Here is a 71,097-nt window from a genome sequence, read left to right on the forward strand (position 1 = left end):
TCATAACTATTGCATATTCGTGGTTAGGGCATGGATCAGAAACTTTTCCATTGACAAACAAAAACGTAAAAGGGTGCAAATAAAAGCAGAGAGGTGCGCATTTAAAATACACTAAGAGACGGAAAGAGGAAAACATGCATTACATTACATTATATGCAAACGAGACATAATTTGCCTGTGAAAGGAAGGCAAGCGGGCTTGCACAGGACGCATCATTGGAGAAGGGATGATGGCCCACGGCTGAGACGAACAATTGAGTGGGCAGCCAACGGAGGGACCACGTCCGAGATGCGTGTATGTTGAACTTCTTTCGCGCCGTACGTAGCCAACCGTGCTAATCGTAGGTGACGTTCTCCACAGAGATGGAGCAATGAAATGAGCTCGCTGGCCTGTGCAGGGTGACTTGTGCGCATTGCAGGGCCAGGAGAGACGGGAACAACAACGTTGGGAAGCCTTCACCCACACAGTGGATCGATGATGCTGGACGATGGGCATGATGTGTTATTTGGTGGCCAACTTTTTCTCTTCCATGTAATTAACATGGGGACGATAGTAAGGACACGGATTTAAACTTATAGGGCGCTTGAATTGCAGGCACATGAACAGGCGATATCTGACAACAGTAACAAGGGACACTCTGTGATACGTATTTGCTTTAGCCATTCCACTAACGCGGGTCTTAGAAAAACTGCGATCTTCAGCACAGATTATTTCACTCAAAAGAGCAATCCAGACAGGCAGGCGTGCAGACACACAAAGACTCGTCTGATTACCTGGGATCTCAATGTACTTTTCGGTATTTTTTCTAAAGTCATGCAATGCGGTATCTAAACAAGAAAAACAGAGCTAACGCCCATTACGTTAAACAAACAGGTCAATTCACCCGTGTTGACATTGGTGGTACAGAGTATCCAGCTTGTCACTGCAACCGCGAGACATTTAAAAAAAAAACGAACAGTAAAATACACCACTAGGCTTACCCATTCATTAATCGTGGTTATAAGAACATTTTAATATTGCGTAACAACCTTAACAACATGGTTTTTTTCGTAAGCGATTATATAGTTGACAGATTTTTGGCCAACTGCCCACGTAATAGGCCTCGTTGCTCGTTATTTGGCACTGGCAAACATTTACAATGAATTTATGTTAAAATCGGTCGGTGAAAATGGTAAAGGTGCAGCCCTGCAATGACTTGCCACTGCTGGTGGAAGGGCCACCACTAGATCAAGCTCGCGATATCCCCTCCTGGTGAGAGCCCTTGTGGAAGGTGTAATTATAATCAGTAACATGGTCGGGGTGTTACCGAATCGTGTGTTGTTTTTTTGCTGTAAGTTTTCTCTGTCGGTTGAAACCGAGGTATTGTTTTTCTATTTTATTCGGTATTCAACAACGCTCGGAAGACATCACCAGGATCAACGGACACGCACGGGAGTGCACTCAAGGCCGACCTTCGCAGACGGGGTGTGGTTTGACTTATGGGCTGAATGCGACAAATGAGGGTGAACCGGTTCTTTATGAAATTTTTATTTTCCCCACTTCTTTATTACTGTGACGTGACACAGTTTTTAGTCAAACTAAACGAAGTATTTTTTTTATTTTATTTTACCAGGTAAAGCCCACTGAGCTGTGTAACGACCTGGCCACAAATGATATCTGATCACGTGGAAATGTATAGGCAAACAAATATTACTCTTTTTGGTTCTTTCGGTAAAGTCACGTAGAAGGGAAGTAATAAAATAATAAAAATAAAACATTTTATTATGTTTTTTTTTATTATGTTTTATTATGTTTTATTTTTATTATTTTATTACTTCCCTTCTACGTGACTTTACCGAAAGAACCAAGAAGATGAATCCCTGCAGTCACGAAAGCTTTAAATCCAAATATTACTCTTTGGTTCTTTCGGTAAAGTCACGTAGGTATAAAATAAAATAAATTAAATCACGACGTTTCGACTGCAACACAAGCAATAATCATCATCTGATGATGATCGACTGCAACACAAGCGTCGATTATCATCAGATGATGATGATTGCTTGTGTTGCAGTCGAAACGTCGTGATTTAATTCATTTTATACCTACGTGACTTTACCGAAAGAACCAAAGAATATGGATCCCTGCAGTCACGAAAACTTCAAATCTAGATTCAACCAAATATTCCAAAGCACGTTGATTCTAAATGTGGAGAGAATAAAACCGGAGGACACGGAGAAAATCCACGCGACCACGGGGAGAGAGGCATGCAAACTCCAAATATACAGCAGCAGGCGTCAGGATCGAGATCGAATTCACGATCTCCTGTAGACCAGGCGAGGTAGTTAACATCTCGCCAACCGGGACGCTACCGAGGTACAGCAGACCTGAAATTACTTGCTCGCACCACTGCTAGCAAAGGGGCCTCCACTACTAGCAAGGAGGAGTTCTAGACAGCTCCCCTACTCTATCGCGTTATTGGCCTACTCTTCCACACTGACCAGACGCCTTTGAAGAGATGAGAAAACCCACAATTTACCCCGCTACACGCTACCTGCCGATCATCTCGTTTAGCGTTCTATAGTTGGACGCATCCCATGGCAAAATGTTGTGCAAGTGGTACAGCTGGTTGTTGAAGCCCGGGTGATTTTGATATACACACACACAGCAAGGTGTAACTGCGCATTAAACATGTAACCTGTGGTCAATTTAAACTGTTCCGAATCATTGTGGTGCAAGATATAAGTTACGTCCATGGTGTTAAAATACACAACATTTTGGTGATTAATAAGGGAGGTGTTAATGGGGCAAACATTGTTTATGACAAGATACTATACTAAAAATCCAAATTGACGAAAGGGTGCATTCAGGTTATTTTGGAGCCTGCTTTAAAGTACAAATCTTGATGTAAATAAATGACCGTATAGTCATGTTACAAGTATTTTTTTAAATTCAAGTCTGTGCTATGTGTACTTAATTTCCTTTGAAAAAAACATACATGTTTTGACCACCACATGCAAATTACATGAACCATGCTTTGTATAACCCCAGGTGACAAACTTGAGTCATGCAAAGCGTCGCTCCCTATTGGGTTATGGAATTTGGACATTCGCTCGTCACATTTGTAAGCCACACCTCTGAGCCCTCCCCTGACACACGCAGTCGAGTATATATATAAAACACACCTGTCTCGCCTCCACGACACTCACTGGCACTGCACAGCTTTCGCAGCTCTTCCCACAGCATCTCCAGCCGTGTCAAGCGCACCACATCATCTCCAGCCGTGTCAAGCGCATCACAGCATCGCCAGCCGTGTCAAGCGCATCACATCATCGCCAGCCGTGTCAAGCGCACCACAGCATCGCCAGCCGTGTCAAGCGCATCACAGCATCGCCAGCCGTGTCAAGCGCATCACAGCATCGCCAGCCGTGTCAAGCGCATCACATATCCTGCAGCCGTGTCAAGCGCATCACATCATCACCAGCCGTGTCAAGCGCATCACAGCATCTCCAGCCTTGTCAAGCGCACCACATCACCTCCAGCCGTGTCAAGCGCACCACATCACCTCCAGCCGTGTCAAGCGCACCACATCATCGCCAGCCGTGTCAAGCGCACCACGTCACCTGCAGCCGTGCGCAGCCTCCCCATGGCGGTGCGCCTCCAGTCGAGCTTCGGCAGTGGTCTCCGGGAGGAGTGCACGTGCTCCGTGTGCCTGGACATGTTCATCACGCCCTGCACGCTGCCGTGCGGCCACAGCTTCTGCCGCTCGTGCATCGAGACGCACTGGAGGGTGAACTGCTCGCGGAGCGGCTGCGACTGCCCGCAGTGCCGCCACGTGTTCCACAAGCGCCCCGCGCTCCAGACGAGCACCCCGCTGGCGAGCGTCATCGCGCAGCTCGGTCAGCGGTGCCCGTTCCGCGCCGCCGACGCCCTCGCGTTCATCTCGGCCGACCCGGCGCGCTCCTCCCCGCCCGCGCTCTCCTCCCTCTGCGGTCTGTGCACGATGTCGCGCGTGCCGGCGGCCAAGGCGTGCCTCACCTGCGAGGTGTCGTTCTGCGGCGAGCACCTGCGCATGCACGACGAGACGGCGGCGTTTACGCGCCAGCACCGGCTGCTGGAGCTGCCCGCGGCGGTGGCGGAGGGAGGAGGAGGAGGAGGCGGCGGTGCGCGCGGCGCGCTGGGCGTGTGCGGGCGGCACGGGCGGCCCCTGGAGTTCTTCTGCCGCTCGGACCTGGCGTGCGTGTGCGCGGCGTGCGTCAACGACGGCCTCTGCCAGGGACACGTGGTCGAGGAGCTGCAGCTGGCGGTCGGGGGAGCGCAGGTGAGAGATGGGATGGGGGAGGAGGGGGAGGAGGGGGTGTTGAACAACGCGACATTTTATTGTTTAGTTGGACAGGTTTTTACGAGGCAAACACAGTTGAAGATTCATAGTAAAGGTTTTCGCTGCTGCAATGACCAGCGGAGACGTCGTGCTCAAATTGTAAATGTTGTGGGTTTACTCTCCGACACACCGGTGTGCTGAAGTAGTCACGGATTGGCACGCATCGTGTACGTGACAAACCTGAACAAATGGTTGTGTCGGGGGGTGGTGGGTTAACGACGCATTTACGCGATATGACCCCCCAAAAATACCTTTGTTATGAATATTGGCCGCGAAAGCCTGTTTTAAAAATCTATATTGACTAGAGTGTGAATGCGACTGTGCAACATTAGAGGCGTTACATTTTTGACCACGCATGCACGGTGACATGGGATCACGAGGGCCGTTCAATTCGAACTCTGTGCCTTCGACAATCTAAACTGACCAGTGTGGTGAAGTATGGTAAATTAAATAATCCCCACAACCCACATAGGCGTGGTGAAGCCCTCATCTGGCAGTGGAATGACATAAGGGCTGTGCACATTTCCTCTCCAATGTTGATTTGCACTCGGGCTGATGTGGGCTATGCAGAACAATTTAAGAGCCACCTTTTTTGCTGTCTGTTGCCTTTGTGGGAGATGAACCGCCAAAGCCACTCGGTTCAATGCAGGAGCTCCGACACCTCCAGAATTTTGGAGAGAGAAAAAAACCGCACGGTTGTTCGTTCCATTTGCATGAATGTGTCAGCCAAATGACGTAAAGGCCACATGCTGCTGGCGATTTTCTTTTCTTGGGTTAGCTGCTTACGTGTAATTTCAGCAACGTCCGAGATATTGCACAATGTACGAGTTACATCACATGAAAGCCTCACGGCATGTCTGTTGATGGATGAGCGTTCAAGCCACAAAAGAGCAAAACATATCTGAATTTAATGAACAAAAAGTCCGTGCACATTATAAATCACTGTCAAGATACGTTTGTGGGGAGGGGGGGGAATGACATATTTCGAGTTGTCGGCATATACTACACCGTAAGCAAGCCCCCCCCCTTCTCGCATTGGCCGTGTGTAACATCACACTCGAAGCAGATCTTTTCCCCATATTGACTAAAACTATTTTATTCCATCAGGTATGGTAAGGCCCACTGAGATATACAGCTCTTTTCTAGAAGTGACCTGGGCCAGAAATGACAGCCTAACGAAGTGGCTTATCACGTGAAAAAATATAGCAGACAAATACTTTAAATGCACGTTTTTAAATGTGGAGGGAAAACCCGGAAGACCCGGAGAAAAATGCACACGACCACGGGGAGAACACGCAAACTCCAAATATACAGGCGTCAGGGTCGGGATCGAACCCACGACGTCCTGTATACCCGGCGAGGCTGTTAACATGTTGCCACCGCGGCTCCCCTATATATTAACGTTTTGTTATTCGTACAATGGTTTCCTATGTTAGCATTTTGTCAAATGTATGTGTTCATATATATCGATAGATATTCCATTCCTTGTTATGAAAATACAATGTCGCCTCTATAATCTCCTACTACTATACCTTCATGCCTGTTTTTGAACGGGACAGCCACAATCCAACACTCGATGAGTATTCACAAGTGTGTCTTGTTTTTATTTGCATTCAGATGGACCTAAAGCAGAAGAGACAAAAGCTTAAAGTCAAACAAATGACGGTGTCCAAGAGCAAAATCGAATATGAAATAGCCACCAAAGATATTATGGTGAGTTCTACTCATACAATCGTAGTCACTGATTTATTGAAAAAAAATTGTTACATTTTCATTATTATGATAGCAAGTAATGTCATATAGGCTCAGCGCAGATATAGTAATACTGTATAGTTTTAAATATTGGACATTTAGTTGAGCGTACAGGATACCAGTGGAGGAAGATAACGCAAAGCTTGCCACCACTTTGTTAATAAATTGGAAAGTATCATCCTGCTATGCACACAGCTACAAAAATCCTCGTATAGATTATTGCATTTCTTTTAACAACCAAATATGAAGATCAATGCAGCAGACAAGGGGACGATGTGGCAGGGATGGTATCCACCTGCCTTTGCTTATCAAATATCGATGTTGACCGGCAAAGTCGCCAGTTCGATTTGACCTCCCCGTGCAGGAGTTGAATCAACGGGGCAAGCCGATTAAATCCGCCCAATTGTGTCCACCCACCTGTACACATTTGTGCACCACAATTCGTGAATCAACAGATCGCGTGTGGTGAGATAATGTGCGGGTACTCCCACCACTTCAATGGTCTGACCAGCGTGGAAGAGTAGGCCAAAGTACCCTCTCGAGGGGGTTCTCTAGAGATCGTTGTAGCGGAGGTCCTTACACCAACAGCGGCGCAAGCCCAGCAATTGCACGGCTGCACCTTTACTTCCTTGACATTATTAACACACTATCTCGAAAGCGCATGAGGCCATTGTCAAAACCAAATGCTCCGCAGTGCATTGCAACGAATTAGGAGAATGCCCCCTGGCAGACGTGCACATTCCCAAAGGTGTCTCGCCGATCGTGTAGATTTTCTGAACAAGTCAGCACGGTTTTAATTTTGTCGGGATCAGAATTAGCAGGGCTGCGCCTTGACCTTACCGAACTTTCTCGCGTCGCGTGCGCGCTTGCAGGGTTCGTGCGTGTCCCTGAAGCTGGAGGTGGTGGACCGCTTTGGGCGGGCGCGCCGGGCTCTGGACGAGCGCGAGCGGGCGGCCGTCATCACCATCGAGATGGAGCAGAGCCGGCTGCTGGCGGTCGCCAACGACCGCATGGCGCAGCTCGAGCAGCAGCTCGTGGCGCTGCGGGAGGCGGAGGAGCAGCTCAACGCGCAGGGGGCCATGGGCGACGTGCTCGCCTTCATGCAGGTGAACGCGGCGGCACGGGGAGACGCGCCACTTGTAACGCAGCCGCTGTCGAAATAGTGCTCTGTCGATAGTCCATGCTCCCAGAGCCCCACGGGGGCAGCGCGCCGTGCGAGCGCGTGCCGACAGTTTCGACGGCGCAGGTTCAAATTTGGCGCGCGCATTGTAAACTGGTTCGCGTTGGCCAAGCATCACCCCGATGGTGGCGACGTTGCCTGAAAATTATTCGATTTAGAATTGCGCACGGCAACATTGCACCCCTCCCTACTGCGAACACCTGGCAAGACCCTCCTGAACAAGAGCTGAGACCCATTGAGGCTTTCCTGGGTAAATACAGTGGGAATAATAATACTTACATGTACATTTTGAATATGAATTGTGTATTTTTAGAAATTTCGGAATGCACCGATTGGCAATGTCTATTGCACTCGACATGGACAATTACGTCCGTGTGTCCGTAAAGATAGCGCTCATTGTTTAGTTACAGATGACAATTTGTTTGAGCTGTGTTGTTGAATTGTTCGCAACGCATTCCTTATACACTTAAGCTTTTAGAATGTGCCTCGTTTGTTAACAACTCATTGGTAGCCATTGATTCTACCGTTAACTGAAATCCTAAATGTAATACGCACCCAAAGATTAACGGCAGTAGTTGGTGACTATTAACTTTGGGGTGCGGGGTAGGAGGTGACTTTCAGAATAACAAGTGTTTGTTGTCAAATAAAAAAAAAATCCCGCTGCTACAGTGCTTTAAAGCAGAATGTATCAATGTTTCAAACAAGATCTGAAAGAGTAACCCTGTGGCTCATGCGTGCCTCTGTTAAAATGCTTAACACGCTGGTTAAATTGTAGTACTGACACATCTTGCATTTGGCGTGTGCGTGTTCGCAGGGTTACTCGTCTGCTTCGAAGAGGTAAGCTGTCAATGACTTCCTTTTCACTCACACGGTGTACAGTGCTGGTTATAATCAGATATGTGAATGACGAGAAAATGAATCGTAACAGAAACAAACAGTGCAGGGCACAAAACCATGAGTTTCAAACAACAACAGCACACGGAAACGTGTACCAGAAGTCCTCGGCCTCTGTGCGTTACGGAAAGTCCATCAGCAACTCCTGCCCAAAGTGACTGTGATCCTCTTGTCTTGGTGACCGAATGACAATGTGATCTGAGATAGGAAATGTATTATATTTCACCATTTTTCAACAAACTCCATCATCATTGGCTTAATAGAACCGCGAGACCGGTGACAATTGCCAGCAATTTGTTTGGTTCCCAGGTAAATCCCACTGAGCTCTTTTTCAGAGGACACATGGCCACACGTCACAGCTCCTCGAAGTGACTCGTCATGTGTGGGAATTTAAAGTAGACAAATCATCTAAACGCGTGTTTCTAAATGTGGAGGTAAAATACCGGAGGAACCGGGAGAAATTTCCGCACGATCGCGGCTAGAGAGACGCGCAAACTCCAGATATACAGCAGGCGTCAGGTTTGGGATCGAACCCACGACCTCCAGCACACCAGTCGAGAATCATAACGTCTCACAACCGTAGCACCCATTATTTTTCTTCTTTGCTCTATGCCATTTCCCCCCCCCCCACCCCCGATAGAAATGGCTCCCGTGGCGAGCGTGGAGTTTGACGTGTGGCTGAGTGGGGCGCTGTGTACCGTTGTTGTCTGCAGGGTGGAAGCGCTGGTTGGGCTGCCCAAGGATGAAGGTCCCACGCTGCAGGTGGAGACGCCAGCCGTGACCAGCATCAAGGCCTGGCTCGAGAGGCTCATCCGCACCCTGGATGGCAGCAAGGACACAAACGCCAACCTCAAGCTCATGTGTAAGCCCGGTGCACGCCACGCAGCCCGCACGGACGTGATGGCCACTGTGGTGGATATTATGGTCATTAGTGATGATGGATGTACATGATGGTTATTTTGTGATGATCACAATGATCTTACGATGGTTATTTATGGCGGTGATGATAGTTATTGGCAATGGTGGTGACAACCTTGAATGATAGTTATGGGTGGTGGTGATGATGATAATGATGTATGTATGTTGAATTTATTTCACACCGTACGAGGCCCACCATGCTAATCAAATTGTGCGGGGGAAGGGACAACTCATTGATGGTTATTCGTAATGATGATAGCAATGAGAATCACAATATAATTGTATCACGACGATTTCTGATAACAATAAGGAAGGTTAGTCAGTTTAACACGTAGGCTTTCGCGACCAATCTCATCCATCAGTTAGACTTCTCCACAAATCTGTCTGTCGCCTGATGAAGCTAGTTGTAATTATTGGCGAAACGTCGTACTCAGATTGTAAATGTTGCGGCTTGGCTCTCCAACACACCGGTGTGTTGTACTAGTGACGAATTGCCATGTTCTGTTTATGTGACAACCCTTATTAGTTGGCTGTGTCGGATGGTGGCAGGTTTATTTATATTTACGCGATCTAACCCAACCCCCCTCCTCACCCCCATATTATGGATGATATTGTTCGCGAAAGCCCTACTACTAGGCGTTAACAGTGACGTGTTGACGATGACGCTGACACGCAACTTGTGTCACGTGCAGACGGGCAGCTCGTGACGCTCGACCCCGACACGGCGAGCACCAGCCTCCTGCTGTCCCAGGACGGGCGCATGGCGGCCACCAGCTCACGCCGCCTCTCCTACCCCGAACGGCCTGAGCGCTTCGACCACTGGTGCCAGGTACTGTGCCGCGACCGCAAATCACGCATCGCACACCGAGCTCGTGCGGCGAATTCCTGCCAGCTATGCCAGGGACCACCAGTGACATGGAAAGGGGATCATCCATCACCAGGCAGCCCGTGCTTGCTAATGTCTGATCTTGCCTGCCAGTTTCACATTGGTGAAAGATATTTAAACTAAATGTTTTTTTTTTAAAACAGGTAAGACCCACTGAGTTAAAAATCTCTTTTTTTAGACGCGACCTGCCCACAAATGATAACTTAAACGAAGTTGCTTATCACATGGGAATTTATAGCAGCCAAATACTCATGCACGTTGATTCTAAATGTTTCTAAAGCTGCTCTGAGCTCCAATCAGACAGACTCCACACCACACCCCAAGAATCAGAATCTTTATTTTAGACTGGAGAAATCAGATGAGCTATAAAGTTATTTTTCACGGATGTCCCCACCCGCTCGTCTGCCCACTCAAAAGCGTGATGATTCTCGCACGGCCCCGCGAGCCTTAACCATGCAACAACGGGGAAGCAACTCTCTTGTTATATATTCAATTCTTTACAACTCACATTCTTTGGTCTTTCGGTAAAGTCATCTAGATTGGTTCAAAGAAAAATAAAACTTCGTTACCAAAAGACCAAAAGAATATGAATTCCTGCAGCCTCGAAAGCTTTAAGTCATGATTTTCCAACTCGTGTTTGTCTTTTAAAAAAAAAAAATTGTTATTTTCTTTGAACCTATCTTCGTGACTTTATCGAAAGACCCAAAGAATATGAATTCCTGCAGTCACGAAAGCTTTAAGTCAAGATTTTCCAACTCGTGTTTGTCTTTTTAAAAAAACTATGTTTTTGTTATTTTCTTTGAACCTATCTTCGTGACTTTATCAAAAGACCCAAAGAATATGAATTCCTGCAGTCACGAAAGCTTTAAGTCAAGATTTTCCAACTCGTGTTTGTCTTTTTAAAAAAACTATGTTTTTGTTATTTTCTTTGAACCTATCTTCGTGACTTTATCAAAAGACCCAAAGAATGTTTGCCTTATCTGCTGGGCCACGCTGTGGACGGTAGATGGCAGTGCAGCAAAAGTGTTGTGTTGTGTTTCCACATCCCCACGTCCACGGCTCCCACCGACACCGAGCCGCAGACTGATGTGAAGTGCGGTCAGATTACCAGCACAACATTCACGACGTGGGGGGAGGCCCTCATTACAGCCGTGAGTTGACAAAACGGCTGTGTAGGTGGACGTATTTCCTGTAGACGTGCCCTGGTGCGACAGGCGCACGAGTTTCAGTCGTGTTTTACTTCTAGCGGTGCCGTTTGGCTCTCCAACAATATTTTCGGGCAGTACCATTTAACTGCACGTGCTGGAAGCGTCCAGTTCTCCATACCAGTGGGGTGAAATTCACGCAGCAATTTTTTGAGCCCCCCGGCAAACGGAGCAAAACGTCGAACACTGTGCCGAACAACACGTGGTGACAACCCCACAAAAACCATACCACCCGGAGCGCATTCGAGCCGTGCTTTTATTTCTGCAATTGTTTTCTGGATAAAATAAGGATGAACCCGATCATGACTCCATGCCCATGACGTGCCCCCCCACCCCTCCCCCACAGGTGATGTGCCACCAGGCGTTCGCGAGTGGCCAGCGCTACTGGGCTGCGACCGTGAGCGGCGGGGACACGTGGCGCATCGGCGTCGCCTACGGCTCCATGGGGCGCAAGGGCAGCAGCGGCTCGAGTCTGCTGGGGCTGAACGGCGCGTCGTGGTGCCTCGCGCAAGCCCAGTGCGAGTGCGCTGCGTGGCACGACGAGAAGCACCAGTCGGTGGTCGTGGCCGAGCCGCCACGCACCGTCGGCGTCTTCCTGGACTACGGCGCCGGCGTGGTCACTTTCATCGACGCGGAGCGCATGGCCGAGCTGTACACCTTCCGCGCAAAGTTCACGCAGCCGCTCTACCCCGCGTTCCAGCTCGGTGGCAAGACCACGCTCGTCATCTGTCCCTGAGGGGCCGGCTTGTCGACGTTGCAAGCGGTGCTGCCGAACGCGCTGAGAAGTCGCCAAACGTGATTGGAACGTCGCGAGTTTCCGCGGGTCACTCGTTGCTGTTAGTGGGGTTTTTACGCAGCTTTGTCGCAAGATGCTGTCCACGGGCTTGATTGAGATGATGCGCAAGAGAATGATTGGTTAATGTTCCGAAGTGAAATGATGGATGGAATTGTTTATTTTGTGTGTGATGGTGATGATGGTTTGAGACTTAAGTACTGTGAACGTGGGAATTAGTTGACACCATGATTTCAAAGGTCAGCCAGGCAGCAATAATGAAGGTCACACGTCTGGAAAATGCCAATATACAGTGGTCTTCTAACGTAATAAAAGTTATTTGTACATAGTTGTATGCTATATTCCAGGTTAGTCGTACTTTCTAATATATTTACTCGTGTAAACGCACTTATTGTCGGAATGCTTGTAATAATCCACACTTTTTAAAAGTACAAGCTGGAGTGCTACATCTCCACAGGTGGAGTTGGTGTGGGTAGTAAGCGCTGTATGATTTAATATTTTCCGACGTCCTCCAACTTCGCTCCGCCACAACCCAACAGAGGGCGGAGAGTGGCAGGGACATGTTTTTCCAGAGCTCAGCCCCGGGCAGCACCGGCGCAAAAACACATTGTCCTGTGGGGGGAGCTGGTAGTAACGTTGGGTTGCTCGGTCAATGGCCAGGGTCAACAGCGGCGTGGTGTATTCCGCAAATATGCCCGACTGTGAGGGCGGGCACAAGCCGGCGTGAGTAGGTTAAACGTTGAGTTTTATAAGGGCACCACGGGGTGACCAGCCCCACCCAGCCCTCTCACCCCACCCAGCCCCTCCCTGCACGACGGACGGACACAATAATCCCCTGTGGGCTGGTGTAACCAGGAGGTTCCTACCAGTATAAATCACCCTGGGTATGCGCAGGTGGCTGGGGTCGTCCCACGCCTGATGCAACAAAAGTGCTTATACATGGCGTCATCACGGTATGCGGTTTTGTATTTTTACATAAAATATAACCTAAATTAAAATATATTGTGGAGTAAATGTATGCATTGTTTGAACTGTATGATCTTGAAGGTTCTGTATAATGAGCAATTGTGTAATGCACCTCGTATCTACAAATACCTTTTGAAGCAACGTGATTTGTTGCGTGTTTCAAGTGCCTATTCCTTTAACATGCACTCGTCTTCAGATATATCTCGTCTTTGACATGCACTTATTTCAGGGCACATTTCCATATTTTTTGTAACGCAGACGTTATTTTAAACGAGTGAATCTCATGCCCAATGCGAACATATTTAACCGTTAATGCAGAAAGGCCGAATCAACATCATGTGCCTGGCACTTCCCACCTTTTTTTTTATTACCAACCTAAAACTTATTCTATTACTAGGTAAAGCCCAGAGCTTTATAGCATTTTTTAAAGCAACCTGGCCACAAATGATAGCTCAACGAAAGTGGCTAATCACGTGGAAATTTAAGGCAGTGAAACGTGGAGGGGGGGAAAAAACTAAAAAATATTCAGACGTCAAGTTCGGGGATCGAACCCACGGCCTTGTGCATGCGAGGGTGGTAACATCTCGCTCCCATGGCGTTCCCTTCCCACCGTGTTTTAAAGCGACGATTGGGTGTGCGTCTCGTAATCCGGGAGTAGTTTGCGTGACCAGATTCGCCTTTGACAGGCGTCTTATAATCGGAAGAATGTGTTATCATCGTTGATGCGGTGGGTGCCCTGTGCTGCTGCAATTTGGTGTAGCGTTGCTTCAGCAGCAATCATTTACTTGAAATAGATGGGGAAGTTTGTGGAATAACCTTAGAATTATCTTTCTCTGGATGCGAACTCTATGCCCGGTTAGTGAAAATTGTATTTACACTTTAGGGTCAAATTGTGAATCACTATTATCAATTAGTGGTGTAAATCTTTTGCCGAGTAATTTAACGGCACGTCGATTGTATGTTATGTTCTGACAGGCGTCATGGATTTTAAAGTGCCAATGATAACACTTTTGGCAGGCTTGTGTTGTGTGAAATCCAGTTGAATTCACAGCTAAAACATCTTTATTCATACTTGAAGTACATCAAAGCCCATCGTGACGATATAATTGTGAAATTGAATTACAAAAGGATAACCGATATCGCGATCATCGTGAAAACTTGTATCGTTGAGCGAAATCGGCGGCAAATCTTAACACATTCGGTGACGCTGCGTTGGTGGTGGTACAAATGCAAAAATAACAAACTCAACACAGTCGTCGATAAGTGGCCTTAAAAAGTTTTAAAAAATGTAACGGACGACATTTCAGGCAATCGCCCTTCAGCTATTTTTTTTCAAGTTACGTTACAGGTACGCATTTATTGGGTTAGGATTTGGTTTCAGGAATAACGCAAGCTCTCTCCCCCGCGTCAGGGGTCCGGTCTAGTCCCAGTCTTTACCTCTCAACCCATGGTACGAAAGACCTACAAATTTTATTCAAACACAATCTATCCACTGTTGGACGAAGGCACCCCCCCCCCCAAGCCGTCGCCCTCTTGGGTTACCAAATCTACAGGGTGGACCAGATGTCTTGTGAGCCCCCCCCCCCATAACTAATTGACCCCCCAAACATGTTTTTGTTCCTTTGCATATTCATTTCTGTTTTAAATAAATCTTACTTAAAAAAATATATTAAGTTTTTGAAAATTAAATGGTCAATCACAAGCCATTGCCACACTTAACAAGGTGTTAGAAAGACATTTGTTGCAAGTGGGAGACGCAGTGGTAACCCTGATGCCTCAGCAAGCACGTGGGTTTCCTAGGGCCCCTGTGTAGAGTGTGTTCTCGCGTTACCGCCCACAGCTAAAACAATGTAACCGGTATTAGCCAAACATCGAAATGCTGAAAATCGCCCAATTCATATTACACAGGAACATCGATAACTTGGCGCGACTCTAACGAAAACATTTTGAGACGCAGCGAATCGTTGCGCTCATGTGACACGGCCAAGAGGCAGAGGAAACAAGAGAGCAAGAGATGTGGTCAATAAAAGTTGGAATCAACGACACGTGTGCTGCGCTTCTTGCAACTCAAGGAGATCGCCACACGTTAACAACGTGGAACGACAACCTTGTCGCCGCAACGCGTCACCCAATTTTCACACCACCCCCCGCAAACACTCAAAACTTTCTCTTGCACGGTTTCACCAGAACGCTGGATGGAGGCTGCAACCCCATGGCCGGCCGAGAAACAGGCTTGAGAAGGAGCCGACCTAAATTAAAAACGAAAACCATCCGCAACACATCACCAAACAATACAAAAAAACTGTCCAAAGCCTTCAAAAATTCGCGTGGTTCCCAAGTGCCACCACGTGGGCGTGTCCCTCCGTCTCGGCTCCACGTGGTTCTTGCCGCCCCGCCCCCTCGTGGTGGTCACGTGGTTCCTGGGCGTCTCGTGCAGCCCTGAAGCTGAATCGCACACACGGCGACAAGATGGGGATTAAGACGCAAGACGAAGGCCATCCACCCCCCCCAACACACACGTGTTGTTAGCATGTAACAAGATTTGTTGGGGAGGCAAGTTGCTGTTGGCGAGTGGCGCACGAGGGGGTGGCCGCCGCCACCACGCCCGGCCGCCTTTGTCTCCCCACCAGTGGCGACGTTTTTACATACCGCAAACCATTTGAGGCCGAGTCGACCTAGGGGAGGCGGCCCAGCACCGGGTTCAGATTGACCGTCATTGGTGCTGGTGGCCGTGAGCTGGAATCGAACGCGGGTTGCCGTGTTCGGAGGGCAGCGCGCTAACCGTTGCACCACCGCTCCCCCAAACTTTCCACAGCAAAGTGTTCGTCACTCATTTTCGGAGGGGTAGGGGAGACGCTTTCGCCGATAAGACATCACCCATAGATGTCAACCCATAGATGTCAACCTATACGGTTTACCCCGTATTCTTGTACAGGGAAATTCAATTTTCAGGTCCATACGGCGTACAGCCGTTTCATAACGGGCAACAATAATGATATAATGGTAGGTTTTTACCCTTTTAACTGGTACAAAACTGACACCTTTATTCAAGGCATCATGTTTGCAATGACCACAACACAAGTAGTCAATAAAGCAAACAAAAAGAAGCAACTCTGATAAGGATAATAATATGCACTGTCCTTGAAGTTGATTGGCCCACACCCGAGACGGCTTTCTTTAGAGCCTAGTCCCCATTGACACAAACATAATGATGTTTGTGTCTATTTGTTAGTGTTTCCCCCTTGTGATGGGACTTTGTAGGATGAACGTTGAGATGTATAAGGGGCACGGGGTGACCAATAAGGTCTGAATTGGTCTGTAATAAGGTAGGGGGCACTGATAGGGGGTTGACAGGTACGGTCACGAATTTTGTTGGTTGGGGGGCCGCCACACGTTTGAAATCATTGGGGCTTGACAGCAGCACGATGATGATGGGGGGTTTAACACGTTGGGTTTCGCGACCTCTTACTCGATCTAATCCAAAAAAAACCTTATGGATGATGGGGGGTTTCACCGTTTCTGTATTGTGGGGGGGGGGGGCCGCACTAAAGGCCACTTGCGATGAAGAACGCCGTTCCACGGTGTGGCCACGGTTTGCAACACTTGGCCTGTACACAAATAAACCCACAACACTCTCGGTGGATAAGTGACCTGGAGAACGGCACGAATATCAACTGAAAGGTTATGGGGGGAAAATAACGTGCAAACATGCATAAAGATTCGTACGAACCCTATTAATAATGAACAAAACCAATATTAATAATCCAAATACAACAATGAATAAATGTATGCGTGTATGTATGTTGAAAATGTTTCGCACCGTAGAAGCCAACCGCGTTTATAACATGATTATAATAAATTTCGATTTAAAGCTTTCGTGACTGCAGGAAATCATCTTCTTGGTTCTTTCGGTAAAGTCACGTAGAAGGGAAATAATAAAATAATAAAAATAAAACAAAATAATTCTCACGACGTTTCGGCCACAACGCAAGCAGCCGTCCTCAGGTGAAGAACAGGTCTGTCGGAAAGACAGCGGATGAGTGCGACAGCGTCTTTCCGACAGACCTGTTCTTCAGCTGAGGACGGCTGCTTGCGTTGTGGCCGAAACGTCGTGAGAATTATTTTATTATGTTTTATTTGTATTATTTTATTATTACCCTTCTACGTTACTTTACCGAAAGAACCAAGAAGATTAATATAATAGGCTAATATGTAAACTCACCTTTAATGATGCTCATAATGATGATGATGGCGACGCGAGTCCTTCTTGCGGATCATCACGGGAAGATCCCCGGGAGGAGCAGGGCGATCCTGGGTCCAGCTGGAGGTGCCGGGCAGTGGCTCGACGGGGATGGTGGTGGTGCTGTCGCAGACGGCGGATGAGTGCGATTGAAAGTAACTTGCGATTGGCATCCGCTTCGCCTTCCTCCAGAGGTCCTTGTAAACCTCCCGGTAGGGATCCAACACGGCGTCCATCTCCCTCTTGAATCGCACGCTCCGCTCCACCAGCGGGTCCGCCTCGAACACTTTGTCCTTAAGTTCCGACGCCAGTTGCATAATCTCTGCCAGCGTTTTCAAATTCAGCCGAGACTTACCGCTCGCATAATCCTCCTCCTCTTCTTCCCCATCATCACTCTCGCCATCGCCTGCCTTGATGCGTTCTTTAAGGTCCTCCTCCTCCTCGGGCAACTCCTCGGTGCGCGACTCTATGAGCACGACGAGATCGGCACCTTGCAGATCCTCGTGCGCTTCCTCCGCACCGACGGTCCTGGCCACCCCGGCAAGCCGACTCGGGTCGCCGTGGAGAGACGGCGAACCGGGCACGTCGCTGGCGCAGAGGAGACTCGGTCCGTCGTCGTCGTCGTTGGGCGCCTTCGATCCCGAGCGTTCCTCCTTGGCGATGTACGTCCTCGTGGGCATCTTCTTCCAAAACAAGCCCAGGTCGTCCACGTCTAACACCTGTCCGGGTTTGCAATCCTCATCCTCCTCGTCCACCACCTTCTTATGGCACACACGATAAGCCGCTTCATCAGCCACGGTATCCATCGACTCGCCGACCAACTTGACGTTTTGTAGCGAATATCGCTTCTTAAAGTTTTCGAACCATCCCTTACTCGCCGCAAATGGGGTGCGTGACTTTTTACCGCTGTTGTTGTTGCTGCTGCTGCTCTCGCCGCAAGAACTTTGCACCGAGCGCTCGTAAAACCGCAGGGCCCGGTCACGAATATCCACGCCGCTCAAGGGGACCCCCATCCGCGTCTGATCCTCGATCCAGAGATTCAGGGCCCTCTCCATCTTCTCCATGTGCGGGTCGCGGGTGTAGAACGACGCTCTCGCGGACCTGGGCACACATTCGCTCACGCTGGCACGGATGGCCACCTCGCTCTTCTTGATGTATCGCACCGTCGACTCGTTGACGCCGTAGAGACGACCCACCGACGCGGCGCTCTCACCCTGTGCCAGGCGGTCCAGCAAAGCGACCTTTTCACTCAGGGGCATGATCTTTTTCGCACGCTTCACCCGCTTCTTGGCCACCCTGTCGCCTCCCTTGCGCTTCGGGGCCATGGTCGACGGGGGTCAGGGGTCGGGCGGGGGACGAGTTTCAAAAAGGCAAAACAATAAATGCGTTCACAACTTCATCTTGCGAACGGTGCGGCTGGAGGTAGAGATAGAGAGAGCATCGTCCCACGAGTCACTGGCAGCACGGGGAACTCGATTGTCTAACACGCCGGGTCAACGATGTGCAGTCGTTCAACGCGGACAACGCGGTTTTCAAAAGCACCTAAAACGCGGTGAACATCACATTAACATCTCCCCACCACCACCGTTGTAGAAATGCTTCACCATTCCGCAACGACAAGGCGTGAAAGTATCGTCAAAGAGGAGGAGAAGAAGCTCGCAACGACATCCACTGATTAGCCACGGTGGGTGCAGCAGCAGCAGGAGCAGCAGCAGGAGGAGCAGCAGCACCGGCGGGGATTGCGGTGCCCGCGTGGGGGCCCAGGCGGCGGGCGGCAGGGGGGCGTGGGGGACGAGGGGGTCGGCATCTTGCCGCCCTCCTCCTGCTGCTGCTGCCGCCTGCACTGCCATGCGTCGCACCCGGCACCGATTCGCCGCCTCTCGGATTTCCGTGGAGAGAAGACAACAACAACAACGACAACAACAACCACCACCACTAGTCGCCCTAAGGTCAAACAAACAAAAAGGAAACTCGCTGAAACAAAAAGGCGCGCACGCCGCCAGCGACAATCAACGTGGGGGGAGGAGGGGGAGGCGATGGGGGGTGGGGGGGAGGAGGGGAACCCGAGGGGGATGGGGGGAGGAGGGGGGGGGGCGAGGGGGGTGGGGGGAGGAGGGGGAGGCGATGGGGGGTGGGGGGGGAGGCGATGGGGGGTGGGGGGGAGGAGGGGAACCCGAGGGGGATGGGGGGAGGAGGGGGGGGCGAGGGGGGTGGGGGGGAGGAGGGGGTGGGGCGAGGGGGGTGGGGGGGAGGAGGGGGTGGGGCGAGGGGGGTGGGGGGAGGAGGGGGAGGACCGAGGCGGGTGGGGCCCGAGAGGGGTGGAGGAGGGGGGGCCCGAGGAGGGTGGGGGGGAGGAGGGGGGGAGGCGAGGGGGGTGGGAGGGCCGAGGGGGGAAGCGGGGGGCGAGGGGGTGGGGGGAGAAGGGGGGGGATCCGAGGGGGAGTGTGCGCGGTGCTGCTGGCGGCAATAAAAGTTGTTTAAAAGTCAAAAGTCTCTCTCTGTCGTCTTGCACCGTAGCGGCGTGCAGACCCCGACGGTGCCCCCCCCCCCTTGACCCCCACACCCCCCTTGACCTCCACACCCCCCCCCCTCATCTTTAAGGGGCGGGCGCGGCGGCCGAGGAGGGAGGGGCCGAGTGCTCGTGACCACGCCCCCTCCCTCCCACCGGGAGTTCGCCCTCTCCCTTCCCGCAAATTCTTCGCATTTTTTTTAAACATTCAGATTAACACCTCGTAGTAAGTCGGCTTTCCCCACCAATATCATGCATAATACACGTTTTATGGGTTAGATCGCGTAAATATATAAATGTGTCGTTGAACCCGCCACCACCCGACACAGCCAACTAGTAAGGGTTGTCACGTCAACAGAACGTGGCCAATTCGTCACTAAAACAGCACTAGTGTGTAGTGTAGTGTATAATGTAGTGTATAGTACTGTAGTGTATAGTAGTGTAGTGTATAGAGTGTAGTGTATAGTGTAGTGTATAGTAATGTGTATAGTGTAGTGTATAGTAGTGTAGTGTAAAGTGTATTATACTAGTACAGCACCACCGCTGTGTTGGAGAGCAAAGCCACAACATTTTCAACGTTAAATGTTGACGTGACAAACCTTACTAATTGGCTGTATCGGGTGGTGGCGGGTTTAACGACACACATTTACGCGATCAAACCAAAAGACAAAGTTTAATGGATTATTGTGTGTGTGTATATTCTATATTTTCCACACAATTCTCAACCGCCGGTCAGAAATAACAAAAATCCTTGCGGGGATCGATTCAACATTAATTTGTCGCGATTATCGAGAGCAGTCGGCAGAGGAGAATGTTGATGGAGCAGCCTGAACACGACAACACATTCTTGTTTGCCGTATAGCAGCAAAGCCCAAGGCTGATGGCGATTGGGCTCGCTCCGTGAATCCAAAGGATTTGGACTCGTGGCCCTAACATCGACTTGGGGAGGACGGTTTAATCGATTATTAATTATTCAACGGACCCAAATCAATATTGACCGGTCAATATTGATCCTTTTTTTTGGTCAAACCTGGCGACAGGGTCAATTAAAGGCTGATGAAAAAAATCTGATTTGCTGAAACAAATTTTTTTCTATTATTTTTTACTTTTTAAGAGCGCCCCGGTGTTACGCCACACCGATTTACCACCAAAGTCCAAATATGGAAGTCGCTCCGCCCCTCTCCCCCCTTGTGATTGGTGAAGGCGGGTGCCCCCCCCCCCCCCCCCTTGTGATTGAAGGGGGGTGACTCCCCTGTGTGACCCCCCCCCGTGCCCTCCACTTGTGATTGGTGAATGGGAGGTGCCCCTCCCACTTGTGTAACCCCCCCCGTGTCCCCCCTTGTGATTGGTGAAGGGGAGGTACCCCTCCCCCTTGTGTAACTCCCTCCCGTGCCCTCCACTTGTGATTGGTGAATGAGGATGCCCCTCCCCCCTGTGTGACCCCCCCCGTGTCCCCCCTTGTGATTGGTGAAGGAGGGTGCCCCTCTCCCTTGTGTAACCCCCCACCGTGTCCCCCCCGTGGGATTGGTGAAGGGGGGGGGTACCCCGTCCCCCTTCCCTTACAGGCCACGCCCCTCAGGCGGAAGCCACGCCCCTCAGGCGGAAGCCACGCCCCTCAGGAGGAAGCCACGCCCCTCAGGCAGAAGCCACGCCCCTCAGGCGGAAGCCACGCCCCTACCCAACATCGACTCGCGGGCCAATCACCGTGCGAGGCTTTGTCCGGCTGGAGGCGTTCGGGTTTCTTGGGTTTCAATGCCGTGGCACGTGGTGTGTGGTGGTTCCAGGCGGTCACTAACAGCACTTGCAGCAGCGAAAACAACAACAACAACCTGTGTAAGCTACCCGGATATCTTTGTTTTGTTCTTTGCCAGCTGTGTCAAGATCGTGAAGGGCAGTTGGAGGCAGTCGCCCTCGTCAGCAGGGGGGGAGCGACGCTCACAACAACAAGCGGAGCGCCCGGCGATTAAACACGCAGCGAGGTTGTGCAGTGGGGAAGCTCAGTTTGGGTGCATCTGGAAATCTTCTCGGTGAACCCATGGCACCGGGCTCTGTCTCGTGACTTGTCGATGAGCCGACCACACTTCACGTGGCCTAGAAGTGCACCTAGCCTGGCACAGGCGCCTCGGTGACGCCACCGCCATTTCGTGGCGAATCGGAGCAGTGGCGCAGTAGTCGGCGCTCTGCGTTCCGAACCCAGTGACCAGAGTTTAATTCCTACTCACGACCATCACCGGTGGCGATTGTCTCGATTGATCACGGGGCCTCCATTGAGTACTTAGAGCAGCGTATGTTGAACTTATTTCGCAACGTACGTAGCCAACCGTGCGAGGTGTTTCTGTCTAAATATCAACAAAGGGCGTTGGTGTTGGTCACCCAACCCAACCCCCCTCTCTCCTGTGCCGTGCCGGCCTTCGTAGGTGCTGCTCGCTCGCAGCAACTTGTGCCCTAGAAGCTCGTGGTAGCGTGCCCGGACTCTGGTCGGTGTGTTGGGGGAGGCGTGGTGGCCGTTTCGTGGCCACGGGGACCTAAGAATTGCGTGAGATGAATAATCCGCAAAACGTGTGATCTGTGCTTGGACGTGTTCTATTCTGTGGACTTGACGGTGGTGGTGACGTGTGGCTGTGTGTGCGTGGGACATTCACCGCATGATTGACGCTAGATACATAGATTTATTCCAGAAGGTATCTTGGTTAAAAATGTTTAACATACAAACAAACAAAGACACATGGTAAAAAAGTTGTTTTTATATGGTAGGCCCTTCAGTTTTCGTAGGTCAGCATGAGGCACGTGCAGAGAGCTTGATTCTCACTGATCCTGTGATCTCAGGAGAGCCATCGGTGAGCATTGGGGAGTGTTGAAACGATCATTCATTCACATCTGTACTTCAACAAGGTGTCTTGTCAGATGGGTTGTCAACGTGATAAAGTGATGATGCGTGTGAAGTGGCCAAGCAGAAAGACTCCTATGCTGATGCTACAGGCATTCAAGCACTTGAATGGGTAGGAGAAATTCCATGAATGGAGATTTATGTTGACAAATAACGTGAGGTGAGCTGCCATGATCCTGGAATGATGTGAGCAAAGAACTGGGAATTAATTCTAGATTTGAAGTCTTCGTGACTGCAAGGATTCATACTCTTTGGTTTTTTCGGTAAAATCACGTACATGAAAATTAAATAAAAATAAAACAACTAAATTAAATCACGACGTTTCGGAAGCAACACAAGCATCCGTGATCAGGTGTGACTGCTCCAGCAACTGGGAATTACTTGAACCACTCATACAATTATACATCCGTTATATAGCGTACAAGCAGCTCATTTTAGTGGTGGAGGTTCGTTGAAGCAACATTCAGTCTCTTTATCAAGGAGACCCGGTGGTGTAATACTATACAATCAGCATTCCAGAGGTATCAGGTGGATATAAGTTTCCAAATATTTCCCTGCAGCAGTTTGGCTCAGAAGAAGCTCGTGGCAGCACAGGCAAGGTGCAATTCCTTAAAAATGTGACTTGCAAATGTGCCTATTTTTAGCGTTTTTACGAGTAACAAATCGCTGCAGGTAAAATATGTAGTGGCTGTAGAATGTTATCTCGCGAAAGCTGAGTGTGTTGGTTTTAGTTTATCTTTGGCTGTTGCTGGTAGAGCCACAGCTTTTAGCCATTACAATAAATCATTTTCCGCTGTTTACAATGGGTAGAGGTGAGTCGACCTAATTTGTCTATGCCATGTTTACAATGATATCCATATGTGACTATGAGCAACTGTTTACGTTTTTTGTACAATGTTAACGTGTGTATCTTTGTTGGTTTATGACACTGTATTTTGATTGTGTTCAACAACATCTACCAGACAGGCTCTTTGAGAAAAGTCTGAAGAAATGGCCGAGAATATGGAGGAAATGTTCGAGCTATCCAGCAACAACCACGTGCCGGACCTCCTGCGTGAGCTGTGCGAGCTGCGCGAGAAGGGCTCCTTCTGCGACGTCGTCGTGGAGGTGCAGAGCCGGCGCTACCTGGCCCACAAGGCCGTGCTGAGCAGCACCTGCAGGTACTTCCGGAGCCTCTTCCTCGACATGCCCTGCAGCTCCATGGGGCCCTTCCTCGTCGACTTCCTGACCATGAGGACTTTCGAGTTGGTCGTGAACTTCATTTACAAGGGGCAGATCCGTGCGAGCCGTAAGGAGATGCGGGGACTTTCCTACGCGGCCGTGGACCTCGGGATGGACTGCCTGGCTGAAGCTTGCAAACCCTTCAACTTGGCCGAGGATATTGAGAATGACATGGAAAGCGATGACTGTGGCAGGATTGCGCAGGGAGCGCGAGCCTTCACTGAGGATTTACATGACAACGATGGGCAGAAAGAGCATGCAGATGTCCCCGCAATGCCAGCCATCGAGGACAAGCCCGTTCTGGTGAATTGTTCCGTTTCAAAACACATCAACATGAACAATGCCATACCCTTGGAAGATGGGTGTGACAAAATCAGAAATGCCTCCACAATGGTTGGTGAAATCAAGATTGAATCTTTGGAAAGTGAGGGTGCTGATGGTGGGGATGAAAACATTGAAGAGCCTTACGGAGAATTTGATAACCTGAATATTATGTTCGACGGCAAGGTGGAGCGAGTGAAAGCGGACTCGTACGTGGCCAAGCCCATCGGTTACCACCAGCTCAATGAACCCTATGCACAGTTCGCGGATGACATCCCGATGGGCATCCCGTGCCAGGTGTGCGATGAGTTCATCGGCGAGAGCGACGACTGCGTGAAGGCGCACGCGCGCTCCGTGCACTTGGACGTGGCGGCCATGAGCTGCAGGATCTGCGGCAAGAAGTTCCGGCTGCTGAGCAACGCCGAGCAGCATGTGGTGCTGCACATGGGCGTCACCGCGCTGCACTGCCACGACTGCCGCAAGCAGTTCTACTCGGAGGAGCGGCTCATCCTGCACCGCGCTCAGAGCTGCGGCAAGAAGCTCAAGGCGCCGTGGCAAGGTGGCCGGTTGGCGCGCGCCGACCCCGCGGCGACGGGGGTCGGGGCGGCCTCGTCGCCGTCGTCTCTTCCTTCTTTGCCGGCGCCGCCACAATCGGCGACGCTGTTGGCGCCCGGCAACAACGTGGTGTGGTGCCGGACGTGCGGCGAGATGGTGTTCAAGTCGATGACGGCGCTGCGGTCGCACGCACGCACGCACGTGGACACCTCCTCGCTGCTGTGCAACGTGTGCGGCCAGCAGTCGACCTTCATCAGCAACCTCATCAAGCACGCGCTGCTCCACGTGGGCGTCTTCCTGTACGAGTGCGAGACGTGCGGCAAGCGCTTCCTGATGCGCTGCCGCTTGATCGTGCACCAGAGAGGCTGCCGGGGCAGCGGGGCCGGCGTGCAGGCCAGTGCCGTGGCCAACAGCTACTGATGGGGGAGGGGAGCCTGTGGGGTTGGACACTGGCCCATGATGTAACTTTGTGACTTATATGAGGCAGCACTACCAAGATGTTGTTTTTTTGTAATGCACACTCCCATCAATAAGTTCATAAGTATAAAATAGTGCAACAACTGTTGCAGCGATTTCCAAAAAATTGTCCCAGTGTATGCTACAGGCATTCAGGCACTTTAGTTGAGTGGTTTTCAACTTTACTGCAGCCTCCACCCCTTTGGTTCTCAGAAAGGGCATCTCACACCCCAAGGGGTGTGTACACCCCAGGTTAAGAACCACTGCTTTAATTACACAAATATGGACACTTAGAAGAAATCTAAAATCATTTTCCAAATGGGGCCTCAAAGACACCAGAATTATAAACAATAAGTTGCAGCCCTTCATATAATTTCTGGATTAAGGCCTGTCAATGACTTGTGAGCCATGAGGGAGGGATGTTTGATCATACTTCACCACGCTGGTCAGTGCAGGTTGTGATAGGTAGGCTCAGAACTAGTTCGCCATGTCACTCGCTACTGATGTTACCCATAATCGAGTGTCAAAGTCCGGCTGCTCGGTTTGTGGCATTGAAAGAAGCCACTGCACAACCCTCCATCTGTAGTTTATAATTCTGAAGATGTGTTATTTTTCCTTAAGTGCACATATTTTCATGAAATTTGGCAGTAATTGTGGAAGCGAAGGTTATTCGTTTAATATACTTTTGTGTGTACACACGTTTTCACACAGTGCTTTGTTCAGTATATAAACATAAATTGCAGCTTCAGCAAGCGATTTGAGGTGGAAGTCAATTTTGTTTTCGGTCGAGTCATGTCAATTCACAGTGGACAGGAGTGGACTACGAGGATAAGTCGGGACAATTTGTTTGAAAATGAGAGCAATTTATACTATTTATTCGTTTGACAAACAATTTAATAATGCCTCAACCTGATGTTTAGTTACGTGCTTGATATGAAGTAAATCAGAAAAGCAATGCACGTGTGTGCTTTTCATATTTAACTAAAATAACTATTTGACTCCCATTTGCAGGTTACCCAATTTCTGCCTCTGTAAGTTAACGGTCTGCAGAAATCTCTGAAACAGCAGGACAATGGAAAACTCCAAACAGTCTCTCAGTATTTTTTTATTTAAAGCTTTCGTGACTGCAGGGATTCATATTCTTCGTTCTTTCTGTAAAGTCACGTAGAAGGGAAATTTAAAAAATATATGTATAAAACAATACAAATTCTCACGACGTTTCGACTGCAACACAAGCAATCATCAGGTGTGTTTTTTAATGGAACTCCTTCCATTGTTATAAGGTGTGAGGATGATTGCTTGTGTTCCAGTCGAAACGTCGTGAGAATTTTTATTTTTTCCTACGTGACTTTACCGAAAGAACCAAGAATATAGTCTCTCAGTACCCAAATGGTATCTTTGAAAAGCACCAGAAGATCCCTGCCTAGCATGTAATGCGCACCTCTCCGTGAGGACTGGGTGGACAAAGCTGATTTGAGCATCTCGGTATCTCAAGGATTGTCTTGACAAACAGTTTTTTTTTTATAGAACTCCTTCCATTGTTATAACAACTACAACAAATCAGTAGTTTGATCCTAAATGGGCATACTATCCTATTCTGATGTGCGTGTACTCTCCTATAGTCTATTTAATAGCACACAACAGTGTCCATTTCATGTACAAAAGTTATCTCAGCCTTATGCAGACCGCCTGTTTAAAATAACTGAACGTGCGGCCATGCTGTTGTTTAGACCACCAACATGGCCACACATCCAGTTCTTTTGAGCTGGGGGGTCTGGATAAGGCTGAAGCTTTTGTACGTACAATGCACACCTATCTGTTGTTGAATCTGTGTTTTCCGTCAATTTTTTTTATGAGATGGGTTTGCTCTTCATTTACACATTTTAATTATCTTGTGGTAATAGTCAAGCGAGTAGGATGAGGCATCACTGCTAAGGCACACAACCTTTAAAGCTATATAGTACTGTAGCTGCAAAGATACTTTAGGCACAATTTGGGAGATGCATTGGTGTTAATGTGCACATCTAACCAATATGTGATCATCTGAGGGAATAGTTGCTCAAATATTTGATACACGTTAGACTAGGAATGCAAAGTGTGTGGCTTCAATCATTTGTCATTTTAGTACTTTGTGTGCGTTGTTTTCACCTTTGCAAAACATATGTGCTCCGAATTGCAACATTCTCTTGATGAATGTATCTGTATATATTTTAATAAGCAAATATCCACGCTTTATGGATACTTGGCCAGCAGATCTGGAACGTAATTCAATATATTTAGAATACACGTTATGTTTGTTATTATTTAAGGTAGAACATGGGATGAAACCATCATAGCCGAATTGAATCCGACCTGAAGCTGAGCTTCCACATTTAAAAGCGAATCTGGCCAAACCCAAACTGTTCTGCTTCAATTCGCAAAGAGCAAAACGAGTACAATTACAACACGCAAACTACCTACAAGTGCTGAGAATACTATCAAGGGTGGGTGACAACTTTTTTTAACAAGTGGCCCATTCAATTAAACACAAATTGAACATTTTGTAATTCACAATTTAATAAGTACTGTCTTGCTGTGCATGGAAGCATGAGTGGCATCGCATGTGCATTCGCATACCCACACAACACGTGCAAATGCATAATGTATGCAAAGACATGTAGACGTTCACACCACACTAACACGCGTACATGCATACATTCACGTAATTTCTCCTCTTCGCTTTTTGTAAACGACAGTGACGAGGTATATCACGTCGATGGAGGTATGTCGGAAGGTCAGCGCCGATGGCTGGAGTGGCTGACGACGAGTGCTGTTGAGGAGGCGGGCAAATGCGACTGTGCTGACAGCTGTGGTCGGTGTCATTTTGCTGGTGCCGCTGTTGTTGTTGCCTCCGGTGGGAAAGTCGGCGGTTGCTCGGACACGGCGAGCCGCGAACATCTGAATACCCGAGTGCACCACGGGTATCCACAGAGTATTTGCAACACAACGGGGCCGTGCTCTTAGTTGTGGCTCAGACTCTGGCTTGAGCCTCTCGGTTTGCTTCCAAATATGCATGAACGGGGTCGGCCATGTCCTCTGCCCAGGCTCTGATCACGGAAATCCCGAATATGGCTTGGACCATGTTCAGAGTCTGCTCAAGGTCAGCGGGGATTTGAGCTGGCTCAATGAGTCGGTCAAGCCCGAGCTGAGCCGTGGCTAAGGATATGTGCGTACGAGGACCGTTTGTGCCACAGCTGATGCATGTAATAATGATGGCAGTGGCTGTGATATTTGTGCTCGTAGAAGGTATGTTTGAAATGACCAAAACTAATTATTGTGCTCGTGATATATACTTCACCGATTACCACGGTTGGATATGTACGGTGCGAAAGAGGTTCAGCAAACATGCATACAAGTAATTCCTGTAAGAATGAGGTTCTTTCACAATTTATTAAAATGCGTTACATTGATGATAATTGTGCGAAATAGACAACGGATAAGACGGGCATTAATACAATGTAAAAGTCCATCCAAACAGTTACAATATTAAACAGATTTGTAACCTGCATCTTGATAAATGACTCCTGGGTCAATGGAGAGTGTCAATCATTACATTCATAGCTGGATGGTGTGATTATTAGTCGGAATGCAAACAAAACACCTAACTCTGATAATGTATGCACTTTCCTTGAAATTGATTGGTCCACACCCAAGACAGCTTTTCTTAAACCCAGTCTCACATGGTGTTGGACCTTAGACGCCAAAAGGCGCACAACTCAAAGACATTGCAGACATATGCCAGTGAGTCATGTGATAACCATTCGAAATCAGTTGGTTACAAACCCGACGTTTTGGCACCTTTGGGTGGTAAACATGCTTAGCTTTGGCCCATGGAATACGAGTGGGGAGTGAATAAAGTGGGGAGCTAGAGTCACCTCAAAGTGGTGGGAAGTGTATGTATGTTGAACTTCTTTCACACCGTACTTAGCCAACCGTGTTAATCGGAGGTGGTGTGACATGGTGGCCATTCACGCGCCGACTACAGATGGCACAGGGCTGGTTGGAATTTGAGCATCGGTTCAGAGCTAAAGACGAATCTAAATCTAATCTGGGTTCGAATTTAGCCCATTCATAATATATGCGAAATTTACATTTTTTGTAAACTCATGCAGGTGGTATATGCCGTGGTGGGAAAATATACTTCGGAAATATCTGCACTCATTTGAAAGTTACAGTTATTTGACTTGCCTTTACTGTTATGAGAGTTGAAAATGTATATTGTTCTGAATTTGTAACAGCTCAGGCGATGAAAAATGCATATTTGATCAGTCCTTCAGATTTGTACTACATTAAAATAATAAAATGCGATTAAACTCGAAGTGATATAATTTGTATATTTGTGGAAGATGTACAATGTTTTTTGAGGAAAAATGCCCATTGATTTTATCAGGCAGGTAAGTATATGTAATGTTATCAATTCTGTACACCAGGATCATGCACTTATTTAGAATTGTGGACTTTATCAAACGTGTCATTGTCTAAACTGACACACTTCACTTTCTATACACATTAACAATTTAGATGCATAAGGTGCCCTTAAACAACGGATGAGGGAAAACACATTCTTGCGGAGGGAGCAGGTAGGAACGTTGGGTTGCTCGGTCAATGGCCAGGGTCAACGGCGGCGTGGCGTATTCCGCAAATATGGCCGACTGTGAGGGCGGGCACAAGCCGGCGTGAGTAGGTTAAACGTTGAGTTTTATAAGGGCACCACGGGGTGACCAGCCCCTCCCCATCCAGCCCACCCTCCCCACCCAGCCCCACCCAGCCCACCTAGTGTAGTATACTAGTACACTGCACTAGTGTATAGTGCAGTGTACTAGTACAGCACACCGGTGTGTTGGAGAGCCAAGCCACAACATTTACAATCTGAGTACGAAGTTCTGTGCAAAACTAGCTACTACTGGCCAAGACTAATTAGAGAATCTATCGAAATTGAAAGAATTTTTTTTTTAACCGTTCGGATAGCTACCGTCTTAGTGCTGTGTGGAAGCGAATCATCAAATAATACATTATTTAAAGGCTGCCTATAAAGGGCAGCGTACTTCAATAGGATTACCGTTGGTACGGCTTATTTTAATACACAATATACAGGAAGGACAAGATCAAAGGGCTGACCATAATGCACATGCATCATGTACGTTGACTCAGTAATCCCACCCCACTTTGCGCAGAAGCGTGGTCACCACATCTACGCCTCTATATAAGTGTAGGACTCGTACTCTCGTTGTCTTTCTTGTCTCGTTTATTCACGCATAGAGTTCACACCTCCTCACCATCGCTCTGTGTCTCCCCGTTTTTACCGTACACTGTATTCTCTCTTATCCACTGCTACCGTACACTGTATTCTCTCTATCCACTGCTACCGTACACTGTGTTCTCTCTATCCTTATCGTATCTATTCCTGCTCACTGCTGCTCCGTCTCTGTCCCAGGCACCAAACACTCCAGCTCCAATCCCAACCAAGACTCCCGTGTCCGTTACGCTGTGCCCTTTATCCCCGCACCAATCAGTCCTAATCAATTATCTCATCCCCCGCTTTGCTACTCGCCCCCAGGCCCCCAGGCTCACGTGACCATGTTATTGCCGCCAGGCCGGCGCCGGTCATTAGTCACTCACCCTCCTGACCAATCACCGGCCTGCGTCCTCAGTCACCCCTAACACCTGTCGCGTCTCCTAACGACCCTCCCCTTAATGTAGGGGTCGGCACGGTTTGAACCGACTCAAACTGGTTTCAAATTGAGCAATCCAAACCAAACCAGCGACGACTGAACCAAACCAAACCAAAACCAAACCAAACTAAGCTAAACCAAACCTCTTAAGTTGGCTTGAACCAAACTAGTTTGAGCCGGTTCCACCCTGTCCGAGCCAAACCGAGTCGGTTTTCGTAGCCCCAAACCAAACCGAACCAGTTCAAACAGAGCCAAACCAAACCGATTTGGTTCGGTTCAAACCGCGGTTTGGTGGTTTGAGCCAAACCGTGCCGACCCCTACCTTAATGCCACGACAACAACAACCGTGTCCTCAGATGCTCCCACTGTACTCTGCTCGCTTGCCTAGCAACAGAACGCGTGGCGTGTGATATTTCAAGTCCTACATCAGGAACTTCTCCACAAATCTGGCTGTCGCCTGATGAAGCTGGTTGTAATTACTGGCAAAACGTCATACTCAGATTGTTCACGTGATAATCCCTTACTAGTTGGCTGTGTCGGGTGGTGGCGGGTTTAACGACACATATTTACGCGATCTAACCAAAAAAAAACCTCTTATAAATGTCATTGGTTTTACCGAATTTATGTTCATAAAATGTAATAAACACTGATTAGCATGGTTGACTACGTACGGTGATGAAATAACTTCATACAAACATGTACACTGACAGCTCTTTTACTGCTAAAACACTTTTTTTTTATAAACAAGATTGACTTTTACACGCGCATGTAATCGGGGCTTAATTATTTCTCACATTGTCTGGGTTACAGGTAGCCTGGAGTAGGCACGGGAATACCGGTCACTGCCATAAGAGGCCGTCCATAAATGACGTCACGCACCTGGGGGGGGGGGGGTTGAGAAATGTGACGTCACATCAAAATGCGCAACTTTAAATAAATATAGACAACACGTTTTACTTAATTAAATAGACTTTTAAATAAATGTTTCTCCTACAACATCAGAGTGCAGCGCAACATTAAATACGCACTACAATGACAATAGTTTAAAGCAATTTGAAGCATGATTTATTTTGGGGGGCAGTGCTTTGTGACGTCATATTTTAGAGGGGGGGTCTGACTTTTTGTGACGCCGTGTGACGAGGGGAGGGGGGGGGGGACAAAAAAGCGCATGATGTCATTTATGGACGGCCCCTAAGAGATAAACTTGATGTCGTTTGCCGGGTGTAAGTTTGTTTCCCATGTTGCAATTAAGCCCTGCGTACATTTAGAAAATGACGAATATGCAGAAGTGTAAAGCATATTGCAAGATATATCGCACTTATTACACACAAAGTGCTTGCCACAAATGAACCATTTGTGGCTTTCGGTTAATCGTCGAACTTAGGCGGTCACCGCATCGCGCGCACTCAGATTTGCTTCTGCGGCCGTCTGGAACGTTCTTCCGATATTAGCAAGCCACTGGAGCGATGCACTTTCAAATCACCTAGATTGAAAGCAACATGTTTTTAGAACAAAACTTAGTGTTTAGTCTGCTGTCTTTCTCCCACGCCTCCGATTAGCGAGGTTGTCTACTTACTGCGAGGAAGAAGTTCAACATATCAGTGAAGGAAACTGTCGTGTGCCAACAGCCCAAAAGGCCAAATGATTCTAAGATGTATGATATTAAATACTATTTCAGAGTAATATGTTCGACAGGTTGCTTGTTGAGACACACGAAAGCTAGCATGTTAAGCAACTGAGAAAACCTATCCACAGAGGCAGTAGCATCCCAGCAAATAGCATTCCAAACGCAAGACAATCAAAACACATTAACCATGAGCTTACTCTGGCCACCAGCCCCAAACAGCATTCCTAAACCGTTTCCCCCTTCAACCACAAACGTATCACTTTAAGGTGTTTGCTGAATATATTTGTTTAAAGTGCAAGGCAAAGAATTTGTTTGTAGATGTTTGTAGAGGTTTATGTGCAGTGTTCAGTGGCCAACCCATGTGTCTTGGCGAATCCCTTAATTAAACCAGCAAGCCAGTGGCTGTCCTGGTCACGGTTTTGGCAACAATGAAAACTTGGTCATAAGGATGATAATCATGCTGGTTACTGATGACGTAATTATTATAAATAACCAGGTAAGGTAATACAAATTATGGAAATGATGATCATGACTGGTAACATCAATGGTTGTGATAATTATAAGAGATGACAATCATGATGAAGATGAATTCTCGCTCTACATAATGATGACAATGGCAGTTAATTATTGATAGTGGTGGTGGTAATTGAGCATGAGTGATGATTATCCTCAGCATATGAATTTGTGATTCTGACATTGCTGGTAATGTTAAAGTTGATGGTGGTGATGTTCGTGGTGGTGGTGATGTTGATGGTAGTGTTGGTGATGGTGGTGGTGATGATGATGGTGGTGCTGGTGATGATTTTGGTGGTGGTGATGATGTTGTTGGCGATGTTGATGGTGGTGATGATGTTGATAGTGGTGTTGGTGATGATTTTGGTGGTGATGATGTTGATGGTGGTGATGATGTTGATGGTCGTGATGATGTTAATGGTGGTGACGATGTTGATGGTCGTGCTAGTGATGATTTTGGTGGTGATTTTGGTGATGTTGATGGTGGTGATGATGTTGATGGTAGTGCTGGTGCTGATTTTGTTGGTGGTGATGATGATGGTGGTGATGATGTTGATGGTGGTGATGATGGTGGTGATGTTGGTGGTGGTGATGTTGATGGTGGTGATGAAGGTGATGTTGGTGGTGATGTTTATGGTGATGAAGGTGATGTTGTTGGTGATGTTGGTGATGGTTGTTGATGATGGTGGTGGTGTTGTTGATGGTTGTTGATGATGTTGGTGATGAAGGTGATGTTGGTGATGGCTGTTGATGATGGTGGTGATGGTGATGTTGTTGGTGGTGTTGTTCATGTTGGTGATGGTTGTTGATGATGGTGTTGTTGATGTTGGTAATGGTTGTTGATGATGGTGGTGATGTTGGTGATGTTGGTAATGGTTGGTGATGTTGTTGCTGATGTTGGTGATGGTTGTTGATGATGGTGGTGATGTTGGTGGTGATGTTGACAGTGATGTTGATGGTGGTGGTGATGAAGGTGATGGTTGTTGTTGATGATGGTGGCGATGAAGGTGATGTTGGTGATGATGACGGTGGTGATGATGTTGATGTTGTTGTTGATGATGTTGTTAATGGTTGTTGATGTTGTTGTTGATGTTGGTTGTTGTTGATGGTTGTTGATGATGGTGGTGATGACGGTGGTGATGATGTTGTTGATGTTGTTGGTGATGTTGTTGGTGATGTTGATGATGATGTTGATGTTGTTGTTGATGTTATTGTTGATGTTGTTGGTGATGTTGTTGTTGTTGATGGTTGTTGATGTTGGTGGTGTCGCTATTGTCAATGTTGTTGCTGGTCACGCCCCCCACTAGAAGCCTAAGGAGCGCGCTCCCGGCATGCCGCGCGGCGCTTTGTCCGGGTCCCGCTACAGACTTCTCCTCCTGCCGCTCTCCTCGTCTCCCCCTCGACTCTGTCAACCCTCTCACCTCCTCCTCACCCTCCTGCTCACCCTCCTCACCTCCTCCTCACCCTCCTCACCTCCTCCTCACCCTCCTCACCCTCCTCACCTCCTCCTCACCCTCCTCCTCACCCTCCCCCAGCGTCTCCGTAGCTGAGAGGCGCTCCTCGACTGGGTCCCGGCGTGCGGGGGACGCGGCCAGCGTCGTGACGCCTCCCCGTGAGTTGCTCACAAACCCACGCAGCGACACGAGGCGACTGGCGACTCGAGTTGCAGGCGACTGGTGACACTAGTTGCAGTCAACTAGCGACTCGAGTTGCAGGCGACTGGCGACTCGAGTTGCAGTCGACTGGCGACACGAGTTGCAGGCGACAGGCGACTCGAGTCGCAGTCGACTGGTGACACGAGTTGCAGTCAACTAGTGGCACGAGTGGCAGGCGATTCGCGTTGCAGGCGACTGGTGACACGAGTTGCAGGCGACTGGCGACTCGAGTTGCAGGCGATTGGTGACACGAGTTGCAGGCGATTGGTGACATGAGTTGCAATCGACTGGCGACACGAGTTGCATTCAACTAGCGACACGAGTTGCAGGCGATTGGTGACACGAGTTGCAGTCAACCGGCGACACGAGTTGCAGTCAACTGGTGACACGAGTTGCAGGCGACTGGGGCCTCGATTTTCAGGCGACTGGCGACAAGTCGCCCTTAACTAGCGACACGAGTAAACCCTCAAGGTATCATCGCCACCACTCGTCCATTAACATCCACCCAGTGCCACTACCAACCCCTTAGCCGCCACATCCTGGCACTATTAAACATTCATTAGTGGCACTACTGACCACTTATTTTACCTCTAACTTGTGATATTTAAAAGTGGCACTACTGACCACTTATTTTACCTCTAACTTGTGACATTTATTAGTGGCACTACTGACCACTTATTTTACCTCTAACTTGTGATATTTACTAGTGCCACTACTAACCACTTATTTTACCTCTAACTTGTGACATTTATTAGTGCCACTACTGACCACTTATTTTACCTCTAACTTGTGACATTTATTAGTGCCACTACTGACCACTTATTTTACCTCTAACTTGTGACATTTATTAGTGGCACTACTGACCACTTATCTTACCTCTAACTTGTGATACAACTTAACCATTTATTAGTGGCACCGATAAACATTTTTAACCTCCACCAAATGCAACGCCTAAACCCCCCAACTAATTCACCTTTGTTTAACCCACGACTTGTGTCACTATCGAACGTTTATGTTTCACCTCTATGCATCACCCCTATTAAACATTAATGCCACCTTAATATCTAATAAGCACACAACAATTTCACCTCTACGTATTGACATTTCTAAACCGTTAACCTTTCGCTCGTTAACACTTCCAAACCATGAACATGTATCCTTGTTAGACCTTGGCTTAACTTTTTACTAGTGCCACCACTAAACCTTTATTGTACCTTTACCCTTACATAACCCTTGCCTGTATTTACCTTCTAGCGCTTCAGTAAAAACTCATAATTCACCTTAACCCGACCACGTTATACTGAATCGCTGAGTGAAGACTGAATCACTGCTGACATCGTTATAGCAAACCACTACCTTAACACTCATAGCTTCTTTATTCACTGAAAACCACTAGCTTTGATTGAACCTTTAACCAGCACGCCTTTCCTTACACACCCTTCACTACGTCGTTTAACTATTGTCTAACTACTACAGTATTGACACAGTACAGTGCTTACTCCGAGGATTAGGATTGTACTTAGCGTCTAAATGCAACCTGCATTAAACGGCACGATGCACTCTATTAACCTTGCAATACACCCCGAGTCTGACTTTATTATGATATACACAACATTTAACCTGCAGTTTTTTTGTTTGGCATTGCAGTAAACACTTTACCAAACACGCTATTTCTCGCCAAGCTTATTTCAAAACAACAACTCTTATCAATTTTAATCAGGCCTTCGGTACATTCTATGTTTTAGCCATCAACTCAAATACACGTTGGCCGTAATTTATTTACAAAAAACTCAACACATTTGGCAATAACACTGTGCCATTAAAATGAGAATCGTGCAGTGGTCGACGTTTCGAGTAATGGCCCTTCTTCATAGCACATTAAAACCAGGCAAGTGTTGTTGACGAAAGTTGAGTTCTTTTGTTAGTCGTGCTTTTGCACCACTGCCATTGCAGCAGCAGCATCACCGAATACTTTGTTTCATAAGTTTGCAGTGCCTTTCTTAAACCACAGATTTGTTAAACCACTGACCGGCATTATAGCACGGCCAGCAACATTGTCTCCTTATAAGCGCTCTCTTCACCGGGTCACTGCTGCCTTGTGTTCATTGTTGGGGACATTCACTCTACTGGAGCGCTACGTCTGTGTGGTTCCACCGTGCTGTTTGTATATTTTGTGTTTTTTGTTCTCGTGTCTCCGAGATGCCACTTCTAGCAGGGGGTAACAGAGACCACGCTCAGAGGAGGGGGTGAGAGGCTAGAGTGACACGGATGGAGGTGATGAGAAAAAATGGGAAAAAAATCAGCGGAGTGATGAGATGAAGAGGGGTGGGGGATGTGCAAATAACAAAATGATTTAGTTGTTGAACAGCATCACAGCTGCACCAGCTTTGTTGACACCTCGCAGATGTTGCTCGTTGTGTACGCGAAGAGCCCTTTTGTTAATCCACTGCTCGATGAGATCCTCCCCACACCTTTGCAGATCGTTGTTTGAGATGGGTGGTAAAGCGGGTTGGTACGGGATGGCGAAGGCGGGAAGTTTAGGTATCGGAGTAAAGGAAGACATATACAGGTAGTCCTCTATTTACGATGGAGATGCGTTACGACGACCCCATCGTAAGTCAAAAAATCTTAAGTCGAAGATGACCTAGCCTACCCAGGAGTCTTAAAGAATGGTGATAATTTAGCAAAACGGGTAGCCGGGTATCGGGTAGGGTACGGGTATCGGGTACCCGATTGCGACCTCTGATTTACAGTACCGTACTGTATAAACTATATAATGTATGTATTTAATAATTACAAAACTGTATTGCACAGTAAAATGTAAAGTAAAAAAACAAGGTAAATTCGTAGCCTACCTATATGAACTGCAATTTAATAGAAAGTTTTTTCAGGAAACAATCCTATCTGCTATAAAAAAATCTTTTAACATGCATTTTGTCGTATCGCCATCGTAAGATCGAAATATCGTAAGTCGGACCATCGTAATTCGGGGACTATCTGTAGCTGTTCGGCCCTCTCCTGTCCAGTACGTTGGCCCGCAATGCCATGGCAACCCGTTTGTGCATTCTGGTAGCCCATCTCAGCAAGCCCTGTCCAGACTAAATTCTGCTTAGCTTCTGAGATGTGATGAGATCAGGCACATTCTGATGACTCGTCACTCGTTAATATTACTGACAGGTATGGCCCCATACATGGTGTATTGTCCAGTTATCAAGGTAAGCTCATGCAATGTTATGCAATCGGGTACCAAATGGTTTGGGTCCCAGAATATTCAACGCAATGCTCCTATTGGTATCGATGAGTGGTGGCTGCCCTGTGAACTCTGCAGCACGAGTTCGATACCCAGCCATGGCCAACATCAGTGATGACTGACATCCAAACCGCTCCATTCCCCCCTCCTTTCACCAACCGCTTTGACCAGCGTAGTGAAGTATGGTCAAGCGACCTCCATAATTGACACTGTCGGTGTGGGGATGTATTCATCCAGCAGAGAATGGACAACAACAACGACTTCAAATTATTAAGGTGGCATTTGTATCACTTTCATCAACTGCACAGTACTTATCAGACAGGAGAAACGAGAAGGTATGAGAATAGGCTGGGGATGAGAGTAAAGTGAGATGTATGGCTGATGTTGGTTCGGAGTTGAGGTTGTTTTTTTGTTGTTGATGGAGATGTTAGAGTGAAATGGAAAGGCTTGTGGCCTCGGCTGCACTACGTCAAGCATGCCCAAGTGGAATTCCCCAATTCTTGCCAACACGAGGAGGTGGGGGAGGGGGTAACTATAACAATAAACACTAATGAGTGGTCCCTCTCACCCTGGGGAGGCCTTCATCCAGCGGTAGATTTGGCCGGAAGGTGCGTACATGTACACTGTATATACATGTTCTGAGTCTAAGGCAGTGTTCCTCATTGCAAGGCCTGCCGGGCCACTGGCAGCCAGAGGTCGCAACCGGGTACCCGATACCCGTACCCTACCCGATACCTGGCTATCCGTACCCGGCCGGGTACGGATAGCCGTTTGCGACCCTGTTGCGGCCGGGTACGGGTAGGCCGTGAGTCACTGGTGAGTAACCGTTTGTCACTCGGGTAGGGTACGGGTAGGGAACGGCTACCCGTACCCGGCCGGGTACGGATAGCCGGGTACGGGTACCCATTTGCGACCCTGGTGCGGCCGGGTACGGGTAAGGAATCAAGACCCGTTTGCGACCTCTGTTGGCAGCCCTCTTGTGACCTTTAGTGTGGCCCCAGACAATACACAAATTCATGACCACAAATTCTGACCCCCCCTCCCATCATCGTGCTGCTGTCAAACCCTCATTGGTTTCAAGCGTGTGGAGGTCCGCACACACTGATGATGTCTTATCGGACGAAAGTGGCCCCCCCTGTGTAATGAGTGAAGAACGCTGGTATAAGGGGTGAAATGAAGACCCTTTTGCGTGCACGAGTGGCTGTTGATTAATAAATAATACTTCTCGAGGCTGCATAACAAGCATCGTTTAATCCAGTGTCCATGTCTGTTCTCTGGTACCTGCTGAACTGTAGTTTTATATGTTTAGTTACAGATATTGTGTTGTGTTAGCAGAGTTGATTTACGGTATAGTTACTGTGTTAATGTCTGGGTTTATTTGCCGCGTACAATTTCATGTAAAATTATATATTTGCCACGGATTTTTGAGGACGCATGTGCCTGATTTTGATTGCGTTCAACTAATCTATTTTACTGACCACAATAGTCCTTTCGAATTGGGCTTTTGCAATTTTTTATGGCATTAAAAAAAAACTAGTTTTATGCGAACAGGTTTTTGGGAGAGAAAAAAATGGCAGCATGTAATTCACCAAAAAACTTCATGGTGTTTGAAATATGCAGCAGCAATGTGGTTCTGAAAGCTTCGTCGTCATGGAAGCCACGGATATAGATTTATAAATTACTATGCAACTGACAAACACTTGGCCGAGGCCGCTCAATAACAGCAATTGTTCTGTACAACTCTGGGTAAATGTAGAATCATTATTTCGCGGCACTAAGCTGCTGGTAGAACATTGCGATTAAGCTGTGATAAATAAAATGTGGAAAAATGGGATTGTCAACATGAAACGCTTCTATTTGCAATTTCCTAAGTATTCTATAATTTAAACTCTAGTTGGTTAATGGTTAATTTTTTCCCGAGGGACCTTTAGCCCAGTTATTGAGATAGTGAATTGTTTACACTACGACAGATACATGGACTGTGGTACCAACGTGACCTCCAAAGCTCTGCCATCATTTATGCAAGACAATTTAATATCTTAATCTCTAAATTGGCATAAAAAGGAATTTAGTTGGTATGCCGTGTGAACTATTCAAAGATATTTGGTGTATGATTGACCAGTCTGTACCATTTGAAGCCAACCAGATAAACTGAAAATCTAAAAGTAGACTTATTTTTTCAAGGTATATGTTAGAATTACAATACGAACATGAATTTGAAACCTTAAAATTAGGAGCAATTCCAGAGAGTAACTTTATAAGCTAAAGCCTGAATTATAAAAAAAACTCGATACAATTAGTGATTGTCCTTGTATTTCATTAAAGTATTGTACATATTTCCACATCTTTACGTGGAAATCAAAGCATAGCAGTGTACCGTGACTATTCCATGTGGACTGCCTCTCAGTCCGTGTTTGTCATTCCTTGATTGCGCCATTAATTTAAATTGTCGTTTGTCTCAATACTGTGGTATATATCCCCGCATTTAGTGTGTATCCAAACATAATGCACGCTGACATCGCCAGGCATTTTAACAATAACAACATCTTGAGTGGTGAATGGCTGTCCACATTGCATTGTGCTGATGCCGGTGCCATTATCTAAAATGAAATGTCCGCAAGTCAATTGCGTTTTTGTTAATACTTTACCTTATCTATACGCCACTTCCAATTAAAGCAAAATACCTTACCAGTTAGCTACATTCATGTCAAATTTATTCCATCTAAATTTTACAGAGCTGCAGTGGGCGAAACAAAGCATTAGGAACATTTGGAATGACCGTGCAGAAAATGTTGGAATTTCTAACTCTAAAACCATTCTCAGAGAGTGCTTAATGCTGTAGCATGCATGTTTTGGTACCAGGTTATCCTCTTTTTTCTTCCTGGCTTGCTTAGTACCTATTTGGAGATGAAAAGTTAATTTTGCACTGTCTACAAATTATTAATGTAAATCGATAATAGCTATGGATCCACGTATAGTTATTTCACACGAGTAATTATACGTCACACTCTTCGTTGTTTGAGTCGCACGCGTTAATAAGTACGCGTCGCCGCATACGGATCCTGTCGCGCGTGACTTGCAATTTTACTCACCGGGGGTCCATCTCTCTTTCAGAGAGACGCCGTTTTGCCGCTCCTCCTCCACGGCCGCATTGAGGACGCTGCGGGGGACGACGAACATGGCCGACGATCCGGTAGGAGAGGAGCTCAGCTTGGTGAATGACAACCACCTGCCGGACCTCCTGCGTGAGCTGTGCGAGCTGCGCGAGAAGGGCTCCTTCTGCGACGTCGTCGTGGAGGTGCAGAGCCGGCGCTACCTGGCCCACAAGGCCGTGCTGAGCAGCACCTGCAGGTACTTCCGGAGCCTCTTCCTCGACGTGCCGTGCAGCTCCATGGGGCCCTTCGTCATCGACTTCCTGACCATAAAGCTCTTTCACCAGATTCTGGAGTTCGTCTACAAGGGGCACATCAAAGCCGACAAGGTGGAGATTCGTGACTTGTACAAAGCGGCCAAGGACCTCGGACTTGACTGCTTGGAGGAGATCTGCCAGCGCATCGTGCCATTGGAGTACCTCGAGGAGTGTTCAGACAGCGAGTCGGAGATCTCGCAATCTCTTAGCGACGCGGGCGCGCAGATGTCGGCCTCGGCCGATGGGTGCGTTGAAGACGGAGCGGCAATTTCTGCTGAAAACCTTAACGACGTTGACGGTGGAGGTAAAACGAACCCTAAGCACAAAGCCGAAAACTGTGTCACCAAAAATAAGGGAGAGAAGAGTCGTCAAAGTAATGATGCCAGGAGCTCTGACAGTGTCCAGAGCCATCCCTGCAATGGCAACAAACCGCAAAAAAGTGTGAAGGCTGGAAAAAATTCAGAGCAAGAATTTTGCATCTCCAATGTGGAGAGCATGTCGCGCCGTGCAGGAGAGCGAGCTGTCGCAGAGTCATCGCCAGATAAACACGACGCTGCTCAAAGGAGAGGAGATTTCAATTATACTCCCGTTGGCATTTGCGAAGTTAAGATGGAGCCTCTGGACGAAGAGGCGTTTATATTGCCTTCACACAAGGAATCGCGCTTGAGTCACGTCGGACTGAAGGCAAACGACAGCGAAAATGAGATGGTCCAATCCTCCGATGTAAAACACAGAGACCCCAACTCGCCCATGCTTGGCATAGATGGCAGTAGGCACATGGAGGTAATCCACGCCATGCAGAGTTATCCGATGGTGGCTGCCGACAGCAAGCTGCGTAACCAGCTGCACGTGAACGACTTTGCGCCGCGGTTGCCGGTGGGTGCCACCGACTCGTTTGTATTGTGCCAGGTGTGCGGTGAATTCGTTCAGGAGATGGGTCTGAAGGATCACGCGGCCGTGCACCTCGACCTGGCGACCATGGAGTGCAAGGTGTGTGGCGTCGCCTTTGGCTCGTTCGGCGAGGCCGTGGAGCACGTGCTCCTGCACACGGGCATCACCGCCTCGCCCTGCGAGGGCTGCGGCGAGGTTTTCCTTTCCAAGGACAGCCTCTCGCTGCACGTGAGGGACTGCGGCAAAGGCGAGTCCAAGGACCACCTGGACGACTTCCAGATGGACGAGTCGGAGGGGCTCGACGGCGGTCCGCCGGAAAGGGTGTTCTGCCAGGTGTGCGGCGTCTCCCTGCCCAGGAAGTTCCTCGCCGTTCGCAAGCACGCCAAGTGCCACGTGGACAGCGAGAAGCGGGAGTGCAGGGTGTGCGGCCGCAAGTGCAACTATCTGAGCAACGTCATCAAGCACACGCTCATCCACATCGGCGTTTGCCTCTTCACGTGCGACATCTGCGGCAAGAAGTTCCTCAACAGGAACAATCTGATGGCCCACCGGCGCAGGGTGTGCCTGAACTCGCGGTGCTACCTGTCGGAGGGCGCCTGGCAGCACATGGTGGACGAGAACCACCCGCTGGGGGAGCTCGATCTCTCGCACTCGTCGGCGACGGCCGACGGGCCGGAGGAGGTGCTCGGCACAGACGTGTCCGAGTAGCGACGTCGCGGGGAGGGGAAACAAATCGACCGTGAAACCCCTTTCGTCCCTCCATCGCTGCCTCTATCCTGCTCTGACAACCTTTCGTCAGCCGCGCCGGTATTATTTAACAACAACAAAAACCCAACGGGAGTGATTTGTAGTTATTGAAACACAAGCGTGTGAATTTCAATATTTGTAGTGTTTGGCATTTGTTGTGGTTTTTTAAGTATTTATTTGATTTGCAATCAGATAGCCCGGCGCAAGGTCAATGTTTCGTGTGATTTATAGTTTTACGCAATACGCTCTTGAAGATCCTCCCACATGTTACCTTGTTTATTGTTTGTGAAATTTGGTTTTTAAAAGTTACATGTGATCGTGCTGAAATGGCAAGTTCAAGTGATTGTGGACATGTAAAATGTTCACCGCTTCTCATCACTGTAGTTAAACAATACGTTTTTTTTTTATAACAGGCGCTACGTTCCTAATAGATAAAACATATTTTGAATAAAGTATTTTATTTAAAGTACAAAAAACACAATGAAAAAGTAGAGTTTGTTATTAAATATGCCAGCTTAAGATAGTGTTTTATATATTTTGGATTATAAACTTGAATGATAATGTTAAGCCTTCCTTGGTTACAAACAATGTCCAGTTTACAGAAACATGTGAGGTCTGTTATTTAATACAACATTTCTCCGCTGTTCATGAGGCCAGCAGAATTCAACCTCTTGTACACAGGAAGACATTCAACATTTTAATTTTCACAGAATACTTGTTTTTTTCTGAATGACACCTGTCATTGCTAAAAAGCAGTTGATATTGTTAAGCAATTAAAATGCATTACATCAGCAGCTCACTTGCTAACAACTGCATCACATCGCTGTCTGTGCTCTGCGATTTGTATAATTGAAGAAAGTTTAAAAATGCCTAATGGGCTTGTATGTTAATGCGTGGTAAAAAAATAGACTACCAATTGAAGTGTTTTGCTAATCATGTGTGCGGGATGTCCATAAAAGTATTGTTATGTACATTATTAAACAATAACACATTCGGCGGCAGTTTGCACGAGGCCGATAAAAACGTAAGCGCGGTGTCACAACCGGACTTAAAATGTTAAAAGTGGTTGGTTGATGTGTCACTGGGTGAGTCTAGAAGCAGCGGTTCTCAACCGGAGGTATGCGGAGCCCCTCCCTAGGGGTGGAGGGGGGCGGTACGTGCGAGGTGATTTATAAATGTGTGAAATTATATCGCGAGAGTCATCGGTGAATAATCACGTATGAATCTGCCAATATAAAATAACTACGATGACATTAAAATCCTCGTGGTAACCGAGAACGACATCAAAGATCTCTTTCTCAGCTCGTCGATCGTACGCAATGTGGAGTTTACAAGAGTCGCCGGCGAGTGCGAACAAATCATGTCACTCGCGTGCAGGAGGGCGTCCGTCGAATTGTTTTTATTCCGCTTGCATTTACTCGCCTGTCAGGATACTTTTTCAAAAATGGACAATTGGTTAAAATGTCGATGTTCATTCTACATTTATTTCTCAGAACCTTATTGGGTCAGGCAAGGGGGTTATCGGGTGAAACTGAATTCAACAAGTAGTTGGCCAAAACAGGTTGAAAGTCACTGCTCGAGAGCAGGTTTTAAGATTCTGACATTTAAGTCGCCCAAACAAAATCCAGGAACCCAAATGGAGCAAAATAACATAACACTTCAAAACAACAATAGTCAAAGGCCTCACAAAAAAAAACAACTTTCAGATAGGTGACCTAATGCTTAACATTTTTTATAAGAAGATATCCAACACGAAGAGCATGGTATGCTCAAAGTGGAAGGTTTTGTTTCCGCTGGTTAGCTTGCCGCTCATTACCCGTATACACAGAGTCCCGTACGCATATATATTTTTTTCCAGTGTCGCACAAAGGGTATATATATTTTCCCCCCTTACAATAGCACATTTATAGAGTACGCTTTATATAACAGCAGCACACGAGGAGAGCGATTTTCCCTTACATTACACAATGGGAGTGTTTCTCCTTTCGTTATACGGACTGTTTCTCCCAATTCCACAATCTGGACTGTTTTTGTTTTCGTTCCGCACAGTCGGAGAGTATAGATTTATTTTGTCGTGGCAGGGGTCGTGTCCCCCCCCCCCATGCCGTACCACCACCACCTCATCACTTTTACGCAGTTACACATTTAACAGAGACTGACAGCTCATCCGAGATGAGTCTTCGTTTCACACGAGTGCCTAGCCCTTGTCCCCCCCCCCCTTTCCTTTTCTCTGCACAGTGTCAACTTGCACGCTCTTTTCAAACCTGGACTCAATATATTGGACCCGCTTGGGCTCCGCCTGATAAGTTTCGTCCACCACACGTGGACTCTCATTGGTGCCCTGCCTCCGGACTACTGAAAAGGATCAAATATATTCGTGTTCCTTTCTTATACCACCGTACATACAATTTGTATTTACTGACTTGCAAGCTTTAAATGTAAATCAGACCTTCTGTCTGACTTGGCCTTGTTCAGCCCTTGCTTGACAAGATGCCCACAATGCTATCGGCCCACGTTGTAATATTTTTCCTTCTTACCACTGCGCGCTTCGTCACCCAAGCGTAATGTGAACTGATTGTTAATACCCAATCTTACATTGAAAAACACACGTCACCCTCCTGCCCTCTGGAAGGAAGATTGGGTAATTCATCCCTTCTTTTTTGCCATTCCATTTCCCCATGTTGACTCTAAATTAGGTGTTTCTATGACTTGCACTTCCCACTTTTGGAATTATGTACAGGTTAAATCACTGTCAGTAGGTCATAAAATCCAATAAGATTTTGTGCCCAGCAATCAATTGTATTTGAGAAGCTTACCTCATTTTACACACGTTTCGTCACAGACATAAGCAACGTTGCCAACATTTCGAGAATGCAGTTCTCAATCATGATGTCTAAATATAATGTGTTAACAATGATAATGCATAATGATATATATATATCGCGTTCATGGAAATTACATCTCACGATTGATGAGGAACTACCGTGAAAGGCAGCCAGGCGTTTATCAGACGTCAACAATTTCCCAAGGTCTGCAGTACTCTACATAGTAGGTTGTTGGGTGATATCTTTACGGACGCCTTGTATGCAGTGGGTTTATTATTATTTTTAAATATTGATATGAATGTTGAATTCGTTGCGAGAGTAAAATAGCGCTGCAATACACGTTGAAAAAAAACCATTTAACGTGGTTACATTTTTTTTTTAAGTTAGAAACATGAAGGTACCTTTCCTGCCTTTCAAATAGCTGGTGAGCTTGACCCTGGTTAACTTTGGATGTTACTGGGTGCATTCATGTTGGAGGCAAATGGGCTTTAAATATGAATTCAAATTATTGTATACTGTATCTCAAAAGCAGTAGTTACATGTCAACAAAAGCAGGACATTTGGCATGTTTAATGCGTTGCGCTTTACCTAAGGTTTAGTTGCTATATATAGTGGTGGCCAGTACACCAAGCGTTGTGATCCGTTTTGGTGGATCTCAACGGGTTCTCCGATCCACCAGAGCTACGACCATCATCCAGATTTAACCCTGTGATGTACAAATACCAAAAAAACATCTATTTGGTAGAATTTATTTTTTTAATGGATGAAGTTTCAGGGATTTTTATTTTGCCATTGGACGTAATAGAAGAATATCTATGGGACCCCTATTACAAGTATCAAAATATTGAATAATAAAGACGGTCCTATAGATATAACTGCTAATCTCGAGCTATTAAGGCAATCGGCGTTTGCATTGTCCGGATACTGTTCGCCTTTTCGTGGCCTGTGGCCTAGCACTGGTGAGAACAAAGTGATGCTCTGTGGTTCTTTCGGTAAAGTCACGTCGGTATAAAATAACTTAAATTAAATCACGACGTTTCGGCCGCAACACAAGCGTCCGTCATCAGGTGGAACAACCACAGCAAGAAATGAACGCAATTGTCCCACCTGATGTTTCTTGCTGTGGTTGTTACACCTGATGACGGATGCTTGTGTTGCGCCCGAAACGTCGTGATTTAATTTGATACCTTACATGACTTTACCGAAAGAACCAAAGAGTATGGATCCCTGCAGTCACGAAAACTTCAAATCAACAAAGCTATGTTAGGGGGCTGTCTCTGGTGTAGGCCAATCAGGTAATGCATACATTCATTGTCAAAGTATATTGGTTTCCATTTTTACCACAAGGTATATGCGGTAAATGCAGACTTAATGCCTTGTATTAGGTTTCTATTTGATGTTTAAACAATTTTACAGACGTATGTATGCCAGAAAGGGTAAAACCTTTTATTATGATTAATTAATATAGTAACAAACATGTTTGTCGCTTATGTTAGTGTTCTTATTTGTCCTGAGATCCGCGTATTGACCACCGTTGCCGTAGAGAAAGTATATTTAACTTGCAGTTGATAGTATTAGGGCAGGGCAATAATTTATTGAGTTGTCGTTTTGTTGATATCCCAATGCATGTGTGTCGAAGTCAAGGTGTTGATGCTATTTTATGTTGGCACCCTGATGTTTGAACGAGAGAACCCGGTCATACACTGAAACGTGCATCGGCATGGCATACAAAATGGCATTCAAACGAAAATTTTAAGTCTGATGTCTGATATATGGTATTATCTTGTCGACTTAACATGCCTATCCTGAAACTTAACTTTTTCCGCGTCTCGTTTCATAACAAAAACCCCAAGGGCTACCATTGTTTGGAATTGTGGCTGTCTTTATTTAACTCCTAGAATTAATTCCCAATTGCTCCCAATAAAGATTACTACAACAATTTACTGGTGTATGCAGTCAGCTGACACTTGCCTGAAGTCTGGGAAGAGTTCGTGTATGCTTTTTCGATACTTGGTAAGCTAATTTGTGGCTGAAAAATGCTTCAAAAAGGTATCCGTATTTCAGTCATGTTGATTTATTTTTAAAAGATGAGCCCATTCAAATAAAAATATGTAATTTGGTATGAGGCCACGAACAAATAAAAAGTTTTTTTGTTAGTGTAATCTATGCAATAGATTACTGGCCTCAAATACCGAATAACACTACACTGGGTAGTGTTATTTTCTGATTGCTTATGCCTCAAAAGGACAGAAAAATGGCTTATTCCCCATAAAATTTGCTTTTGTGACCAGGACACAAACGCAAAGTTCATAATCCACCCCATTAATAACACTAACAAAACAAATTGTTCCTGGGTAGTGTTATTTCCTAATTCCTTATGCCTCAAAAGTACAGAAAATGGCTATTCCCCCACAAACTTTTTTGACCAGGACGGTGATATTTAGAAATTTACCTATTTTTAATGAGAAAACGTGTGCATGTGCCATTCCTTCCCATATAGTCCTGTTCACAAAAGCAAAGTTTGTGGGGAATAATCGCCATTTTCTATACTTGATGCATAAGCAATTAGAAAATAACTTGTTTTTTTCGATTTAAAGCTTTCGTGACTGCAGGGATTCATCTTCTCGGTTCTTTCGGTAGAGTCACGTAGAAGGGAAGTAAAATAAAATTTATTTTGTTTTATTTTTATTATTTTATTACTTCCCTTCTACGTGACTTTACCGAAAGAACCGAGATTATTTTTTTTTATTCGTTGGATTGGCACGTCATGAACACTTTGCAGGGCATCTAAAATATATACCTTTACTGTGAAGTGATTTTAAACGTAATTCTATGATCCCATCTCTAATCTTATCTGATAAAGGATGGTCACTGCTGACGGTGAACAATTTCCTTTCCCCACGATATGATTCTAATAACACAATTGTAATAACCGTGCACCTCAGCGAACAAGCAGCGACACGTGTTACCACTCGGTAACTGGATGGCACCCCAAGTACAAAAAAAACTACTTGGCTGTCGGGTGGTGGCGGGTTTAACGACACATCTATATTTACACGATCCAACAACAAAAAAACTATACTGGACACAACAAAAAGATTGAAGAAAACTTGTTCAACTAATTTTCAAACTCAAAGTGAACGTTTAAAAAGTTTTAAACATTCTCTCTCCGCCATAAAAAGTAGCCAATTTTAGCCACGCTTTAGAATCGACTTGGGAGTTTAGTCGATGTTAATGTTAAGCGCGGGGTGTTTTAGTCATCAATATCGGGAGTTTTCATCTTCTTGGTTCTTTCGGTAAAGTCACGTAGAATGGAATAAAAAAATATATATTATTTTATTATTTCCATTCTACGTGACTTTACCGAAAGAACCAAGAAGATGAATCCCTGCAGTCATGAAAGCTTAAAATCGAAAAAAATCGGGAGTTTTGTCGTTTCAGGCCGGGTCAGTTTCCCACCGGCACCTTGTAAACCCCCACCCACAACCAGCCACGTGGCCTCGGGCGATCTTGGTGATGCCGAGGCGGCGAGAGAGTCCACAGAGGAGAAGTGAAGACCAACACAAGTGTCACTGCCAAAAAAATACATCTCACTTAATACTGGTAGGAACTTCCTGGTTACACCAGCCCACAGGGGATTATTGTGTCCGTTCGTCGTGCAGGGAGGGGCTGGGTGGGGAGGGTGGGGGGCTGGTCACCCCGTGGTGCCCTTATAAAACTCAACGTTTAACCTACTCATGCCGGCTTGTGCTCGCCCTCACAGTCGGGCATATTTGCGGAATACACCACGCCGCCGTTGACCCTGGCCATTGACCGAGCAACCCAACGTTCCTACCAGCTCCCTCCGCAGGAATGTGTTAGCCGCACCACCACCCCATGCGTTCGATGAAGATCGCGGCCAAGAAAAGCGAGGCATCGTGGGTACAGGTGACACGCAAATGGGCTGCCACACGGGACTTGTTATAGGTGCATCCCTTCCCCTCATGTTTCTTGCAATTTTCTCGCGAGTGAACACATCCTGAACCATGCATCATAGGCTGGCAGTACACACCAATTAAGAAAATTGGTTTCTTTAGGCCACGTTGGATGTTTTTTTTTTTCCATGGTCAAGTTCAGCCGTCCCTCAGCACTCCAACCTGGGCTGCCTCTCGTCCATCTTTGAAAGTTGTCATTGTAGTCTCGTGGCCACAGGCCTTCCCTACTGAAACTGCTGTGCGGAGCAAAGGAGGGCCCCCCCTTGGCAAACGTCTTCCAGCATCTCCAAAACTCTCCTTGCCAGTCGTTTTCCTGGCCCCACCTTCTCATCAGCTCAAGAAACCTCACGGCGGAGCTGCACTGGTTGCCAATGCGCGAGCTTTGAGTTCAGGGCAGCCAGTACTCACTTTTAAAGCAACAACAACCCTGTCGACAAACTTAGCCGAGCAATGCCATCCACCCATATGTACCAACACGAAATCTGCTGTCACCTGGTATGGACCTACCGTGTGCGATATATCCACTTGGGTCAGGACAGCAGAAACGGAGTTTTTCCATCTGGAGCCCAAGTGGTCTGGAACAGTGGGCCAATTGAAGTACGCTCAGGTGTGACAATCGGCACTTTCAAGACTGGACTAAAAACATTTCTTTTCTCTTCGGGTTACATTAATTTAGCATAAATGTTCTCGGTACCCATCCGTGCTTCAAGTTGTTTTTGTGTGTGCTAAATATGGCATTACAAATCTATAATTGATTGATCGCTGTCCACCTTCAATACATGGCCTTGCCCAAGTCCACATCGCTGTGTTTTCCACTACAAAGTTCACTCTGGGCATCCAGAGAACACGAGAGAGGTCGACTCGAAACATAAAGCAAACACAAAGTAAACGTGAAGCATCAACATCACATTAATCAGCACGCACATGCACACAATAAAATAAAAGGCATGACGTGTACTGTATTGCGTTGTTACGTGAGACAAACTTTATTAGAACTTTTACACAAGTGCAACAATGACAAAATAAATGCAAGATGCGTATCAGGCCGTGTTCACAATGTACACAAGCAGCTGTCATACACATGCAATAAACAAATTAATTAAAATAAACCCTGATACAGGTTCCTTCACCACTCCTTCGTCTCAGTAGAAACACCTCACCCCCCCGGCACACAGAAGGCAGTTTAATTTCTCTATACAAACCCGAGGCCAGAAAGTACGACACTTGTGAAACACTCGATGGACAACAGCAGCCAAGTATTTGAGATTGTGCAATTTGTTTCATTAAGCTGTGACGACATTTAAGGGCATATCAGTGATGGTACGGAACATTAGGTTTGTGAATAAGGCATGATCTCAAATATCGGCATGCAATTGAGTGACAATTTCTTCCATGTTTTATGGAAAAGTGGCCACATTGTCCACACTGCCCAACTTCTGCCTCTGCAACTCATGAAGAGCAATCAGCTTTTACCCATTTTGGAAATGAGCTCATCGCAGATCCTCGTCAATTCTTCTTTATCGTGAATCTGAAAGAGAAATTGCATCAATTTAGAGTTACAATTGAATAAGCTCATAGAATAGTCTTAGCCACTGATGTAGTCAAATAGTTCTCCTGGATAATTTCTTGAGACGGAACATCTCTTTTGGAAGGGTTGTGCTCAGTGCCAATGGACACATTGCAAGCACGTAATGCCACGTATACAAATAGTTTCAATATATAACCTACGGGATGCATTTATATAATGAATATCGCACCCAGTTAAACACATTAAATGCATCCATAATCTCAGACTTTATTTAAATAGATACTATATGCAGATTTTTTTCAAGTACCATGAGTCTTAGCCATACTTACTCATTTTATAAGGTATTATACTTAAAAGATTAACATGATTTGCACACAGATCTTAAACGATAGTAATCAATTAAGTTACAAAACCAAAAAAAACACATTAAAATTGAGTCTGTGCTCAATACACTTTAATTCTGAATGTAATCCTTTAGCTTCACAAATTCTTCAGGATTTAATTGGGGTATGGAAAAGGTTAGTGGTGTCAGGACATCAACACATGTCAAGCGATTTAGCTGTAAATTTGTTTTCCCACAGATACAAAAATTTAAAAAAGGTGGCACATCATACAGCTAACAAGGTCTCAGCGGGGAACGTGCTGAATGTGGTTGTGAGAATTATTCTTAAACTTACTGGAATAATAAATTGCACATTGAACACTCGGACACAATTTAATTAGCTTGGCTATGTTGGGTGGTGGAAGGTGACAAAAATAACTTGCCTAGATCATTGTGGCTGGACCAGAAACATCTTATTGCGAGTCGTAATATTTGGTTGTAAAAACGTACGTGTTATGGTCTCAGATCTTTGAAAAATTTGCCCCTGTAGTAGCATGCAAACAACTACAGCCTCATTTGGAATAGAACACCTGTGTCTAAGAACCGCAGTAATAAAGTCACGCGACTTACCTTTTGCTTCAAGCTGACCTCGAGGGACTGCACCTTCATCTGCTCTTTGCGCAGGCTGGCGTCCAATGCCAGGCACTCGGTGCGCGCCTTGTTGCGCACTTGAGCTATATCCTCGTTCGCCCTGCAAGGCAAGAGGGCAGCATTTCGATTTAAAGCTTTCGTGACTGCAGGGATTCATCTTCTTGGTTCTTTCGGTAAAGTCACGTGCATAATGCACGGGCACAAGTAGTACTAATCACATACCTGCATTTCCCATATCCCCTCCCTTTGATGCTGCTAATCCTGCAAAATGCACGGGCATAAGTAGTACTAATCACATACCTGCATTTCCCATATCCCCTCCCTTTGATGCTGCTAATCCTGCATAATGCACGGGCATAAGTAGTACTAATCACATACCTGCATTTCCCATAAATATGCTGAATTCCTCTTGATATGCACAATCTTTTGTCAAGACGCCCTTTCCCCCCCCTTCCAACCCAGCTTAAATATATGCTCCAAGCATGGTGCTGTTTCATTCAGATGCTGTCGCCTCGACAGACCTGGTTTTCACCTGAGGACGGCTACTTGCGTTGTGGCCGAATCGTCGTGAGAATTATTTTATTATGTTTAATTTTTATTATTTTATTACTTCCCTTCTACGTGACTTTACCGAAAGAACCAAGAAGAAAAGGGCAGCAGTCCGTTAAAAAGGCCTCGCAACAAAGACATAGCCACGGAAGTCGCAGACACAGGGTCACGGATGAGAGGAGCGACCACTATATGCAGTCAAGTGTGCCGCTGTGTAACACGGCAAGGCGTAGCGCAGTGGAGAGTATGGTGTGGCTGGTAGTAAGATTTATTGTGGCGAGGGCATTATGGCATAGTGTGGCGATGTAATACGGGGTAGCAATGCGGTATGATATCGTGTTGCTGCAGCGTCTTTGTGCATGGCAGTACTTGTTGATCTTCTCCTCGGCATGCGCCTTGAGCGCCTGGTACTTTTGTTCCTCCTTCTTGAGACGGATCTGGGCGTCGTGAGCATACTTTTTCAGCACTTCCTCATTCTAAACATGGAGGACGAGAGAGTGGGCAGAATGTGAAGGAGGACTCGGAGCAGGGATGGAATGGTGAGAGGGAGACTGTCTCAAGTGACAACACCTCAAAGATGTGAACATAACAATTTCAAGGAAATCCTGAGTGGTACTTTAAATAGGTCACCACGCAGGCAACAAGAAGACATGACAATATAATTAGGCTCTGGTAAAACAATGCAATCCCTCGGTCACACGCATCACCTGCCCTTGACAGGCAATCGTTGTTGCTGAATATTTAATTGAGCACTGTACTGAATAATTGAAATCCGAGTATGCGAGTGTGATCTGTAGGAAAGTGGCTGACCTAGTGACGAGTTTGTTGGGAGTTTAGTTGCTGCAAACAGCCTACGAATGTGGTCGCCCAGACCAGGCAATGGAACATATAACAACACACTGCCCTGAACACAAGTTGGTAGGAGGCACACCAAAACTACTGAGGACGATGCAATTCAGCGGTTAACATACCTCAAATTGACCATCTAATTCAGTGGTTCTTAACCTGGGGTGCACGCACCCCCGGGGGTGCGAGATGTCCCTTTCTAGGGGTGCGAGATATGGCCAGATTTTTTTAGAAGGTAAATAATCAAAACACGAATTAAGCACGGGCACGTTAGCACAACTACTTTGTTTCATCAAACCTATGTAAGTATTAACATTATAGACTTTTAACGATTGATAACCAAAGGGGTGCAAGGCTACAATAAATGTTAAGAAACACTGATCGAATGCTTGCCCTATGTCAGTCATGTGAAGTAGTAGAAGTAGTCGTAGTTGCTGGATAATATGAGCATCATTCGATTGAAGCAACTTCCCCCTGAACCTCTCAATGGATTTGCAGTCAATGCCACTGGTTGTTTTATTCCCTTCCCACAAATATTGAAATTATACAGTGATAATATAGAGTGGAAAAAAAACTGAAATTTGCAACAAAAAACAATTAATTCAGGAAACATCTTCCCAAACCATAATCTGGAATAACCAATTCAGGCTGTAAAATTGAAGCAACAATAAAAACAACAATTCTCTCAAATCTACAAACACAAGATCAACTAATTCTGTGCAAGATCTGCATTAAGTTTGCAACAGACCACTATCTGCAAAAATACATGACATTGCAATAAACATTGCACAGAATAAAGGCATTTAGAAAAGCTAAATTAATATCATCCAATTGCTTGGCCCTACAATTAAACGTGACACGTTCAAATTGCTGGAGCAAAATTGTACCCGCGAGAGGCCGTATAGCAAATTGGCCGCCGACTTATTTGCGAGCGGGGTGGTGTGGGGGGGACAATTTTGACCTGCTTGAAGCCTTCCATGACCTTCTTAATCTTCTCGTAGCGCTTGAAGAGCTCCGAGAGAGACTTCTCCACCGAGTTCAGGTCCGCGAGTGCCTGGTCCTTCTCGCTCGTCAGCTGATGCACAGTGCGCTCGAACGCCGCCTTGCCCCGCTGCTCGTCCTCTGTGAAAGAGGCCACACGTGGCCTTCGTTAAGGCTTACGACTTTGGCAGCGAGGTCACAGACGTTGCTCATTTTAAGTCTGAAATCTTGGAAATTCCTGTGGAAGTCCATTCCATTAGGCACGAATTTTCTTTGTTTTGTTTCAAGAATGCAAACAAATTAACAAAATTGCTCAAATTTGCCACTTGATCTTATGTTTTATAAAAAAAAATGGTTATGTAAATGGTGTTATAACATGAACATATATTTATGATAATAAAATAAAAGACAATTTCAAGGCGGGGTTACCGCCTTGCCTAAACTATTACATTTCTATGAAGTGTTCTTTTTTCACACCTCAGCCATGAACTTTACTTAAAGTTATGGTGCCAAAAGCAGTCTTAGTTGTCAGCACCACGTTAGACACAATAACACAGAGGCCCAAACTGTTTCATTACAGCAATGATGGCAAGAGCAGAATAAGAAAGACATTAGTGACAGGAACACACCTGTAATAGCTAATGCACTATTCTTTAGTTCTTTCAATGAAGTCACGTAGATATTTTTAATTTTTATAAAAACCAAAAACTCACGACTTTTCGATCGCAACACAAGCGGTTGTCATCAGGCGGAGAAAAGCTGCACTAGTTATAAGCCACAGGTCGCGTTGCCACTACGTAGGTTTCCGTGGTTGCGTTGTGTAGCTCTGATGTATTGTCAGTTTGTTCGGCATTTTGTTTCACGTTTTGTTCTATGCTGGAAGCTTATTGAGAATAGAGCTACAAAAGTGAAATGAATGTTGGGTCTTCCGATTACATTTTTTTCGACAATGCTTGAGTCACATCCACTACCCTCAGATCTAATTCCACCATCCTCCGTCTCTACTCCCTCCTGCCCTGCACTTGTAGCATCTCTAGAGGCCTTCTAAACAATTGTATTGCCTTTTCCGCTTCTCAATACATCCTGCACTAGCACTTTAGAATGTCATTAACACAGCCGCACTGTAATTAGTTACGACAGTGAGGTTTTACACACACACAGACTTCTCAAATCACAAGATGGCATTCCAATTACTTCCAGGGGGAAGAGAGTCTCTGCACATGATGGACCTCACCTGCCGCCTTGCACAGCGTGCTAACTGATGGAACATTACCACCCCTTTAATAGTCATTACATCTTGGCAACACTCTGATGGGGCTCCTGAAAATGGTGTTTTATCGTAGGAAGGTAATGACATGCAATAGAATATTGGTGTATTTAAATACATTACGAAGTTGCGTTACGTTTCCCGACCAGCCAATTATGATATGTATTTTTGGGCATGCAGGTGCAGATAAGTAAAACGCCATAGACGGTTTCGAATGCTCCTGCAATCTTGTGTTCACATTCTAAAGATGATTCTTTTATCCATTACAGCTTCAACAGTGTTGTTTGATCCTGGCCACTCAGTGTTTTGGGTCCTTTCAGCTGGTGCTTAACGCCATGCTTTGAAAATATGCAGCCTATGTTCTAAACCACTCAACGGTTATATTAATGTATCTGTGTTGCAGGTTTCCCTTCAAATGGAAGCATAATTTACATATGAATAAAGACTACTGGTTGCAATGTAAAACTGGAATCGGGCTTTTCAAAGGGAATGGAGTTTGGAAATCTATCGATTGCGTAACAATAATCCAACCATTTATTTTGTAAACGTTAACCACACTGCTATTATGAAAGTGACTAAAGCTGGATTAAAGATATATATTGCCAGAACAGTGTCCCATCCAAATCTGACTGCAATGTGACTGCAATTTATCATGCATTTTATTTCAATCCGAACGCTGCTAGTAAAAGATCCAAGTTTCATGTACCAATTTTAAATAGAAATAAAAAATTAAAAACTTACCCATCATCTGCGCCATCGCCACTTCATACTCCTTAAGGAGTTTTCTGAAAGAGACAGGAATTGGAAATGTTAACCATTTGCAAATGTATGCACCTCTTTTAAAATTATTCCAGCATTCAATTTGAAATTAAGCTAAGACTGGAGGTCCTCACCTCATTGTCTCCAGCTTATCCTCAGCTTCTCCGCACTTCTGTTTCCACACGGTCGCTTCCTGATCCACAGTAACATTCTACGGAAAACATGAGCTTCATTAAGCAATCCATTTCCCAGCGGAGGCCAAACCGATGCTCCCATTTAACATGCATTTCTTGTTGCGTGCAGAAGAGCAGCATAACATGTGGATGCTGTATATCAACTTTGTGAGCAACACCAAATGGAGAAACACATCAATGTAATTGTGCTAGTGTATCACATCCATTATATAACCAGTGACACTGTTTACAGATACCACGCAGATTACCTCTTTCAGTCAGGCTTAAACGACAGCAAAGTCATGCTGACACTGCTGAATGAATAGACTGCACTTATATACGCAGCTAAACAAACACATGAATGGTTCGGACCAATACAAATTTTCCAAATCAAACACCAAACTGGTCTGCATATTTTACTCACTTTAGGCAGGTGTTTATCACACATATCCCGGTACAAATGTTGTAGAATTTTATATTTTAATGCAGGCTAGGGGTGGAACAGTGAAACCAGTGGTTCGCGAACTGCGCTACGAACCCAGCACTGGGCCGCAATTCGATTCCTGGCCACGGCTGACATCGTGATGTATCTGCCTGTTACCAACCTAGACAGACCACACGGCGTGGTGACGTTTGGTCCAACATCCCCCGCGGCCGACGTGGCGCCAAGGGGAAGCATTAATTCAGCAGTGGATTAACAAAGCTGCTGTCGATGTTAGCGGGGAAGCATTAAATCCAGCACTGGATTAACAAAGCTGCTGTCGATGTTATTTCAAATGAGAAGTATGGCTTTTGTGTGGTCTACAGGCAGGCGTGTTGCCACCACCTTGTCGCTGGCTGCCTTGAGCGCCGTGTCCATGTCGCGCTGGCTGTACTTGAGGACTTCCACGATCGTGTCACCATCCAGAGCGACGGGCGTGCTCGCTACCCTCTCCAGACACTGCCAGGTCAATAAAAAAACAAACGCAAGAGCGGTAATACGGATCAATACTGTGCCTTGCAAATGGCAATCACAACAGAAGTTAAATGCCACCAGTCAAGTACAGTGGATACACAAGATATGCCGCCTCATTGTACACTTGCTCAGGTGAAGGTCGACACGGGAATTGTGTTCTTCAAGGTATGCGCCTGGCTTGCTGCGTTGCGGTAAACACATCGTGGAAAAAAACTAATAAAAAGATACAACGGTGCCACTGTTGTGATTCACGATGTTTTAACTGACGATGAGTCACATGCCTCGATGAAGAACAAAAACGTGTTAGTGAATGTAGTGCTCTATAGCTTGTGTTAAAAGTACACCATAAAATCTATGGACAGCCAAACATGCCCATTCACCTCACCACATCTTTATAAACCAACCAAGATAGTTTAAACAAAACTCATGTATAACAACGGTTTAGTGAAGCTACCTTAAAAATGCCACGGAATCAATTACTGCAATCGTAAATTAAGGTTATCTTCATTGGTAACGTTTAGTGCAGTTATGCCAAAACAACACTCAAAAGCATGGTCAGAGTTGCATTGTAGCTTTGGCACAAGACGGATAACATCACAATGGTGCGAGATCCTTAACAAAGCTCACCTGTAAAACCTTATCAGGTGATACGGAGAGCAGATCCACCTTCGCTGCAGCCATTGCACCGGCCACACCTTGTCCGGATACCGCAGCCTCTTCACTGGGCCTGCGTAACACGCACGCACACACACACGTACAGACACCGAGCTTTAGTGGAAGACCTCCTGGGCAGGCGGCACCCATTCACGCAATGTTTTTTAGTTAAGTTTGCTTTTTAAAGTTAGACTGTTATCGTTTTGTTCTTTGAAAAGTCGACACAATGGTATCCGTTTGAAAAGAAAAGTGCACTGCAAACACACCACCATACCTAACACTACCAACATGACTAATTAGCGTAACAACAAAATAAATATAATCAGCAGCAGCCCACCTCGTGGAGAAGAAACAGGCACAGGTGATGCACGCTGCATTGAAATCAGATAGCAGTAGACGACCAGGACCACCGTGAAACCTTGAATTCCATCGGTGGAACAACACCACCGGATGAGCGTTATGATACACTGTAGTTTTTGGAGTTTGGCAGCAAAGCAAGAACGGCAGAGCTGTGCTATAGGACCACACCCAACCACCACGCATGGAGCCATAATTCTCAAATTGCACCCCCAGGTGCATTCCATACCTGCCTGTGGCTGCAGCATTAAAACTAACAATCGTAGTTCGGTTATACTGAAATAATAGCCCTCGCATAACGGCCCGTTTTACATTGTAGGTTTTACACTCGAATTATATCATGAGGCTGGACATGCACAGTTTCATCTAATCAGCGCCCGCCAAGGGAAATCGCATTCCATTGTGTAGAAAACTGTCACAAATAAAAAAAAGGGAGTTAACTGACACATGGGAGCCAACTAATATTCACACCGAGTGCCAAGTCTTCTTTCGGAGTAAATGTGGTGCACAAGCAGAGAGGACAGAGTCAAGTTAATAAACTGTATACAATTACTGTGCTGCACTCTGTGGCATTAACAAGGTACTGCACGTGTCCGTTACAGATTTCTACTTCTATGGACCTCATCTATGACCTCATCTCTGGATCTCACTCCCAAACAAAGCCAGTCTCAGGGACTACCATTAATGTATTTAAAAATCACATTGTCAGACAAATTGTGTTGTTTTTACATTTAATTAATTGTTATGGCTTTTATTATCATCATCATCATGATTTAGTCAACAATTCTTCCGGTTTTAAAGTTATATTTTTTAACTGTTGTAGACTTGCGGGTTTATTACCCTTTATGGATTGTAAATAGCCTTCAGACAACTTGCGATTAAAGGTGCTCTATAAACTTGTTACATGATTACTATTGCCATTGTTAACGGTTGGGCAGATTGTTCGACGACGACTCTACAATGGGTGGAGTTCACTGCACAATTACATCATGGCTTGGAACATGTTTTGATGGCCTCATTCAGATGACCTCATGTCTATAACACGTGACAACGCCAAGTATTGATTCATAGCGTAACTGTACTTTGTTTTACAGTGCTGGTGCGTGTGTATTTCATGAGAAACATTCGGTAGTGCAGTTACAGTTCATTATCCAACAAAAGTACATGGGCACACAAGTGGTGAAAGTAAGAGGGGGGGAGGAGGGTATAAAACAATTTGCATACAAGCACTTTTTTCCACAGCGTCAGGATTCTAAAGAGTTGAGCACGCTCCAACGGGCCACGGGGCGATGGAGTATTGCTTGTTACGGCACATTTTATTCAACTGCAAAATGGGATGTTGTCACAAAGTGTAATGTGTTGTGGCACACACACCCCCCCATAACCTCAAGGTCACCTTTCCAATACGCAATAATCCACGGAACCCATAATGACTACAGCAAGCCTGCATGCGCTGAAGACAAAGGCTACATTATGGGACCCTTGTGGCAAAGCAAATAAAAGCACTCAAACTAAACTATTTTTGTTTTACCAGGTAAGGCCCACTGAGCTGCGTCGATCTTTTTTCAGAAGGGACCAGCCCACAAATGATAGCTCAACAAAGTGGCTCATCACATGGAAATGTATATCAGCCGAATACTCTAAACGTATGTCGATTCTAAATGTGGAGGGAAAAACCGGAGGACCCGGAAAATAATCAAAGCGACCACGGGGAGAGAGAGAGACACGCAAACTCCAAATACAGGTAGTCCTCTACTTACGATAGAGATGCGTTACGACGACCCCATCGTAAGTCAAAAATATCAGAAGTCGAAAATGGCCTAGCCTACCCAGGAGTCTTAAAGAATGGTGATCATTTAGCAAAACAGAGCAATTTACAGTACCATACTGTATAAACTATATACTGTATGTATTTATTAATTACAATACTGTATTGCACAGTAAAATGTAAAGTAAAAAAAAACAAGGTAAATTCTTAGCCTATCTATATGAACTGCAATTTAATAGAAAGTTTTTCAGGAATAAAAACTTTAAACATGCATTGAACGTATCGTTCGCTGCTGCGTTTGCCTGCCGCCCGAAATTTAAAATATTTTACAATTTTGTCGGATCGCTATCGTAAGATCGAAATATCGTAAGTCGGACCATCGTAACTCGGGGACTATCTGTATACAACAGGTGTCAGGGTTGGGATCGAACCCTCGACCTCCTGCATACCAGACGAGGAAGTTAACATCTCCTAGCCACCGTGGCACCCCGCATTATAAAAGCACACAGTGAACGGACAGCATGGTGCACGAAGGGCAGTCTCTGTTTCTCGAGCAGAGAGGGGGGCACAGAAACCTGCCTGTCATTCTGGCGCCTCTTGGTGACCGGACGAGTAGAGGCCTCGAGGTCGTCTGCCAGCAGTGGGTCAAACTTGACGTAGAGCGATTGCTTCCTCAAGTCTGACTCTGTGAAGCCACTCTGCACACAAAGACAAAGATCCCCCGTATAGCCTTAACAGACTGTAGGGGCAACTGCTGTTAGCATAGCACCTATGAAGGCCGGAACGGTACACGAGGGGGTGGGTGGCCAGCACCACTCTGCACACAGTGCACCAAATCAGCAACAACAACAAAAACCCAAGAGAAAAACGGATTAATAACAAACTTGGTGGAATCAAACAGCAGCTAGGAATGATGTGTCCGTGTGTGCGATGGTGTTCACGCAGCCTGCTGGGTGAATGACTGTGGGAGCCGGATGATAACACGCGGCTGATGCTAGAATTAGTGACCGCAGTGCAGTGCCCACATTAATGTGTTTAAAGGATATGATTGGTTTAATTTAAAATAGATTTTTAAGATTTGTCTGAATGTAAACAACTTAGAACATGTATGGCTATAATCTACACATGTTGTGTACCCTTGCATCTTGAGATACTGCTGGATTTAGATGCTATGTAAATATAATAATTCAAATTTGTGTCAACTGCTTAACAAGTTATACTAAACACTAAGCTTACTAAAAACAACACGCTACAAACACACCAATGCTTCATAGTAAGATTTATTTTTCAACCAATTTGAACTAGCAACAGGTCTTGCTTAACTACATTAAAAGGTACTATTATTCCTTACCTCATTGAGCCCTACCCAGTGTAATTTACAACACCAAACAGCACTCTCTCTCTCCAAACATGACTCACAACACACGGGGCTTTGTCACAGGGTTTTTTTTTTGAACAGATGACGTAATTGTACACAAAAATCACCATGATCTGACAGAGCCAAACTGCCGCAGCTGGCGTGAGCAATAAATCAGACGTTCAACCGACTGCACATTGTAACGCCCGATCACGTCTCAAGCCTCGCACCCATTTGTTGCAGTCCCATCTGGCCGTGTGCCGCGTGTGCGGGCGAATTACCATTCCGAACTGCTCCAGGTAGTCAATCTCCAGCATCTGGCCTCCGCTTGGCATGGCTGGAGCGCCCGATGCCTCTGCTCGTTTGCCTGCTAGCGAGCCGCATGGCGGGGGGAAGGGGCGCAGGGTAAAGGCACACGAGACTCACGGACCCGGCAGCCAGACGCGGGTACTGCCAGAAATCTTCGAGCTAGCCGAGTCACCGGTTCTGAGCGTCCCATGAACATGAATAAGTGAAGGGGCCATCAGATGAGTGACGATCACGATTACCCTGAGTGACATTAAGGGCTCCTGTTGTACTTTTTTTTTCCTGTGTTGACAAAATAAACGTCATTGAGACACATTTTAAAAGCCTCGGCACCAAACCGTCCCTGTATTGAGGCAAATTTTAGTGCCAAGACGACACTCATGCTGAACACTTGCCAATAATTAACCATCGGTTAACCATCCGCAAACATATGTCAGAGCGGAACAACTCAAATAATTAAATTATACAATTTAAACATCAAGACCTGCGCAAAACAAATACAGAGGCAAGTGACCTAAGTGCAATTAAAAACAAGTTGCCACTATTACGGGTACCCGTGTATTTAGCAATGATAAATGAGATTCACTGTTGCCTTGGGTCCAAAAGGTCTTAAAGCAAACTAGTGACCTATTCAAAGACTTCTGTTCCCGAGTGTAGCTCAATAAATATTTTACTGCACTAGTCATGCGCTCATCGCTGCATACAAGACATACACATTGCTTTTCTAATGAACATCAAAGCTCAGAGACCACTATTAAATACCATGGCCGAGAGCTTGTTTCAGGTTTCTAGACAGTACCTCCAACAATCAGCTCCACTTGCTGCAAATGTAGCAGTTAACATTTACACAATGGCACATGCAGAACTTGTATTCTGCAAACTCAATACAAGTTATGCAGCTCTTAAAATTAAACAAGGCCAATTTGCACATTACTAAATAATCGGATGCTTTTTGTCAAATATTAGTATTAATAATACTGAATCAAAATCGAACACTGCAATATAAACAAAACGTATTTTTCATGACAATAATTTACAACCCTTTGTCAATTCACTGCTGGATAAAGGTCTTCCTTCCCACGACTGGCATGTTGTGGGAAGGAAGTTGATTGACCATACTTCACCAAGATGGTCAAGATGGATTGGGGAAAGGTGGGGGACGCAGGAACGCATCAGATGTCACTCGCTACCGATGCTAGCTATGGCCATGACTAAAGCAGAGAGGTCACTGGAATTATAAGCAAAGTGTGCGAACCACTGCTCTATGGCTCACCCCTTCATAACAATAATTACTTAGAGAAAACCTTACAGTCTTAATGCGCTTCTTGAGGCGGGTCCTGCTTAGAATGTCTGACCAATCACTCTGAGTGTTAAAACATGTGACGTGAAACTGAAGTTTCCTGAAATACGAGATGACCGATTATCCGGAGACGGTAACAATCCAAGAATTGTTGACCTTTAAGGATGGCCGCAACTTTGGGGGAGAGCCTTCATCCAGCAGCTATTGCTCATGAACAATTCAAACCCATCAGACACTCCTTACCCTACCTCGTTGCACCACCTCCCTCGAAGTACAACCTCTTTCCCACACGCTAAAACAAAACATCAAACCAAAAAAGCTTTTCGGGGGAGGGTAGCGGGGGCAGTACCAGGAGCGGGCGACGCATTTCCGTTTCTCGCGGCGCACAAGACGGCCTCGTCCTGCCGTGCGGCGTCCGGTGCTCCCGGCGTGGTCTCTGCCGAGTAACCGTCGAGCGAGAAGGCCGTGGCTTTGGCTGCAGCCGACGACGCGCGTTGCATTTTCTCTTCGTCCGTGGCGAGGGCTGCCACGGCTGCGTCGGCATCCAGGTCGAGGGCTGGGTCCTAGGGCCAGCAGCAGCAGCAGCAGAGAGTGGGGGTGTACAGTGGCACGATGTCGATGAGACGTGTTCACATGTGGGCGGCCATATGCGCAACGAAATATCAACAACTGTGTTGGGCGGTGCTCATCTCCAACAGTAAGCATTGAAGGAATGTCACGGAGCTATGGCTAAGGACCATCCTCTAGACTGCTGTACAACAACAACAACAACGCTGAATTATAATAAGTGTAGTATTTATCAAGCTGCAGAACAGTGGTTATTAGCATACTGGACTATAAAGGTTGCAATCCGAGTTTAATTCCTGGCCATGGCTAACAGCGGGGGCCAGTGATACGTAAACTGGTTCGTGGCACTGGGCATGAATGTATGTAGCCAACCGTGCTATCAATGACCAGCATGGTGAAGTATGGTCAAAACAAACTCCATGGTGAACATGGTATTGAAATTCCTTAATCCTTAATAGTTTTCCAAAATATGTATTCACTATAGGTGGGGCTGTTTGTAGATGCAATGCCAATTAATGTGCATGCATCAAACATTGTAAACGAAATGAGAAAGGTGTGGGGAGAGAGTTTGTTCGTAGAATATACCAAGGCATGTGAATTCAGTTTTCTAAGAGAGTCCGTTCATAGCTAGCTCACTAAAATAACGAAGCAATTAGAGAAAACAGCATTTCATCTAAAAACACCCTCTATGTATTCAGCCAATCTTAATACAAATATTAAAATCTTTAACTCTCCTCAACGATAGGGACCCATAACATTCACGATATTCCATCTGTTGAGAAGAAAGTCAGGGGGTTATTTTAAATGCGTGGGGTATCTACAGATGGTTCACCTTTTGCACATCTGGAAATCATCCTGCACACGTGATTAACAACCATGCAAGATACACGCCCCCAAACACAATATAATGTTAATCTGTACTGGAGCGTGTATTCTCTTGGATAAACATTCAAAACTCGCGCAGAAAATATATATACCTGGGCGTTGTCGGAGGTGGTCGACGCGTTCCTGAACCGGTTCTTCACTCGGAATGTAGCTCTGCTGACACAGTAGAATTCATGAGCATCACATCCCTCACGATCAACTACAACTGTGCCCTCATCTCCAAACCACTCTCCACACCCGTACACTCTTATCATGGGAAAGTGAGTGTGCGCGTCTGTTTGACGGTCGATTTGAAGATAAATAGTTTCGGACGATACTGGTGCCGAGGGCAAAGTTGTTTCCCCCCCCCCAGCCAAACCGAACCGTCAAGCCGCTTAAACATAGAGCGGCACTGAACGGAACTTTACGACGAAAAAACACAGAAAGGCATTGGTTGCGAGACAATGACATGGTGACGAATACCACAACGCACAGTATCTTCTTACAAAGCGTGCTGTGTGCACGAGTTAACTTCGTAAAAGGAAGATATCACCAAAGCAAAACGTCTTGTCTCATAAGACAAACCGCACAGCACCACATAAGGGCCTAACTTTCATAGAGGCAAGCCCTTTGTGTTCTTCACACGCAAGCCGGTTGCTCGAAGGTAATCATCAATTGATACGTTTGCGGATTAGGGCCTTTGATTTAGAACCACGAATGTTAATCGGTGCTGAAAAAACAATCAAGGGTGTCCTTTCAATGATGGCATTTCTTTCTTCAGTATAAATCGAGGAGGAAAAAAACAGTGCGCTGCTCCGATTAGTTCCTGAACAAGCCTTCCAGGACGTGGAGCGGAAAAAAACATTGGACACCACCATGCCGAACAAAAATACGCGGGCTCAACTCGGAAACACATCAGCAGGAAACGGGTGCTCCTTTTGTGAACAGTTTACTAAATTGAGAACCAAAAAAATTAGGTAAAAAAAAATACCTTTGCAATGCACACACATTTATTCGCATTGGGATCCCAGGATGGAATACGCATTATACATTTGGATTATTATTATTAAAAGTAGAAAATAAATGCTTTAGACCCTGGAATTAATCAAATGTTGAAGTGCTCAATAAAAGTAGGGTGGGCTCGCATAAAGAAAATTAAACACATCGAAAGGAAACAACCCATTTATGATTAATTCCGGGTTCAAAATAATGCATTTTCTACTTTTTGAGTGCAAATAAAAGTGCGCGTGCATTGCAAATCTTGTTTGTTTATTACCTAACAATAGTTTTGTTGTGGACTTGTTGGTCTCGCGCTAAGGAAGAAGAAGAGGGCAGTGCAGCGGCCGCTCCGGCGCCACAAGGAGCGGCGATAGAAGCACGCCTCTCATTGGTCAGAGGCTGGCCAGCAACAGCTGCTGTGATTGGACCAGACGTTAACTGTCGTAGGTGGACGCCACCATTTGTGATGACTGTTTTTTTTTGTAATTAAATTTTGAATTGTCACGCAAGGCGGCGAGTCTGCGCGTGTAGAAAATTTCAGCTCATCCGGCTTCGTAGATCCGAAGACATTAAGCGTCAAAGATTCCAAAGAATATAAACAGACAAACATAGCAAGTGCAATGAAAGTGTGTAAAAAAAAAAAATACGGAAAAATTTTACCCGCGGCCGAATCAATGGACTCACGATTTAATGACGGCTCTCTTCTTCTTCTTCTGCGAGCTCTTGGAGCTGCCGTCCTCGCCATCGCCCGACTCTGCCTCGCTGCCGCCCCCCGCCACGTCTCCCCCGTCGGGGGACTCGCGGTGAAGGGGCACGCCGGGCAGCTTAACGCTCGAATCCACCGCGTCAAAGTGTCCGCCCGCGTCGAAGGAGTGCGTCGCCTTCATGGGCACGGGGGAGCCGGGTAACTGCGACGTTGTTGCAAACGGATTAAAATTGGAGTCCTCCAGTTGGCTGAAGTCCATCATGTAATTGCCCTTTATTTGAGGTCCATTGCCAGCGGTAATTAAATTGTTATCGGACTTCTGGTCGGCTGAGAATCTGGATGGCTTCTTTACTCCGAGTCGCGCGACACTTTTATCCGGAGATTTGTTCTTGCCTTTGGAGACGTCGCCACAGAGCTTCGCCGATCCCAGCGACGGCGAATACCCCGCCGACATGTCCTCCTCGCTCCCTTGCGACGACACCTCGTCTATCTCCTCGGTTCGCAGCGTGCCGTCAGACACGAGCGTTTCGGACTCTGTGGACTCGGCAGCTTCGACGCCGTCGAGCGGCTGGTCGCCCCGTGGCGTCTCGCGCCCTTCGACGCAGGCGGCAGGAGGCTCGCAGTCCTGCTCCTGTGAACCGTCCAAGTTCAGGCGCGAGGGTTTGAGCGTCTCATCAGCCTGGTCCGTCTCGAAACACTCCGAGTCGGAGGGAACCTCTTGGTCGCTCAAATCGCCGACTCGACCGCCCCCGTCCTCCGAGTCATCGTCCAACGAAGCGTCTGAAAACGACAGCGTCCACTCTCTCGTCATGCGTCCCGCGAAACACAAAACTCTCCGCTCGTTTGCTCATCAATAAACAGCACGGACGTCACAGTGGTCACATTTTATTGACAGAGGATAATTACTGTATTGACAATAACTTACATTGCACAGTAACCTATTTACCGATGGAAAATAAAGTAACATTTCACGTAGAAAATGTAATAAACACGTTTAACATTTTTTTCTTCCTTTTGCAATCCAATAAACTGTGCAGGAGAAAACACCAAGCCGCCAAAATTACTGTTGAAATTAAATAATCATTCTCAGATGCACAGTATACACAGTATTTTCAGGTTGCACTGTAAAAATGTCTACCGTGATAGAAAGGCTAAAAAGTTAATAAAAAGTTCCCTAAACGAGACCAGATTTGCAAACCGTGCAAAATGTGTGGCCACCATTTGAGCCGAAGTCTCCGTAAACTACTGTAACAGAGGCTGTTAAAGTCAACTTTTGGCTCGCTTAGGATATTCGCTGAAACAACCATCACTGCGTGCGTTAAGCAGCCATAAAAGCACAGCACTGTACCGACGTGACAATGCTCCCACGTAAAACATTAATGTCACGCGCATACTTACCAGCAAAGTAACAACCCGATTGTTGTTTGGCATTACGCGAGGTCTGAAACAAAGCAACGTCCCAAACTGCACCACCTCTCGCTAAAAACAAGTTTTGCTCACACAGCAGCAGAAGCTCCCAATACAAAACAGCACAAATGTTCACTGTACCACCACCCGCCACGCCAAGCACACGAGACGGGGGAGAAAACATCGTCAAGACGACGCAGACGCCCACAATACGCGCACATGATGAACCTCGAAACAGCAGAGCGCGACACAAAGTTGGTGAACAAACAACCCAAGACGAACGTGTGTGTATGCGCGCAAAGTTACCCCTGAGCTGCTCCATCATTCCGCTTTCACGAACAGCTCCGCGAGTGCACGCGCGCGTCCACCGACGACCGACTGACACGGGGGATGTGACATCAGCCTGCGCGTGGCCTCGCATTTCTCGTTTGACAGTCGATTGTCCACTGCCTCCCACGCCCTCTCCCCACCCCACCCACCCACCCCGCGCACACAAACACACAACACTGACCCGGCCCAGCCAGCCCCGCTACAAGAGGCTGCCAGCCGGAGCTGTAATGTCCAAGGGCGGAGGCGGGCGTCGTGTACACGCCCAGGAACAACGCCATTAATTATACACGCAGCGTGGGCCTGCGCCTAATTAATAAGCGTTACGCAATGTTACAAATTAGAAACGCAGCGGCAAACTCACAACGGCTCCGTTATGGCAAACTTTGTTATTGTTACACGATTTCTATTAAGTCACTCTGTCTGTTGTTGTTGTTGGATTCTCAAATCTTGTAACTAAATTTTTACCCACTTCCCAATGTGCTATCGACTGCAAACTTGGTATACTTATGTCATACTGATGACGATACTATATTCTATCATAAAAAAAAAACTTTAAACATTATTTTTTATATGTTATGTTTCGGCTTGGGTCTAATTGTCCACGCTCAACTGACGTTGACTGTAAATCACGACGGCCACTGACGTTGTGGTAAGCTTCGGAGCCACTTCCTGGAGTCGTGGAGTTCTGCCATTCCGAGTACGGTACATTTCATGTGTTTAAAAAAAAGTTTGTTTTTAAATACTACTTATTTTTTTTAAAGCCGTCGGTACGTAGTTTGTGAGACAAACACCTTTTTTGACATGTTTACATTACAATAATCACAACAGGACATCCAATTACACGTTTTATAATTGTTATATAAACGCACAAAGAAGTGCATTTATAGAATGGGGCATCCACGTCATATTTGTTTTAATTGATAATTATTTAAATTGCACATCCAATGAAACGTGTTGTTTTATTTGTAATTGTTCTATAACCACACACAACAATACACACACCAATGGTCTTGGCGATATGGTCACCAACACGAAATCAAACCGATGCTTCATGGACCGTACGTTCCTGGCGGCGTGGTTCATATTTCACAAATGCACAGCAGCAACAACAGCGCGTCGCCTTTCCTCGGGAGAGGTCTCACGGCGTGGATGTAAGTGGGCCCCAAAGAGCGACATTTCCGCTTACGACACGCTTCGCACTCCCTCCACATGTTGCCCCGAGACACACACACACACGCCTGCACGGTTACCAATTACCAGAATATCTCTGTACCTTCGTTAAAAAAGAAAGAGAACACGGCATTTCGCGTTGCCACGATCACCTTCGAACTGTTCCAAACTCGCTATCTCACGCGTACGGGGTGTCAAAACAGCCCTTTGTGTATCGATTATATTCGGACGAGGTGCATCGCGGCAAAAGCATAATGAGATTAAGGTGTTATACTGGTAGGAACCTCCTGGTTACACCAGCCCACAGGGGATTATTGTGTCCGCCCGTCCGTCGTGCAGGGAGGGGCTGGGTAGGGTGGGGAGGGGCTGGGTGGGGAGGTTGGGGAGGGGCTGGGTGGGGATGGGCTGGGTGGGGAGGGAGGGGCTGGGTGTGGAGGGTGGGGAGGGGCTGGTTGGGGAGGGGCTGGGTGGGGAGGGTGGGGCTGGGTGGGGGGTGGGTGAGGAGGGGCTGGTCACCCCGTGGTGCCCTTATAAAACTCAACGTTTAACCTACTCACGCCGGCTTGTGCCCGCCCTCACAGTCGGGCATATTTGCGGAATACACCACGCCGCCGTTGACCCTGGCCATTGACCGAGCAACCCAACGTTCCTACCAGCTCCCTCCGCAGGGATGTGTTTTAAAAGCAGTGCTGCACTATGTTCGATGTCAATGCGTAAAGTGGACAGACTTCATGAGCACGATACCAAATATACAGCTCCCATTTATGTTGTGCCAGATGGAAGTCCACCAACACAAGCATGTCGTGTACCGTATAGAAATACTGTAACCGACACCTGGGCATAAATCGGACAGCCCGAGACAATCGGTGGCTTTGACTGGTATAACCCATGGCATTATAGGGGTTGGCCTCGTAGAACCAGGCAATATCAGTGGTGCTCGCTGACATTAATCCCACAACAAAATGTTGCATGCAAAAACGATCTTGAGAGGCTGAAGAAAAAACGATCAGTGCAGCGTGCCTCCAACTGTAATCAGGGCTCTCAGGTTATATAACTCCTTTCATGTGCAATGTGCTGCTTGCTGGCACCTACGCATCATGAGACCATCTCCATCAGAGAGAAACTGACATCAATAATTCTGCACTGTAAATACAGTACATTTACATGCGCACATTGATCAGTGACACTGAAAAGGTGCAAATATTTCGGCCCTTCTGTCAATCCACTGCTATGTGAGTCCCTCCCCGTGCTGTCGGCCAAAGCGAGTGTCTGACCATACTTCTCCACGTTGGTCCATGCGGGTTGGTGAAAGGTGGTGGGTGGGACCCAGAAATTGTTCAGATATCACCATCGATGTTGGGATTCAAACTCGGGTCCCTGGATTCTTCGAGCAGTGTGCGAACCGCAGTGCCCAGACCTACACCACTGCCTCCGACTTCAGTAACATGTAATACCGTACACGCCAGAGCTCGTACGATCAGCGTTCCCAATAATGTGCGAATCCCCTGTAATTTTGCGGATTATTGGCGGCAAGTGACT

General features: G+C 46.5%; 5 protein-coding genes across 10 annotated transcripts in view; 3 read left to right on the forward strand and 2 right to left on the reverse strand.

Annotated features, from left to right (window-relative positions):
* Positions 1–2,007: 2,007 nt before the first annotated feature.
* Positions 2,008–14,991, forward strand: LOC144721693 (tripartite motif-containing protein 14-like). Its single transcript, XM_078599541.1, has 7 exons — positions 2,008–4,297; positions 5,975–6,070; positions 6,982–7,215; positions 8,104–8,126; positions 8,897–9,045; positions 9,794–9,930; positions 11,539–14,991. Exons 1-7 carry the CDS (start codon positions 3,623–3,625, stop codon positions 11,926–11,928), a joined length of 1,704 nt encoding a protein of 567 aa, XP_078455667.1. The 5' UTR covers positions 2,008–3,622; the 3' UTR covers positions 11,929–14,991.
* LOC144721694 (uncharacterized) lies at positions 13,971–19,226 on the reverse strand. The gene is made up of 2 exons (XM_078599542.1): positions 17,174–19,226; positions 13,971–15,396 (listed from the first exon to the last, which is right to left on the reverse strand). The coding sequence occupies exon 1, from the start codon at positions 18,514–18,516 to the stop codon at positions 17,176–17,178; it is 1,341 nt and encodes a 446-aa protein (XP_078455668.1). The 5' UTR covers positions 18,517–19,226; the 3' UTR covers positions 13,971–15,396; positions 17,174–17,175.
* Positions 19,227–21,433: 2,207 nt separating this feature from the next.
* Positions 21,434–29,498, forward strand: LOC144721689 (zinc finger and BTB domain-containing protein 39-like). Of its 2 annotated transcripts, none has more exons than XM_078599533.1 (2): positions 21,434–21,533; positions 23,550–29,498. In XM_078599533.1, the coding sequence occupies exon 2, from the start codon at positions 23,578–23,580 to the stop codon at positions 25,102–25,104; it is 1,527 nt and encodes a 508-aa protein (XP_078455659.1). In that variant the 5' UTR covers positions 21,434–21,533; positions 23,550–23,577; the 3' UTR covers positions 25,105–29,498. The 2 variants fall into 2 exon arrangements, with proteins under 2 accessions (XP_078455659.1, XP_078455660.1); XM_078599534.1 differs by having other exon boundaries at positions 21,440–21,533; positions 23,554–29,498.
* A 4,961-nt stretch (positions 29,499–34,459) lies between these two features.
* On the forward strand, positions 34,460–43,015 carry LOC144721690 (zinc finger and BTB domain-containing protein 39-like). Its single transcript, XM_078599536.1, has 2 exons — positions 34,460–34,603; positions 41,011–43,015. Exon 2 carries the CDS (start codon positions 41,075–41,077, stop codon positions 42,902–42,904), a length of 1,830 nt encoding a protein of 609 aa, XP_078455662.1. The 5' UTR covers positions 34,460–34,603; positions 41,011–41,074; the 3' UTR covers positions 42,905–43,015.
* Positions 43,016–50,704: 7,689 nt separating this feature from the next.
* LOC144721695 (uncharacterized) overlaps positions 50,705–71,097 on the reverse strand; it is a 30,358-nt gene continuing 9,965 nt past the window's right edge. Inside the window, exons 1-14 of one of the 5 annotated variants that reach the window (XM_078599547.1) lie at positions 68,365–68,498; positions 66,630–67,431; positions 65,060–65,123; positions 63,865–64,078; positions 62,191–62,279; positions 61,132–61,250; positions 58,401–58,500; positions 57,645–57,758; positions 56,780–56,856; positions 56,628–56,671; positions 54,600–54,760; positions 53,162–53,268; positions 52,223–52,343; positions 50,705–51,270 (exon numbers count right to left, since the gene is read on the reverse strand). In XM_078599547.1, the coding sequence (XP_078455673.1) occupies positions 51,205–51,270; positions 52,223–52,343; positions 53,162–53,268; positions 54,600–54,760; positions 56,628–56,671; positions 56,780–56,856; positions 57,645–57,758; positions 58,401–58,500; positions 61,132–61,250; positions 62,191–62,279; positions 63,865–64,078; positions 65,060–65,123; positions 66,630–67,431; positions 68,365–68,479 (2,193 nt within the window). In that variant the 5' untranslated portion in view covers positions 68,480–68,498 and the 3' untranslated portion in view covers positions 50,705–51,204. Of the gene's footprint in view, positions 51,271–52,222; positions 52,344–53,161; positions 53,269–54,599; positions 54,761–56,627; positions 56,672–56,779; positions 56,857–57,644; positions 57,759–58,400; positions 58,501–61,131; positions 61,251–62,190; positions 62,280–63,864; positions 64,079–65,059; positions 65,124–66,629; positions 67,432–68,364; positions 68,499–71,097 lie in introns of those variants that run through there. The other 4 variants (XM_078599546.1, XM_078599544.1, XM_078599545.1 and 1 more) reach the window with 4 other exon arrangements.

The sequence above is a fragment of the Lampetra planeri genome, chromosome 12 (assembly GCF_965212315.1).
Source record: "Lampetra planeri chromosome 12, kcLamPlan1.2.h2, whole genome shotgun sequence".
NCBI classification, from domain to species: domain Eukaryota; kingdom Metazoa; phylum Chordata; class Hyperoartia; order Petromyzontiformes; family Petromyzontidae; genus Lampetra; species Lampetra planeri.

What these genes read in the sequence shown, in the direction of transcription:
- LOC144721690 (XM_078599536.1), top strand. Translation starts at nt 41,075, where the DNA reads ATGGCCGACGATCCGGTAGGAGAGGAGCTCAGCTTGGTGAATGACAAC.
- LOC144721693 (XM_078599541.1), top strand. Translation starts at nt 3,623, where the DNA reads ATGGCGGTGCGCCTCCAGTCGAGCTTCGGCAGTGGTCTCCGGGAGGAG. An exon ending in ACGTGCTCGCCTTCATGCAG is followed by an intron (nt 7,216 to 8,103) that starts GTGAACGCGGCG and finishes GCGTGTTCGCAG; the next exon opens with GGTTACTCGTCTGCTTCGAA. An exon ending in CGCCAACCTCAAGCTCATGT is followed by an intron (nt 9,046 to 9,793) that starts GTAAGCCCGGTG and finishes TGTCACGTGCAG; the next exon opens with ACGGGCAGCTCGTGACGCTC.
- LOC144721694 (XM_078599542.1), bottom strand. Translation starts at nt 18,516, where the DNA reads ATGGCCCCGAAGCGCAAGGGAGGCGACAGGGTGGCCAAGAAGCGGGTG.
- LOC144721689 (XM_078599533.1), top strand. Translation starts at nt 23,578, where the DNA reads ATGGCCGAGAATATGGAGGAAATGTTCGAGCTATCCAGCAACAACCAC.